General features: G+C 38.7%; 6 protein-coding genes across 9 annotated transcripts; 4 read left to right on the forward strand and 2 right to left on the reverse strand.

Annotated features, from left to right (window-relative positions):
- Window positions 1-1,706: 1,706 nt before the first annotated feature.
- gpat3 (glycerol-3-phosphate acyltransferase 3) lies at window positions 1,707-13,100 on the reverse strand. 3 transcript variants are annotated; one of them, XM_077232923.1, is made up of 15 exons: window positions 12,897-13,100; window positions 12,470-12,749; window positions 11,570-11,683; window positions 10,156-10,353; window positions 9,781-9,847; window positions 8,896-9,190; window positions 5,443-5,517; window positions 5,149-5,238; window positions 4,581-4,674; window positions 4,378-4,493; window positions 4,238-4,293; window positions 3,953-4,038; window positions 3,734-3,862; window positions 2,632-2,711; window positions 1,707-2,328 (listed from the first exon to the last, which is right to left on the reverse strand). In XM_077232923.1, exons 4-15 carry the CDS (start codon window positions 10,297-10,299, stop codon window positions 2,211-2,213), a joined length of 1,350 nt encoding a protein of 449 aa, XP_077089038.1. In that variant the 5' UTR covers window positions 10,300-10,353; window positions 11,570-11,683; window positions 12,470-12,749; window positions 12,897-13,100; the 3' UTR covers window positions 1,707-2,210. The 3 variants fall into 3 exon arrangements, with proteins under 3 accessions (XP_077089038.1, XP_077089035.1, XP_077089037.1); XM_077232920.1 differs by having other exon boundaries at window positions 11,570-11,735; XM_077232922.1 differs by having other exon boundaries at window positions 11,570-11,735; window positions 12,470-12,684; window positions 12,897-13,011.
- A 23-nt stretch (window positions 13,101-13,123) lies between these two features.
- Window positions 13,124-17,311, forward strand: abraxas1 (abraxas 1, BRCA1 A complex subunit). The gene is made up of 9 exons (XM_077232924.1): window positions 13,124-13,408; window positions 13,540-13,630; window positions 13,773-13,809; window positions 14,129-14,195; window positions 14,307-14,503; window positions 14,598-14,717; window positions 15,457-15,541; window positions 15,631-15,745; window positions 16,087-17,311. Exons 1-9 carry the CDS (start codon window positions 13,322-13,324, stop codon window positions 16,461-16,463), a joined length of 1,176 nt encoding a protein of 391 aa, XP_077089039.1. The 5' UTR covers window positions 13,124-13,321; the 3' UTR covers window positions 16,464-17,311.
- mrps18c (mitochondrial ribosomal protein S18C) lies at window positions 16,640-22,145 on the reverse strand. Its single transcript, XM_077232934.1, has 7 exons — window positions 21,990-22,145; window positions 17,854-18,027; window positions 17,527-17,585; window positions 17,338-17,421; window positions 17,190-17,247; window positions 17,042-17,101; window positions 16,640-16,902 (listed from the first exon to the last, which is right to left on the reverse strand). Exons 2-7 carry the CDS (start codon window positions 17,924-17,926, stop codon window positions 16,826-16,828), a joined length of 411 nt encoding a protein of 136 aa, XP_077089049.1. The 5' UTR covers window positions 17,927-18,027; window positions 21,990-22,145; the 3' UTR covers window positions 16,640-16,825.
- Window positions 18,466-28,366, forward strand: helq (helicase, POLQ like). The gene is made up of 18 exons (XM_077232882.1): window positions 18,466-18,953; window positions 19,033-19,612; window positions 19,678-19,856; window positions 19,997-20,197; window positions 20,644-20,716; window positions 20,810-20,907; window positions 20,984-21,082; window positions 21,171-21,316; window positions 21,399-21,638; window positions 22,023-22,164; window positions 22,727-22,831; window positions 22,919-23,129; window positions 23,314-23,471; window positions 24,090-24,188; window positions 24,489-24,662; window positions 25,034-25,147; window positions 25,249-25,383; window positions 28,159-28,366. Exons 1-18 carry the CDS (start codon window positions 18,759-18,761, stop codon window positions 28,240-28,242), a joined length of 3,033 nt encoding a protein of 1,010 aa, XP_077088997.1. The 5' UTR covers window positions 18,466-18,758; the 3' UTR covers window positions 28,243-28,366.
- Window positions 28,367-28,537: 171 nt separating this feature from the next.
- hpse (heparanase) lies at window positions 28,538-36,026 on the forward strand. Of its 2 annotated transcripts, none has more exons than XR_013204904.1 (12): window positions 28,538-28,936; window positions 29,026-29,165; window positions 29,698-29,826; window positions 32,033-32,206; window positions 32,330-32,501; window positions 32,615-32,662; window positions 32,749-32,842; window positions 32,975-33,081; window positions 34,418-34,536; window positions 34,652-34,779; window positions 34,868-35,020; window positions 35,620-36,026. XR_013204904.1 is itself a non-coding variant. In XM_077232917.1 (12 exons), the coding sequence occupies exons 1-12, from the start codon at window positions 28,719-28,721 to the stop codon at window positions 35,777-35,779; spliced, it is 1,638 nt and encodes a 545-aa protein (XP_077089032.1). In that variant the 5' UTR covers window positions 28,540-28,718; the 3' UTR covers window positions 35,780-36,026. The 2 variants fall into 2 exon arrangements, 1 of the variants encoding a protein (XP_077089032.1); XM_077232917.1 differs by having other exon boundaries at window positions 28,540-28,936; window positions 34,418-34,532.
- A 4,417-nt stretch (window positions 36,027-40,443) lies between these two features.
- On the forward strand, window positions 40,444-46,240 carry btc (betacellulin, epidermal growth factor family member). The gene is made up of 6 exons (XM_077232856.1): window positions 40,444-40,666; window positions 41,075-41,179; window positions 43,021-43,138; window positions 43,222-43,368; window positions 43,476-43,609; window positions 45,124-46,240. The coding sequence occupies exons 1-5, from the start codon at window positions 40,627-40,629 to the stop codon at window positions 43,606-43,608; spliced, it is 543 nt and encodes a 180-aa protein (XP_077088971.1). The 5' UTR covers window positions 40,444-40,626; the 3' UTR covers window position 43,609; window positions 45,124-46,240.
- The last annotated feature ends 21,834 nt before the right edge of the window (window positions 46,241-68,074 follow it).

Raw genomic sequence — 68,074 nt, forward strand, 5'->3', positions numbered from 1 at the left:
TTCCAGCTATGGTCGAGGAGAGGACATGTCTAAGATCGCGATAAAAGCTGAGCACACTTCTTTCATTGTATTATTTTTCCTCTCCTCAGCCAGCCTTTTCATTTGGACCGTATATGTTTTTGGTAATCCAATTTTTTTCAGTCAGGTCTGGCTGGAAACTAGCAAAGAAGCATCAATTGCTGAGTGCACTGCTCAAATAAACAAAAAATATGGCATGCAAACAGGATTAAAACTGCTATTTAATTGTCTAAATAAGGTCAATTATGCAGTTAAACTGTAAAGAAAGGCATAAGCAACCACTATAAATTAGCAGATGCTTTCAAACCTTGAGTAATGTTTTATTTGTCCAGGTTTGATCATAAAACTGACTATGTTTAATAGGGTTGTGTTTGAGAACATTCGAACACTAAAACTCCTTGTGAGGTGCCGAGCTTTTCGAGAAAAGAGAGTCTGCAGAGACTTCTTCCAGTATTCCTCTATTGATTTTTCCCCTCAGAGACGTATTGTACCTCAAGATCTCATGCATTAGTGTAGGAGGTCCACTCGAGTCTCAGAAACGATGGTAGAACAATGTATTTAAAAAACATTCGGCTCTAACTAATGGCAGGTCCTCGGCAAAAGCGAGGTCATTTACCCTTCTGATTAGGTAAGCCAGTCAGTTCCAGGCAAACTGTGATTTAAAATGATGTCCAGCTTGAACTACATTCTCCAGGAAAATGATCTAATTTAGTGATTTATTCATATTTACTGAGTGTACTGGCATTACATTTGTATAGATCACATCTGGGTAAAAACAGAAATCGGGAAAATCGAATCAAAATACAGAGACGTGGCCGCCTGTCGCACGGAGTCTACATTCGAGGCTCTGCCGGGGTCACTTCCATGCTTTTTATGATGTCGCTTTGAAATCTATCCGAATCACATTAAATTGGATATAAAGATGTGCAGACACATACATCACAGTAAATGGTGTGCCAGAGCACTGCTCGTGGAGAATCCCACCTCAACAATCAGGTTATAAAATCGGCTTCAGATCCGATTAATAATTTACAATCCTGTTAGGGGAGAACAAACATTTCTGTTCAAGCAATTTAAGTTGCAGGACTGTTATTAAAGCCCACTGCTGCTTTTCGCGGGGGCTGGAGGTTCGTCTGGGGATGTGCGGTCAGTCAGAGAGAGAGAGAGAGAGAGAGAGAGAGAGGGAAGGATAGCTAAGCCTGCTTCAGCCCTCTGTGCCAGAGAATAACTATGTTCTATTTCACACTCTATGCTTTCTTTATTAAACTGCCATCGCAGTAAGCACATATTGCTCACCGTCTCCTCTTTGAATTTACCGTGACTGCACCCTCTCCTTTTCCCCGTGCTGGGAAACTTTCTGTCGACTTTCTGTAGCAAAATGTTAGCGCCTAATGACTTTATAATGGCCGACGTTTCAATGGAGCTCTAAGTAAAATGAGCTGGTGCTCGTGCAATTAAAGCTCAATGGTGCTTTGTGAATCACCCATCACTAATTGACACAAGGGAGACAGATTTGCCTTTTCGCACAGGCCTGAAAAGTGCTCGCAGGTTTAATGTAATTATTGTATATTTTATGTGCTTGTTACATTCTACACAGGTTTTGCTCACATTATGTACTTTGAGAATATTACAGGTTGACTGCTAAATACCGTATTAATAAAAATGATTAATGCTTTGAGAGATGAATGTTTCATTACATTATTTTATTAGGAAAGACAATCATGATAGTGAGCTGAGCTGTCTGATGTGGCTCAAATGTTTGGTAACAGAGACCTCTAGTGTCCACACATGAACAGCCCACTGGACCTGAGAAAAGTGTGTGCAGCTCACATTCTGTAAGAGCTTTAGGATCTTTAAGAAATCATGTAACAGGAATAAAACGTGAACATGCACAAAGTGAATATGTTAACATGCAAATCTATACACTGTATTGTGGGGGGAGCAAAACCCAACAATGATTGAGAACAAAGTGAAAATATAATGCGTTTCAGCAAGTACTGTAGCTATGTATCAACAATTTGTTAAGATTTATGTACACAAAAAAGGAAAAGTTCAGATCTCAAGAATATATTTTCCAGTTTAAAAAAAAAATGCTGAATCAAAAAGAGCAACATTGCACAGCAGCGGAACTGTGCCGATTGTGTCCGTTGGCTCACTTTCAGATCAAGTTCATAAATAGTGTGAGCTGAAATTTACATGGGATCAACAAAGGCTTCGTGAGAGTCCGAGCCTACGATCATACTGCTGTACATCTTCTGTTGCTCCTCCTTGTATGACTCCTTGACCTTTGCTCTCTTCAGTCCTCCATCCCTGCAACATAACAATACTTAATCTATAGCAAATCTATATAATCTATAGCAATTTGTGACTTGCCAGGCTAATAGTTAATAATTTTGAGATTATATTGCCACTCATATTAATCATCCTTACACTAGTACTAACAACTTTAATGGAAATTTAAATATTATGAATAGATAATTAATAATGTCTTCTCCAGAGAAAGTAAAAATAAATTGAATGATAAAAAATGCTTACATATATGCACATTTAATTTATTTTAAAAAAAATGTGAGTGTAAATATATGTATTAACACAATAAGTTTATATTCTTACCAGGACAAATCCACCAGTCCTCCCTGATATGCAATTGCTGATTTTACTCTGTTAGCAAAATGAACAGCGTCCTCTCCATCCTACAAAATACATATTCAGATACAATGAAATAAGGAACCAAGGCTAAGTTAAGTTTAAACACACCTGAAATGCTCATAAAAGTAATTTAAACCAAGAAATAACACAATCAAACTGGGGAATTATGTCACCCTGTGCTTATACTACAGTTCTGCATGCTCTGATGCTGTACAATTAATCGTTAAAATATTGCAATCTCGATTCAAACACCCACGTAATCTCATTCCTAAATGACAACGATTCGCCTGTGTGTGTGTCAATTAAACATTTGACAAAATCACACCGGAACATTCAAATCTGTGTTCGTGCTGCTGCTGAGCCAGAGAGAGCAATTGTCATGTATAGGCATTAAACGGCTTCACAAACAGTATTTTCAACTACACAGTATCGTTTCTTCTGTGTTGCAAAATATTAAAATTAGCATATAAGTACTGGGATAAAAGTTTATAGGTCAGATATAAACACTGATGTCAATAGTAGCGATCAAAATAGAGCAAATCACCTTTTGAAACTAACTTGGCGCTTCAAATAACGATTACATAGTAACGCCACTAGGTGTAAAAAAAGTGACTGTTAAAAAATGTATTTGTCATTGAATCATTCATTTAAGAAGTTTGTTCAAAAAGGCTGATTCATCCAGCAATGATACAATGAGACATCATTCATTAAAACCGATTTAAAAAAAATAATTCATTCAAATGAATTAAACATTGTAAATAGACTGCAGCAATTAACAAGCAGTCAGAACCTCTAATAAATTACATGTCATTTTGTCTAGTTGTCTGTACAGAATCATGGGAGAATTGTGATCTTAGTTTGAAACAAAAAAATTGTGATTCTCAATTTACCCAGAATCGTGCAGCTTTACCGGATGCATTCTTGGATGCTTTTAAACAATTTTGAAATAAAAATCAATGAATAAAATAATTGTTTTTATAAATTCATGTTTCTGCTTAGGCTCTAGCATTCGTGGAACCTTACATAGGACGGATGGACAGACAGACAGATAGATGTTTCTGCATACCTGTCGAGTCATAGGTGGGAGGTACCACACGTTGCACACAATGGCCCAGCTTGTCATCATTCTGAGGATGTAGCTCACCATGTTATACTTGGCACTGTTCCAGAAGGCATCTCCAAACTGAGGGTCATACTGAAAGAGAGAAGTACATGAGGTATGTCCCTTTCAGAGGGTGCCTGTAATACTGCCGTAGGAAAACACCGGCTTGATGGCACTCGATACCTTGATTGCAACTGGGTATATAGTTCCACCTATTTCAAAGCTTCCCTTCTTGAACATCATGACTGATGTATTATTAATGCAAGTTCCTAAAATGAACACAAAGACAGAGCATAGAGAGTTTGGGAATAGGATAACAAATGGCATAGATATATATTCAAATAAATATGTGAAGTATATATAAATTAAATGGGTATACTATGATTTTTGATACTTTCTTTCATAGTAGATTTGCTGCATAATTAATGCTTTACTATATGCATAATGACACATGAATATAACTTGTACCCTCTGGGAAGATCAAGATTGGCAGCTTAGTTTTATCAGCAATATGGTCTTTCAACCTGTGGATAAAGAAAAACTGAGGCTTTATGTTCTAAGCGAGGACATACCAACTCCAACAGACTAATAAATACACACTTTGTCACCTTTTGGCAACCGCATGGCGATCTTTCATCTCTGATCTCTCAAACCAAACATGAGGACAGGATCGCACTATTGACCTCTGAATGACCCCCAAGAGGCCTCCATGAACTTGACCTACCTGAGGAGAATAAAACTGAGTTAAAGACACCTGAGACCTTCTACAGACACACAGCGTCACACATATGATAAAGTTAGTGTGACTCACCATAGCATAACATCCATCGTTCGCCAGAATGACAATGTCAATAGGGGAGGTGTGGTTCGCCACACAGATACCTCCTTTTTTTGGACGATTCTCTCTGTTATGCATCCCATGAGACAAATATAAGAAACAATGTTCATTTGACTATATTAGGGAGTGTTGAAAAGAAAAAGATGTGTATGTATGGCCGAGAATGACAATGAGACATAACGACCCCCTTATCCATCTCAGCAAATACATTGTAAGCCACTGTAATTTCTAGAGATTCTAACTAAAACTCTTATCTTGTCGCTGAATTGCTTGTATCCACAGCAGTCATCCTTTAGCTTCTTTTATTTTTAAGTTACTTAGTCATATTTTACTTTCTAAATGTGCTGCAATGGTTGCAAAATGCAAAAACAAATATAAATAAGTCCACAGTAAATGATATGTACGCCACTGTTTTCGTGACCAGTTTGTGTTAGAATGCTAGGGAGAATGCTGGAGAAAACTTGAGAAGCAGGGAAACTGAAAACAACGAGACAACGATCAAAGTGGAATGACTGGGATAAAAAAAGAAGCAGTGACTCACTTATTATGATAGTGGATGGTTGCAGACAGGCCTCTGGCACATATTCTGTAGCATGTAATATGAACCAAATCACTGAGCCAGTTCTTCACACTGAAAGAGACACAAACCCTTCCTTTAAAGAAATGCTTCTTCAAACTCAGTCAAAATACTGAAATATCATTCCATCCATATATAACAAACATATTTGAAAATACTTTTTTTTTAAGTTGAACATATCTAATTCAGTCAGTCCATAAACGGAGGACAAGAGAATATGGTATTATTACTGTAATTATGGCATGCAATATTAATTACTTGCTGTTAGGAAGCAGTCCAACAAGAGTAGTTCCTATCACCAACCAGCTCAATCCGATAGCAGCCAAAGTGATCCTATGAAAGAACAATAATATGATCCATATACATATGGATGATTCACAAAAAAACATGGCCAGGTCACAATAATGAGAATGTAGGAAATGTGCTTAAGTGTCTATATATATATATATATATATATATATATATATATATATATATATACACACACACACACACACACACACACACACACACACACACACACACACACACGTGTGCTGGTCATATAATTAGAATATCATCAAAAAGTTGATTTATTTCTGTAATTCCATTAAAAAAGTGAAATTTGGATATTATATTCTTTCATTACACACAGACTGATATAATTCAAGTATTCAGTCCTTTTAATTTTGATGATTATAACTGACAACTAATAAAAACCCCAAAATCAGTTTCTCAGAAAATTAGAATATTGTGAAAAGGTTCAATATTGAAGACACCTATTTCCACACTCTAATCAGCTAATTAACTCAAAACACCTTCAAAGGCCTTTAAATGGTCTCTCAGTCTAGTTCTGTAGGCTACACAATCATGGGGAAGACTGCTGATCTGACAGCTGTCCAAAAGACGACCATTGACATATTGCACAAGGAGGGCAAGACACAAAAGGTCATTGCTAAAGAGGCTGGCTGTTCACAGAGCTCTGTGTCCAAGCACATTAATAGAGAGGCAAAGGGAAGGAAAAGATGTGGTAGAAAAAAAAGTGTACAAGCAATAGGGATAACCGCACCCTGGAGAGGATTGTGAAACAAATCCCATTCAAAAATGTGGGGGAGATTCACAAAGAGTGGACTGCAGCTGGAGTCAGTGCTTCAAGTACCACCACGGACAGACGTATTCAAGGCATAGGTTTCAGCTGTTGTGTCAAGCCACTCTTGAACAAGACACAGCGTCAGAAGCGTCTCGCCCGGGCTAAAGACAAAAAGGACTGGACTGCTGCTGAGTGGTCCAAAGTTATGTTCTCTGATGAAAGTAAATTTTGCATTTCCTTTGGAAATCAAGGTCCCAGAGTCTGGAGGAAGAGAGGAGAGGCACAGAATCCACATTGCTTGAAGTCCAGTGTAAAGTTTCCACAGTCAGTGATGGTTTGGGGTGCCATGTCATCTGCTGGTGGTGGTCCAATGTGTTTTTCTGAGGGCCAAGTTCAACGCAGCCGTCTACCAGGAAGTTTTTGAGCACTTCATGCTTCCTGCTGCAGACCAACTTTATGGAGATGCAGATTTCACTTTCCAACAGGACTTGGCACCTGCACACAATGCCAAAGCTACCAGTACCTGGTTTAAGGACCATGGTATCCCTGTTCTTAATTTGGCCAGCAAACTCGCCTGATAATACCCTATAGAAAATCTATGGGAAGAGGAAGATACGATACGCCAGACCCAACAATGCAGAAGAGCTGAAGGCCACTATCAGAGCAACCTGGGCTCTCATAACACCTGAGCAGTGGCACAGACTGATTGACTCCATGCCACGCCGCGTTGCTGCAGTAATTTAGGCAAAAGGAGCCCCGACTAAGTATTGAGTGCTGTACTGAATTTGGGATTTTCATTAGTTGTCAGTTTTAATCACCACAATTAAATGAAGTAAACATTTGAAATATATCAGTCTGTGTGTAATAAATGAATATAATATCCAAATTTCACTTTTTGAATGGAATTACTGAAATAAATCAACTTTTTGATGATATTCTAATATATATATATATATATATATATATATATATATATACACTGTATAAGTATATAAACATATAAACATTACAATCGTAATTTAGCTCTCTGTGCTGCGGATTTTATGGAAGACAGCTTCCAGAATCTCCACAATTCAATGTCGGATTCAACAACAAACTGTTACTAAAGCATCAATCAGTTCCAACTTTAAAACCAGAGGTAGCAGTTGTTGGGCCACAACCTGTAAGTAAGACTTAATAATTTTAAATGTATTTGCATGTATAATTTTAGACGTAATGTTTTAGTTTTATCAAGGACATAAACAAATGCCAGCGCTGGCTTTAGTAGCCACTTAGTTATGCTATTTCTTATGTCTATGACAAACGCGTACAAACATTTCGGACGTGAATTTGTAATTATGTACTAATTTTGTAAATGTATTTTCCATACTTTGACGTAATTTTTCGATTTGATCAAGAACGTAAACCAATGCCAACGCTGTTTGTTTATAGTAGCCAGTTAGTTCGATGCTATTTTGCGTGTATAAGACAAACATCTATAAAGTTCAAAAAATTATATGTAATCGCAACAGCAAACTTCAGCTGCTGTTATCAGTGTACAGTATGGTTTGTTTACAGGTTTTATGTATTGTTTATCTCCATACGTATTACTGTTATAGATATAAATTGTCACATGTACACCTAAAGAAAACGATACACCGAGTAAACTAAGTTTTGTGAATAGATAAACGGTTGTTCATTATATCGATAAAACAATAACTTTAAAAAACGGTATTACTCCGTCATTTATTCAGTTATATTAAATATTTAATCAGGAGAAAACCATATCTCAAAAGCAAACAAGCAGCAATAGCTTTTTCAAATAACAGCATATCTAAATTCTTATATAATAAGAGTAGAATAGAATAATAATGATACAAAAATGTACCATTCAGAAATGTTTTGTAAGAGCCATGTTTGGGGAGGTTCTGCTTGAACTCTCATTACCGCTTTCTGGGTCTGATTCTGGCTCAAACTGATACGCAGTATTGACACCATTATTTACATTTGACCGGAGCACATGCAGCTTTCGTCGTAAAGGTAATGGGCGTGAAGTTTCCGGACAACGTGCGCTACGCAGTTTATCCAATTGCAACACACCAACCCAACTAACCAATCTGAGCCCATTGCCTGTTTCTGAGGGAGTGGTTTCATAGAATCAGGAAGTCAACCGGTCGTTCAAATGACAGAGGAGAAAGCGGCTTACAACAAAGGTGAAATTTATGAAAAATAAGACTTAAAATAAAAAATAAAAACACGAAGACATGTCATATTGCACCCCATAAACACAATCATGCAAAGAAAAAAAGCAGTAAACCACCCTTTTAATATTTTGAAGTCCCTAATATTTTTTAAAATGTAGTTTATTCCTGTGATGTCTCCAGTCTTCAGTGTCACATGGTCCTACAGAAATCATTCAGATATGCAGATTTGGTGTTCAAACATTTCAACAATTCTGCTGAAAACTGTTGTGCTGCTTAATATTTTTGGGGGACAGTAATAATTTTTTTCTGGATTATTTGATGAATAGAAAGTAACCTTCGATGAAAGTAAAAATAACGTTTTTTAATAACGTAAATGTCTTAATTGTCACTTTTGATAATTATAATGCAACCTTGATTAATTTATGTCACTTAATGAGTAAAAAATCAGTTCAAGCTCACCTGAGAGGCAATAAAATACAGTAACGTATAAAAACTCCCAGGCCCCATATGATGGTGAGCCGCACGCTGATGTAGCGAAAGTTGTTGTTGGTTCTCGTGAGAAGGTTCCAGGAAGCCAGTTCCTCCGACGTGAAGCGCTGAGTCACCTGATCCTCGACAATGTTCTCAATGCCGTTCTTACAGAAATAGAAGACATCACACAGAGTAAAGTCTCCCCCCGCCAGATTTTTGGGATGGGACCGTCGCAGTTCTTCGATCTCCTCCTCCATAGAACCGTCCTCTTTTTCGATTATCCCTGAGAAGACATTATGAGTTTGAAATGAGTTCTTTTCTTGAGAATCCCACATGAGCACACAATGCTTTTGTGACACAGTTGCCGCTATATACTTTACTTTCTTTGTTTTCTGGAGCAAGTATTATTTCTAATGCAAGTATGATTTCATGTGTGCCCTGAGATCAGGATTCATACAGTTCATCAGCGAAAATACCCTGCCTGAAACCGGGTAAAGTTCATAAATAAGATCAACTGAAATTAGGAAATCCGTCACTTGCTGCAATACCAAATACAGCGTGTTCAACAGACTCACCATGACTGACAGGCATAAGGCCAATAAATAATAAAAGCATTTAACAAATTATTTTCTTATACAACGAGTTAACTTAAACTAAGATTTATAAATATGAGCAATGAATAATTAAATAGGACAAACAAAAGGCAGCAAATTAATCCACACTTTGTTATGATTGTGTAATATGCAGCATTAAAAACACCAAAAAAGAAGCTGTGGCTTCACATGACCTTTTCTTGAAATCAAATGCTTGTGTTTTATGCACATGATGTCTTATAGTCATAAATATTTTTCCTGGACAGACACGCTCACTGACCGTTGGCTGACTGTGATGGCAGTGTTGGCTGTTCCTTCTGTCCTCTTTGGATCCTGAGAGTCGCCCACTAAACAGAACAGTTATTTATGGGTAACCTTTGACACAATGCTTCCTACAACCACAAGTTCAAAGTGCAATGTCTTTCTCTGAAATAAATACTAAAAGCAAAACCCCTGAAAATGACATTTATTTTAATTTCATGCTTTTTGACCCTCTTTTGCAAGTTTTTCTTGGCATCATCAACTTCTGTCATGTCTAAAGAAAGTAAAAAAGCTTTCCAAGTTTGCAACTACAATTAATTGAAATATTATCAGGCATGGAAAGCAATTAATAGTCATATGTCTTTAGAAATGAGAAATGACTGATAGCCTTTACCTCTAGTATCTTAACCAGAACCTTGATGTAGATATCTGTGAATCCCAGGGAGACACCAAACATGGCAGGTAACATGATGAGCCCCACTACTATGGATAGCCACAACTGGAAGAGAACAAGTGCGACGTCCCAAGCACTTTCCATCTCTCTGCTCTCCTTCCTGTCAGTCTATGGGACTGGGCTCTGGGCTCAGGCCATCTGCTCAAATAGGTGAAGATAAAAGCCAAAACAGAGGTGGTGCTTGTTTAAAAGGCCATGTTGCAATCAATGTGTTAATACTGTCTCTGGTCTCTTTTCTTGTGGTTGGCCTGCTTCTGTATTACTGTACAGTCCCTGACCCATTTTTGCAGAGTTCCCTTTAAAAAAATGCACTGTAATCATTTTTAAAAAAAATCAAATTTCAGCTGATTTGTTGCCTTATTTAAAAAAAGAACAAAACAAATCGAACAAATGTTCCTATCTAATATTTTCATTGTACTTTTTAAAGTTATTAATGGTCCCATGGATATCTGTTATGATTTTACTTAACCAGACTATTATGTAAAATCAAACACCTTATAAGAAGCCATTTTTAGCAATTGTCATTTTATTTCATATAATTTTCTTTAAAGTTTTTATTATAGTGGCAGCTAATAGGCCTGTCAGTTTATTTGAGTAACAATAGCTGTAGTCAATTTTATTATTTTTATTTTATTTGTGGCTTTCTGTAGTAACTATGCCTTTTTTCACATTTGTGGCTAACAGCTGTAGCTATTATGTTTTGATTTGATATTTGTGGCTAGCTGGAGTAATTATGGTATTTTTCATTTTATGATATTTATGATTTCTATCTGTAGAAACTGTGGTTTTTTTTGTAAGATTATTATTTATTTAATGAAATTTGTGTCTTTCTAACATAGCTGTGCTCTAGTAGCAATGGTAGGTTACACTTTATTTAAGGTTTGATTGTTACAGTGTAATTAAATATTTAAGTACAGTGTAATATTAATTAATTAGATGTACTTACTAGTGTTAGGGTAGGATTAGGGTTAGTTGAGGGTTAGGGTTGAGGGTTAGTTGCATGTAATTATGCATAATTTACTGTTATTGCTATGGTAATTACATGTAACATATGTAACAAGAACACTGTAAAATAAAGTGTTACCCAATGGTATTTAGGCGGAAACTCTGAAAATTGGGTCTCCGTAATGTATTAATCCTCCTTATCTTGCTCCTTAAACGACATAATATTTTCTTATTACAATTCTGCTGGATGAGTTTGACAAACTATAATAGCACATATGAAGTAATCATCGAGAACTTTAAAGGCTTGAGTTGTCCGTCTGTTACTTTTCCGTTATTAGAAAACCCCGTGGCATACGATGAACAGTAAAACAACAGCAACCAAACAAGTGTTAAGACTCAGTACACACACCTTCACAATACCAGGATAACATTCAATTCTTCATTCCCGACGTCTGGAGCTGATTTTTCATACACTGACTGTGTCCCAAATCCCGAAACTATGTCCGAAAAAGTTCTCGTGTGACTGGTCACAAAGTTCGGACATATAATATGGTTAAATCGTGCACTATCGCCTCCTTGTGGTAAAAACAAAGGTTTCACGTTTCAAACTGCTTTATCATTATAGTGGTTTACAGCCCTAATAGTAATAAACAATACATTTCTTGTTAAATGACAAGTTAATCTATTGGTCATAAAAATACACTGAAATGGGCAATTCGTATGTGACAAAATATAAAGTATATATTAAACAAACAAGAATATATATTTTTTCTTTCTAAAAAGTCAATATATTTATACAAATTTTCAGTAGATAATAGATAAACAACTTTAACAACTCAGTTTTTTAGTTTACTGGGAAATACAAACGCCAGCGTTGTTTTCTTCAAAACAAAATATACTTCGAGAGAGAGAGAGAGAGAGAGAGAGAGAGAGAGAGAGAGAGAGAGAGAGAATACACATTTCAAGGATAGTTTATCAAGTTAGTTTATCATAGTTATATGCATAGTTGCCTAATATGTTTCTATGGGCCGCTCGTCCGCCATATTGGAACGGTCAAAGCAGGTCCGTGAACATTCGACATCAAGTTAACTGCGCATCTCTGCAGCCGAAGTTAGATGCAGCATGTATCAAGATCTATATCTGCAATAGACTCCAGAAGATGATTTTGCTAAACTCAATACAACAGGACGAAGGCGTCCTGTTGACCTGACATTAAAATGTTACCATAGTAAAACCATTAAAACGCACCATAGTGAAAACCTGTAATATTGAGTTAATACGTATAAAACACAAATCAACACATTCTCACCTGTGAAAGGTTATCCCATTTCTTTAGGAATTTAAATCTCGGCGGATTCACAACCAGAAGCTGTGCAGTGTTGTGGTTTCATGATTGTGAGTGACGAACATGACGATATGCTGAACCGTTTTAAGTGGGTGCGTCGAGCAATAGAATATATGATATAGATACCTCATTCGCGCTGCAAGCCGTCCGCCATATTGGAGCGGAAGTTGACTGAGCTTCTGCAACGTAGTTAGATGCATGTATGATGAACATCAAATAGACTCCACCAGATGATTCTGCTAAACTAAACACAACACAACAAGACGAAGGGGTCAGCTGACACGACGTTAAAAAGTTCCCAAAGTTAAAAGTAAAAACAAAAAAGTACTACAGTAAAAACATGTAATATTGAGTTAATACTTATAAAAACGTATGTTAATACTTATAATACTTATGAAAGGTTATCCCATTTCTTAGGGAATTTAAATCTCGGCGGTTTCACATCCAGTAACTACGCTATGATGTGGCATCATGGATTTTTACTGTGAGTGACGACACGCTGACCGTTGCAAGATGGCGGGCGCGCCTACGTGTCTGCTGCGGTGAAATGTGATTCTACATATACATTTCTATGCGCCGAGCTGCCGACGTGTGCGCGGTCGAATGTGGTTTCTACGTATAAATATCTATGTGGTTTCGAATTTCTCCGCACCACTTGGTGGCAGCATAAGCAATTGTTTACCTGTAAACTGTCGTCTCGAGAGCAGAGAACAACTAAACGAAAACTACGAGCGCAGAAAGTTATACATGTAGCCCAGTAAGTCCAACTTAAAACTATGATGTTGGAATAGTTAACTCACGGTTTATTCCAAAAGCATGGAGGAATTCAACACAACTGTCCGTATATCGGGTTTCGTGTTGAGTTCACTGATGTTTCATCATTTGAACAGTGATGCGGATGTGGTAAGTGGCAAAGGTCCTAATGTGACCATATGACTGGGTTTGCATTAAATAGCAAACTAAGAAGTCAGATGCGTCCGCTAAGCATTCCCTCAGTCCCATAACTCCTATTTACACGTGTACTATGTTTAAAGGAAGGTCTTATTCTTGGAGAGAGTGTAGGAGAGGAGAACTGTAGGATCACAGACTCTCAAATTGATCACATACAGTTTGAGCACACTATAAGTAAGTTGACTCTACTTATTACATATTTTCAGATAGAAGTCACAAACCGAAACTCAAAGTGTGCACAGACGGAACCAATATTTCATGACGAATGCTAGCCATAACAACAAAACCCTAGTGTCATGATGTTTTCTCTTTTCAGATATTCAAAAACACATCCCTTGTCATAAACTGCATAGGTAAGTGAATTGTTTAGGATTTTCCCACAAACCTCTTTTCCTATCAAGTGGTGGTTCTCAAATGGTTTTACTTAGGGCCTGGATTGTACATTTGGACATTAAATGGTTAGCCAATACAGTACAAAATTGTTTATCATACCGAAATGATTAAATATCTACTGATAATCAAATATTTTGAACTGCAAAATGATTTATACATGTATACAGTGTTTTACTATTTACATCTAGCAGTTTGTTTGTTTTTTGGCCACTGATATAGAGGTTTTAAAAACTGACTTTTTTTTTCTTCTTTTTACCATCGCCTCAATCCTCTTGAAAGCTTCTACGGTAATGCTGGCGATGTGAGTGAGCAGAAAATAGGACAGATTTTGTCAGATTACAAAAAGGTATTTTCCCCTTTTTAAATAATTTTGTTATTTTTTACTGCTGAATAAATCCAAATGTGATTTGCGTTAACAAATCTTGTTTTTTCTTGCTACACATTTACTCGTGTCAAGGAGAATGTGATTGGGTGGTATAGACAACGAAGAAATACCAGACAGCAAATGACCTTCATGGAACAAGTGATTCATCAGAATATGAGAAAGATTCTGTCCAGTCAGGAACTTGTTTTCATGTTGCTCACACCCTCTCAGGCAGCGGCTTCAGGCTCCACACATCGCCTCGAGTTCTCCGCTTTCTTATGGCACAGCAGGTGAGATACTCTCAACTCTTGCACACAGACATAAACCAGACCTTTGAAGCTTAGAGAACTTGGGTAATTGAATGTATTCATTATCTCCATGCAGCCAGTACAACAATATCCCCATCTTGGTGAGCAACCTGGGAAACCTTGAACAACAAGACTACTGGAGAGTGTCAGGCACATGTCCATCTTTAGGACAGAGTCAAGCTGTTAATCAACACAGGTACATTCAGAAAATAAGTTTTAATTGCAATTAAAGGCTGTTTAGTTGTGCTTGCCAAGGGAAACACATATAGTACCTGCCAAAAGTTTGGAAACATTCATTTTTTAATATTTTTGATAGACGTCCCTACTGCACACCAAGGCTGCATTTATTTAATCAAAAATACAATAAAATTGTGAAATAATATTACTATGAAAGATATTTGTTGTCTATTTTAACAAATTAAAAATATATATATTAGAATGATTTCTGAAGGATCATGTGGCACTGAAGACTGAGGTACTGATGCTGAAAATTTAGCTTTGACATCACAGGAATAAATTACATTCAAATAGAAAAGTTCTTTGAATTTGCCATAATATTTAGCAAAATTACTATTTCTACTGTATTTTTGATTAAATAAATGCAGCTTTGGTGAGCATAAGAGACTTCTTTCAAAAACATTAAGAAGTTGTATTTTTTCCAAACTTTTTACACACATATATATTTTTTGTATTTTCGCCTGGTATATGATAAAATGGCAAAAACATCCCATAGAGTTACATGTAAGGAGGGGCCTGAGCCGTATAAAGAGGTCTGGATCATGGGCTACTTGCCTTGAAACCACATAGCAATACAAAACACTTTGCTTACATAGCAAAACGTTTTGCTCTGGCTAGCACCTCTCACATTTTCTTCAGAAAATATAAAAATCTAGCCTTTTCCTTAGGAGTGATGAATCATTTTTTTTATCTGCCAGGACCAAATTCTTCTGCACAGGGGATGATTTAAAAGAGGTCAGAAATGTCAGCGACATGAATGATGCTTTATTAGCAGAAATGCAGGTTAGTAACTACATTTCACACAAAAGTTTCTCCATTGCGATTTGAATATGTGTAATCATGAACTTTCATATCCAACTTTTTTTATACAGAAAGTGTGCGAGGAAGTGGAGAAGAGTGAAAGAGCAGTTGAGAAACTTCAAGAAGACATTGCCCAGCTAAAGGAGGCAATCGGGAAACAGAAGAAAGACTCTGAGAAAAATGAATGTAAGATCATTTTTTTCTAGTGCACTTTATATTAATGCCTCCAAGGCCAGTCACACACTATGAGCAGAGCCTTCCCATGGCAGAATTAAAACATAAAAGAGCTTCAGTCTTTTGTGTGCGCTTGAATAAAGATCTTGTTGTAATGTTGTTTTCCGTTTTTAGTTGAAATTGGTGTTGTGTAAACCGTCTCTTATAGTCTTCATACAGAACCTATTCAAAGTGTTTGATGCCATTAATATCCAGATTTTTCTACCAATCATTTGCAGCTAGCACACTATGAACTTAGGCTTGTCATCACAGATGGTAAATGTGAATAACACATGAATAACATTGTATTTCAGCCCACAAATGTGCCTCTCCAGAAGAACCCAAAGAGAACATACCTCTATGCTCAGCTCTGAGAACTCTCTTCCCCAATGCGCCCTCATTACGGACACAGACCCTCACTGTTCAGGGCTTCCCCATATTAGAACTGTGCTGTAATTCTGACCATAACATTGATATTTCCACCAAGCTGCCTCTGATTCTGGAGAATCAACACACCAGGAGGAAGGACGCAGCCCCCAGACTTAGGAAAAAATGCCTCGCTGCTGGTTTTCCTCTGAGATTTAAAAGGAAAAGGAAGACTACTGATATCAGCGAGTCGGCCCCTGAGAGCGGGTCAGATACAGAGATTGAGTTGAATGGACAGAGCAGAAGTAACTCTCCTGTCTTTTAAAGGGTAAAACTGAGCTTGTTCTTATTTGTACATAAATCTAGTCATGACTGGAAAGCATTACACTTTTTATACCTGGAGGTTACCTTTATCTTGATATGCGAATATTTTCTTTAATATCATTTTTTAAACTTTGTTTGTAAATGTTCTCTAGAAAATTAAAAGTTGAATCCACATTATTTAATTGATCAGTTTTATTAATGTTGTCATTTCAGTAGTACATGAATTTCTGGTTTATCAAATTATAATAATTATGTTTCACGGTTTAGATTTTTTTAAATCATTTGGTATGTTTTTACAAACTACAGATTTGCATAAACATTAACACAAAGATGGCCTGCAGAGTCACAGTCTTCATACAGAACCTATTCAAAGTGTTTGATACCACAAATATCAGGGTCTTTCATAAACTGTGGATTCTTCAGAGTGACTGACATAAAACCTGAGGATAGGACAAAGCTTTGTTAGTCAAATATCCTGGTTTGACTATATACATGGATATTTTACTGAAAGCATAGGCATATTTACGTCATTGTCAAAGAAAAAAATAGAACCAACAAATTACAGCTATAAATTCTTACCCATTGAACGAGCTTTCTTTATTGCTTTCGATACCTCCTTCTGCTTTCGACCGCACAAGCCTGTGAGCAAGAGATTTAAGGTGTCCTAAATGACTCAGTCACATTATTAAAATATTAAAGTGAATATTTGAACCCATAGACCTCTCACCTGTTATGTGTCTGCCGTATACTCTGCCTGTGTGTGGTGAAATGAACTGGGACAACAGCTGGAGAAGGATTTCCAAAAGAGTGCTTTCATTATTATGACAATAAAAATATAGATAACAAATATTCATATTCTTGTTCATTTTACCAACCTGAACGTTTTTGAAGTCTACAGTTATATTGCAGAGGATGCACGTTTTAGGGGGTTGCTTGTATGGGTTTTCCATTTTGATAGGCTGGATAATACATCATTTTGCAATGTTAGTGCAAATAATTATTCAGATGGCTCTAGAAAACAACATCAATTCAACTCTCCGACAGAAACACTAAAAAAAGCTTGCCATATCATCTTTCTTAGGCGGATCTTGTTGAGATGTTTTCATACTTCTGATGCATTGTGCTGGAACAGAAATAAATGAAATATTCATACATGCTGCCATACATCAAATTTTGTAAAAAAAAAAGATCAGGACCGCATCTTATATTTTGCTTTAACGTCTATGTTAATCACATTATTAAATGTCTACTACTGATAAAGAAGCGGTGTGCTTCTCATAAGAGTGCTCTCGAAAATGTACGTGTCCTCAGAGTAAGAGAATGACTAAGGTTAGCTATCCTGGAAAACAGTTTGCATATACAATTATTTAAAAAAAATGTGGCAAAGATACCTGTAGCCCTAGGGATGACTGGTTGTTTGGGAAAAGCCTGTAATGACAGGCGACTAAAAGAAAGGGCAAACATTATTCAGTCTCTTCAGGAGGCCACCATGACTGTTTCTGCTTTCTTCTTCTGCAGGGTCACTTACCGCTATAGTGTATGGGTTTGTTGCGATCTAACGCCACCTACAGGATCGGAGTAGGGAAAATATGTTTCAAAATGGAAGTTTACTCAAACAAAATATTAAAATAAATAGGACCTTTACATATTATTGAAACATAACAGATATACAATATAAATAACTGTGCAATGGAAAATAAAAATTATTTATATAAATGTATAATTCTAAAATAATATATTTTACAATATTTATAAAATAATATTATTTGTATAAAAATATTTAGTAGTTTTGTATTCTTGAAATACTTTTTTTAGACAGAGGGCGTTTAAATGCAAATAAAATTCAAGCAATAAAGAATAATAAAATATGCTATTTATATTAATACCTTTTGTGTTTTTACAGTTTTTAGTAGTTTGCATTCTAAAGGGACTTTTGTTCTACTTTTTCCCGTCTCGACCCGTCTCGACACTTTAACAGTCACGTGGTCCAAAGGGGAAATTCCATTGGTCATCTCCATCACTCATCATTTCGAAAGTCTTCATTTTTGGTAAACATTAGTTACTGTATCGCCGCTCGACATTCCACCGTTATTTTGTGCAATAATAGATATTTAGTTATTTGTTTAGGGTTTTGACGGACTGACTAAGATCAGTTACCTAGCTATGAATCGATAAAGACTTGATGAGTAGATGAATAAACAGCTTTGGCTCTTTGTTGCTGTTGTCAGTTACTGACCCTTCGTCAGTAATATCACACAATGCTGTAATCTCCGTGTGGTGTATCATTACAGTAGTAATGTATACTGACGACCACATACACGACATTGTGGTAAAACGCAACCCTTCGTCCTCAAGAAAAAGATTAAGGGATGGCATAAGAAGTCACATCACTCCAGCCAAGAAGCGGTCCAGTTTCACATCAACTAAATGCACTTCCGTTAAAGGACAAAATTGTGCTCGAGACATGACTGAGAATAAAGGCACAGAGCTGGTAAGCAGCCTCTTATTTCTTTTCATTGAAAGAAATACATTGGTTTCAATCATAAAGATGTTTTTTTTTTCTTGCCCAGTGCTGCAGTGACAATGAGGACTTATTTGAGGGTTATGACAGCATTGTGTGTGACAGCTCCTTTCTGGCTAAGCTTGAAGATGTGGAGCTCCAAATGAGGCAGTGTCATGATCAGCAGACTCCAAACCTCTGTGAGGATTATCTTTCAGACTCTATCTTAGCAGAGGATTTCAGAGACTCACCACTGAGAGCTTTACCAAGATCTCAACTTGAATTTCAGAAAGCTGTCACAACCCCACACAAAAGCCCTTCCATGGGTGCACATATCACCTCTACTCCTGATTTGATTAATCCCAGGCCAGCTGTCAATCATGCAGATCTCAATGTCAACAAGCCACCCTCAAAAGCCAGAAGAAGTATGAAAGATCATCTTAAGAAAGTACTGATAGATAATGCAGCAACATCCAGCACAGTCTCTAAGACAGTACAACAAAAGGAAGCTGTGATGACTGAAGAAATTAGTTTTGCCATGCATGCCATGGAGTCCATATCAGCTGAGGGGGACCTGGGCCCTTTTTTTGGTCTCCCATCCAAAGTTAAAGATCTTATTTTGAGGTTCAAGGGAATCCAGGACTTGTATGGTAAGTTTTTCACATTCTTTTCATTTCGGTTTTCTCCTTATCGCCAACTTCTCTTTTGCTTTCAGAGTGGCAGAAAACGTGCTTGAGCCTGGATTCGTTGCAACAAAGGAGAAATCTAATTTATTCTTTACCAACAAGTGGTGGAAAGACTCTAGTGGCAGAGATTCTCATATTTAAAGAGCTGTTGTGTAGAAAGAAAGATGCCCTGCTAATTTTGCCATACATATCCTTGGTTCAGGAAAAGGTATGCATTTATGTATATGCATGAGTTATGTATTATTATCTAAGCAGTTTTACAATTAGAATGCAAACATTTTTGGACAATTATTTCTGTATTATTAATCCACTTATCATAGAATGATAGATGCACTGATTTGCCTTTAGGTTCGAGGGTTGTCTGGCTTTGGAATTGAGTTGGACTTCATGGTCGAGGAGTATGCTGGCAGTAAAGGGAAGTTTCCTCCAGTCAAGAGAAGGAATAAAAACACACTGTACATCACAACCATTGAGAAAGGACACAGTCTTGTCAATTCAGTGATTGAAAATGACCGTCTCGACAATATTGGCCTGGTTGTTGTGGATGAGGTGTGTATCACAAATTATTATTATTAAAGTATTTTTTTAAATTGTGTTTTGGTTTAGTTTTAATTCAGGTTTAGTTCGATTTAATACGGTCTTTAATGCATATTCTATTTTAATATGTTTTTAATAGAAGTGTATCCCTGTAATGACCAAGCTGAATTTTCAGCATCATTACTCCTGCCTTCAGTGTCACATGATCCTTTAGAAATCATTCTAATCTGCTAATTTGCTGCTCAAGATACATTTCTTATTATAATCAATGTTGAAAACAGTTGTGCTTTTAGGATTTAGCAGCATTTAGTTTTGTAACAATGTAAAGGCCTTTACTGCCATTGTTTAATGCATCCTTGCTGAATAAAAGTATTAATTTTTTAATTACTGACCTCAAACTTTTGAATGATAGTGTATATGATAAGCTTTTCAAATGAATGTATGCTTTTTATTTTCAGCTCCACATGCTTGGTGATGGGAGCAGGGGAGCAATTCTTGAAATGACTTTGTCAAAGATTCTGTACATGAGCAGTGAGTATTCTAAAACTCACACATCAGTATACTTCACCTCTGTAATGGTCACTTCTTACAGATTCTGATTACCCCATTGTTGTTTTCCCACAGAGTCAACTCAAATTATTGGTATGAGTGCAACACTAGGCAATGTGGGAGATCTTCAGACCTTTCTGAATGCTGAAAACTACACCAATGACTTTCGACCTGTAAGAATGACGACCTGTACGAAGAATTTCGTAAGTTTTTAAATTTGATTTAAATAAATAACTGGTGATTCTGTAGGTTGAGCTGAAAGAGTATGTAAAAGTAAAGGACAGCATATATGAAGTTGACCCAAAGGAAGAGACATGCTTCAGTTTCTCACGACTCCTGGATTTCAAGGTATTCTTCAAAGCCTTTTTTTCTTTTTAACTCATTAAGATATCGAGCTGCTGAGCTCATTGAACTTTTGTGCGATGGACTTTTCCAGTACTCCAGTGGAATGCAGAAGATGGACCCTGACCACATCATAGCCCTGGCTACCGAAGTCATCCCACAGCTCTCCTGCCTCATTTTCTGCGCCACCAAGAAGAACTGCGAGAATCTAGCTGGAATGATCTGCAAGTATTTAAATAAGTGCGTAGACCTTTAGATTCCTTAAAGTGCTTTTACCTAATTTTGTCATTGATATGAAATGAAACCTCTGCATTTTTCTCAGGGAGTTTCTGAAACACAAGCAGGCAGAGAAAGCCACACTTCTGGGTGAACTGAAGAGCAGTGGGAATGGATCTTTGTGTCCTGTGCTGCAGAAGACTGTGCCCTTTGGCCTAGCCTACCACCACAGCGGACTGACCAGTGATGAGAGGAAGCTGGTGGAAGAGGCCTATTCGTCAGGGGTGCTCTGCCTCCTCACCTGCACCTCTACTCTTGCTGCTGGCATCAACCTCCCTGCACGCAGGTTTGTCTAGGCCTATGCATCTCGAACCCAAGTGGTCCCAGATCAAATTGTAATCAAACCTGGACTAAAAGAGATTTTAAAAACTGTTGAAGTATTGAAAGGGGTTTCTTAATCATGTCTATGTGCCAGTATTTTGGGGGTAGTTGTGGCCTAATGGTTAGAGAGTCGGACTTGTAACCCGAAGGTCACAAGTTCGATTCTCAATACCGGAAGGAAACGACTGAGGTGCCCTTAAGCAAGGCACCTAAGCCCCAATCGCTCCATGGGCGTCGCAGTCAATGGCTGCCCACTGCTCCAGGTGTGTGTGTCCATGGCTTGCAGTGCGTGTAATGTGTGTATGGGTTACCATACCTGTCCTTCACTTCACTTTACTTCACTTCTCAGGGTGATTTTGAGGTCTCCATATGTAGCAGCAGAGTTTTTAAAGAGAAGTCAGTACAAACAGATGGTGGGCAGAGCAGGACGAGCGGGTATTGATGCCATGGGTGAGAGTATCCTGATCCTTCAGGACAAAGATGTAAACATGGTAAAGAACACAGATATACAGTCAAACCAAAATTTATTCAGACACCCTCAACATTTCTCACATTATCACAGTTTATTCGCTATAGTTTAGAAAATGGTAATAAAATGTGACAAGATATTTAACTGGTTTTGGCCAAATTGGCCAAATTAATTAGGTTGAATAGCTGTCAGCTGTTACATTTAAGTACACAATAAGATAATACCAATTTAGGTCAACCAATTACCAAGCAATGCTGAATTTTGTTCAGTCTGTGGTGTAAAAAGGTCGCATTAGCAATTAAAGGAAAAACACTTAAGCAAAACATTGTCAGGTCAAAGTGTCTGAATACATTTTGGTCCCAAATTTTTATACATTTTATTGGTAGTCCACTGTATGAATTTTTTTTTGGGTATAATATGTCACAGTTTACTTTATTTTGCTATCCTCACTTGCATAAATTAACTATAGTGTCCTGCATCTACTAGTAAAAAAATATCAAAAATTATATCTGGTGTCTGAATAATTTTTAGTTTGACTGTACATATAACTATTATATAATATTATACAAATGTTTCCTCGCCAGGCCAAAAAACTATTGTCTGCACCGATGGAGAAGTGTTATAGTAACCTGCTGCACGATGGAGGGAGGGGCCTCCTCAGTCTCATTCTGTCACTCATTGGCCTGAAAGTATGTGAAATGTTTTGATTTAATAATAAATAATAAATTCTGTCTGGTCTACAAGTGCATACACTAAACCGTTTCCTTTGATTATAGATAACTACAAATGTAGAACAAGTGAGGGATTTCATGAAAGGCACACTGCTTAGTGTGCAAGAGGCTCTGGTCAGTCCAGAGAGGAGTTTGTGGGATCTTACAGTGGAGTCCATAGAGACATTGAAGCAGAAGAGCCTCATTGAAGCCTCTGCTGATGTACATAATGAAACCATTCTCCAAATCACCAGGCTTGGGAGAGCAACATTCAAAGGTAAACACAGGGCGTGGCATAAGGATTTAAATTATGTAATGTTTAATTATTCTGTACATGTATTCATTTACCACAGGGTGGCAATATGACCTTGTTTAGAGATTAGTCAATTAATCTATAAGCTATTTTTTTAGAGCCTCCCTTATGTAATGTTTTCCATTTAAATTATTACTTGATATTTCAGGTTCAGTTGACCTTAACTACTGTGATCTGCTGTACCGAGACTTATCGAAGGGGCTGGAGGGTTTACTCCTCAATAGTTTTCTTCACTTAGTGTATCTGGTTACTCCATATGACATGGTGCATCAGTGCAAGCCAGATTGGATGATCTACTTCAGACAGGTAAGATGCTTTCATCGGGTTAAATCTGTTTTAGTTATACACCGTTCAGAAGTTTGGGGTCGGTATGATTTTTGATGTTTTTGAAAGAAGTCTCTTATGCTCACCAAGGCTCCATTTATTTGATCAAAAACAACAGTAGAATTTTAACTGCTGTCCATTTTTATATATTGTAAAATGTAATTTACTCATGTGAGTGAATGGCAATCCGAATTTTCAGTGTCACACGATCCTTCAGAAATTATTCTAATATGCTGATTTGGTGATCAAGAAACATTTCTTACTATTATCAATGTTGAAAACACTTGTGCTGCTGCTTAATTTTTTTTTTGGAAACCGTGATGCATTTTTTCAGGAATCTTTGATGAATAGAAAGTTCAAAAGCATATTTATTTACATATATAACTTTATTTAAAGTAGAATGTTTTTGTAGCACTATAATGTCTTTACTGTCATTTTCCATCATTTCAATGCATTCTTGTTGAATAAAAGTATTAATTTCTTTAAAAAAAAATATAAGGTGCAACAATGTTTGTATTTTGAATATTGTCTGTTGACTATTAATGTGCTTTTCCTTAGTGATGTGTATTCATTCTGAATCTGAATGTTTAATTGTACCAGTTTACAAATTTGTCGGCTGCTGAGCAGAAGATGGCCACTGCAGTTGGAGTGCCTGAAAGTTTTGTGGCTAGAAAGGCAGCGGGACAGAGCGTGAGGAAGGTTAGTAAAAACAGCATTCCTCTCATGCTTTAGAATACCATACGAGTGATTCATGATCTTTTTTTGTTTGGGATTAAACAGCCTAGGTATAATAATCCAAAGAGTACAGTAAAAAGATATCATTAGCTGAGAATTGAATATAGTATTACTTAAATCCTAATTCTCTTAAAAGATTTGCAGTGTTTAACCATTTAACCCTACTTAAGTTTCTGAGGGGAAAAGAGTTTTTTTTGTGACCTAAGTTATAATTGATTTCACAATGATGGATTTTGTTCCTGTTTTCTTCTACCTGTGTCTCAGTCTGTGGACATTGTGGTAGTGAATAGGCTCTATCTGGCCCTAGTGCTGTACTCCCTACTGAAGGAGACAAACCTGTGGAACGTGTCTGATAGGTACCAGCTGACTAGAGGCTTTGTTCAGACTCTCCTCAGCTCAGCTTCTGCCTTTGGGTCCTCCGTGCTGCACTTCACTGAGGTTTGGGGCACATCTAAGCAGAATTTAAGGGCGTTTCAGACCTGTAAATTGTTTGCTTTGCTTTTTGAAACATAAATTACTACAATGTTGCAGTTTCTTCTTGGTTCGGTTCGTTTTCACAAGGAAATATTTTAAAGCATACCAAAATGTGTTTATGCAATGCAAGTCACATGTGAGTGGAACTATCCTCTTATTGGTCAAAGTACACAATGGGGGTGGGGGGGTGCCAGGTTCCGAGTTCCAAGTTCCAAAACAATGGCTCCAAACGAGCCAGGTGTGAAAATGCCATTTCATCCTACATATCTACATCTGCTTCTGTCCTGCAGTCAATAATTGATTAGAATACTATGAGATTTCTCTGTCCATTTCAGGAGCTGGAGGAGTTCTGGGCCTATAAGTCTCTTCTCTTAGAGCTGACCCGTAGATTGACTTACTGTGTGCAGGCTGAGCTCATTCCACTCATGGAGGTGGCTGGAGTCATGGAGGTGTGTGTTATTGCTCAGTTTCTCTTGAATAGTTATGACTAGAATATTTGCTTAAAAGTTTGTGTTTTTATTTTATTCTTCTTCATTCTCTTTTGATTCAGTATCGTGCTAAGCAGCTATATAACGCTGGTTACAAGACGCTAGCGCATCTTGCCAACGCAGATCCACAAATTCTGGTCCAAACTATTGAAAACCTTTTCAAGAGACAAGCCAATCAAATTATTGCATCAGCAAAAGTAAGTACAAAATTGCATTATATAGTAACATTATAATTTAGGGAGCAAGCACTGAAAGTATTATTATAATAATATTATTATTATTATTATTCCATTTCTTCTTCTTCTTCTGTATGGAAGTCTATGGCAGCCAAAAGAACCGCTTGCAGGAAAGTTATGAAATTTGGCACACTGATAGAAGACAGTCTGAACAGTCACCATAGCAAATTTGCAGTCTCCAACTCAATCCCTGTAGCGCCAACAACTTTCCAAAGTTTCACTCATGTTTATGCTAATAACTTTTGAACCATAAGGGCTAGAAACAAAATTCGATTCAATTGCATCATGTGACGTCATTTTCCGTCATTTAAATCTTTCCGCCACTTTGAATTTTTTTAAAAAAACTACTTTTTTGAACTCGTCCTAGATGGTTGCTCCGATTTCCGCAAAAATTAAACCAGATCATCTTCAGACAATGCCAACAAAAAATTATGGAATTCAAGTTGATTCGTCAAACCGTTCTTGAATACCGTGCAAACTAATTTTACGTAGCGCTTGCAAAAACAGAAGCAAGGCTGTATCTCCGCAGCGCTTTTTTGTATTCAGACCAAACTTGGTACATGTCATCAACAACAACAACAACAACAACCTTTATTTATAAAGCAAATTTAACACAATACAAATTGATCCAAAGTGCTGTACATAGTGCATAGCAGAACTACGCTATAAAAACAATTACAAGTTTCCAAAAGCTAAAGAATAAAAATGTGTTTTCAGAGTAGATTTAAAAATATCCAATGAAGGAGCAGACCTCACATGATAAGGAAGAGCATTCCAAAGCTTAGGCCCAGCCACAGAAAAAGCCCGATCACCTTTTAATTTGTAGCGACATCGTGACACATTTAAAAGCAAGTGATTTGAAGATCTAAGTGCCCTAGCAGGACAGTATGGCACAATAAGATCACAAATGTACCTTGGTGCACAGCCAGACAACGCCTTATATACAAACATAAGGATCTTAAAATCAACTCTAAACTTAATGGGAAGCCAGTGAAGGGAGGTCAAAACAGGGGAAATATGATCCCTCTTTCTAGACCCAGTCAAAAGTCGTGCAGCCGCATTTTGAACAATTTGTAATCGCAATAATGTAGATTGAGGAAGACCACAATAAAGAGAGTTGCAATAGTCTAATCGTGATGTTACAAATGCATGAATTGCAACTTCCAAATCTTTGCTTGAAAGAACATTCTTCAACTTTGCAAGTGATCTTAAATGGAAAAAGCTTCCTCTAATAACAGCACTAATTTGTTTGTCGAAAAATAGTGAAGAGTCAAAGATCACTCCAAGGTTTTTGATTTGTTTGCATACTTTTGTTGAAAGAGGACCTAACTGGGCTTTCAGAGCAAGAATTGAATCTGCCGGACAGCCCAGAATTAAAACCTCTGTTTTATCCTCATTTAACTGCAGAAAATTATTTGTCATCCACCTCTTAATATCAACTACACATTCCAATAACACATCAAATGAAGCAGTGGAAGCAAATCACAAGCATGACTTGAGGCTACATGCTGCGTTTCGGCGCAGCACCACCTACTGGTCTGGAGATACGAAAAATGGCTATTTTTGGTTATAACTTCTGAATGGTTTGACGATGTTCAAATCATAAAAGTGGTCTCGTTAGATTCAGGGCGTCATGCCGAGTCGACTGATATCCAATTTGTCCATATCGGCCATTTTGGGTGTCGGCCATTTTGAATTTTGTACTAAAATGCTGTATTTTATGAACGCATGAACGTATTGTTACAAAACTTGGTATAAGTCATCGGCACAATGCTCTGAAAGAGTCTGAGAAGTTTCAGACTGGCACCATCTAGTGGTGAAAAAAATTATTTACATGCTTATATGCTTTGGTTTTGTTTGACCTATTTTCAAGGGATTCATCTCTTTAGGTTCCTGAATCCTTGCTGAGTCTAATGATACCAAACATTATAGGTTTTGCCTTAGGTTCATGTTCAGGTTAGTGCAATGTTGTAAATTAGCTCTTAAAAAACATTTGCCAATATCTTTGAATTGATCAGAACTGCACCACTTGGTGGCGCTATATAGAACAAAACAAGGATATTCCAATAATACAATTATTACAGTTATTAAATGCAACACTTTACAAATTAATTGGTGTACCGTTACAAAACTCGGTATGTGTCTTGATAATCCATTAAATCATATTTTTAGTTACTCTATATATGATTTTTCAGCCATTTTGCTTAAAATTACTTTAATTCTCATTGTTGCAGTTGGTCTGACACTCCCAGCCATGTTGGCATGTCTTATTGTCTTCATTGCGCTTGGCCCTGATAATTGCTGCTTGCAGCTATATTTCCATATTAGCTTTTTTACTTATTCATCCTCAAGCCAAACCCACATTACTTTATTTCTTCTGTGGAACTCACAAAAAAAGAAAAGAAAAAAAAAGAGATGCAAAATATTTTCTCACACGATCGCAATCATATGGCTCAAGAAGACTATATTTTCATGATGATTTTTGGAGATTTTTGATTTTATAAGTAAATCATAGAATCATTGACACCAATTGTCTCTACGCTCAGCTTAGCTCACACACTGCTTTTGAGAAACGCAGCCCAGAACATTCAGGAAATATCTCCTTCTACATCAGAAAGAAATTTATACAGGTTTGAAACAACATCCAGGGTGTGTAAAGGAATTTCATTTTTGGGTGGTGTATATAAGAAAACACCCCTGTGTATTCATGTTAACTTTCTCGATGTTCATTTTCAGATGTTAATAAAAGAGAAAGCAGAGGCCTTGCAGGAGGAGGTGGATGACCTGCTTATGCTGCCATCTGATCTCCCATCTTTGTAAATTCTTGTTTATTTTTTTATTTATATGCTGTAAATAGTCTGTATATAATTGAATCTATATGGCATTATGTAAACTTTTTTTTTACCTGTATGTCTGGCTGCAATAAAAATGGAAATAACCCTGATTTTTGTAACATCTCTATTACTGATTACCATGATCATGTGTTATTTTATATCCAACGATTTTACAACCACCAGTCAGTCACAAACAGCATGTTACAATTCCAGCACTGCCTCATGTTGTGAGTTTCAGCCAATCAGGTAAGGTATGCAAATAAATAAATGACCTAAAGCCACGCCCAGGAGTGGCTGGCGTGAGATATTTCAAACAATGTTTGTCATAAACTGGTTCCGTTTTACAGTCAAACAAGAAAGAAGGAAGTTGGTCTTTAATGTTGCCAAAAATATATGTATTTTGGATGAGAGCGTGAAACAGATGCAATCAACTACTGAACGAGACACCGGCAGATTGAACAGATGAAGTCTGCATCCACAGCAGTTTCAACGGTTGTCGCTCTTGTTTTGTTTCGCGCGTTGTGTGCCGAAGTCAAAATAGTGATATCTGTCGAAGATGTTCAGTCCATACGTGTTGATCTGGATCTGTCCAATGTGGTCCGAAGGGTGGACGAAAGGTTTCTCTCTGTGGCTATAGATGCGAGTTTAATAGCTGAGGAGAAGTTCATGAACCTACTGAAGTAAGTCTTTCAAAAGTACTCTTAAAGCACACCTCAAATAAATAAAGTTGTGATTTAACTTTAAAAGAAGTGATATGATGTTTATTTAGTTCACCGAAGTTAAGAACCCTCGCCAAAGCCTTGATCCCAGCGTTTCTGCGATTTGGAGGTACCAAACAAGATTTTATGAAATTCAACCCACGCGGAAGATATTTTCAAGCAAGAGAAAACAGCAGCAGCGCTGTTCTAGGTAACCTCTTTCACTTAGCAATACATGACTTAGTAAACTAGATCCTCCAGTCAGAAAGCTGACTGCGGTGTGTTGTCATCTGACTTTAACAGCATGATTCCAGTTTTGCTTTAATGAGGGAACAGTAAAGTGATTCACACTAAATATACTGTTTCGTATGTAGCCTACTACAATGCCCCTATCTCAAATTGGTCGTTGCCCTCAAATTTAGTCGGACACTTAAACCTTACATTTTGGCTTTTAACCAGCTGGGTCCAAGTTTATTTTAGTGTAAGTCCATTCACACTGTCTTCTTCTTAAAGTAACCAGCTGTTTAATCACGTAGGCCTAACTACTTCGATGTTCCACATCCGACTGACAAAGTGTCCAAATTCTTTTATCAAGTTAATTTAATGATAAAGCGATAATAACAAAAAAAATTATGGCCAATGTAAATAATACCACTTAAAGAATATTTATTTATTTATTTTGTGTTTTTTATAGTATTATTATATGATTTATTTAATACGCACATCTGATGTCATTCCTACAGGAAATGTATGTAAGAGACTTGAATTGCCTCCATTGCTGGAAAATAGGTTAAAGCAAGAATGGGTCCTACAGTCAAAGACTTTACTTCAGGAGGAACTAGAGGGAAAATACAAAAATACGAAATTCTCTGGTAAGTTTAATTCCACTTCTGTTAAATAATTACCTAACGGGAAACGTATCATGATTCATGAGTCAGTACAGCAAAACAATGTACAGGTCCTTCTAAAAAAATTAGCATATTGTGATAAAGTTAATTATTTTCCATAATGTAATGATAAAAATTAAACTTTCATATATTTTAGATTCATTGCACACCAACTGAAATATTTCAGGTCTTTTATTGTTTTAATACTGATGATTTTGGCATACAGCTCATGAAAACCCAAAATTCCTGTCTCAAAAAATTAGCATATCATGAAAAGGGTCTCTAAACAAGCTATTAACCTAATCATCTGAATCAACTAATTAATTATAAACACCTGCAAAAGATTCCTGAGGCTTTTAAAAACTCCCAGCCTGTTTCATTACTCAAAACCGCAATCATGGGTAAGACTGCCGACCTGACTGCTGTCCAGAAGGCCTTCATTGACACCCTCAAGCAAGAGGGTAAGACAGAAAGAAATTTCTGAACAAATAGGCTGTTCCCAGAGTGCTGTATCAAGGCACCTCAGTGGGAAGTCTGTGGGAAGGAAAAAGTGTGGCAAAAAACGCTGCACAAAGAGAAGAGGTGACCGGACCCTGAGGAAGATTGTGGAGAAGGACTGATTCCAGACCTTGGGGACCTGCGGAAGCAGTGGACTGAGTCTGGAGTAGAAACATCCAGAGCCACCGTGCACAGGCGTGTGCAGGAAATGGGCTACAGGTGCCGCATTCCCCAGGTCAAGCCACTTTTGAACCAGAAACAGCGGCAGAAGTGCCTGACCTGGGCTACAGAGAAGCAGCACTTGACTGTTGCTCAGTTTTGCATGTCATTCGGAAATCAAGGTGCCAGAGTCTGGAGGAAGACTGGGGAGAAGGAAATGCCAAAATGCCTGAAGTCCAATGTCAAGTACCTACAGTCAGTGATGGTCTGGGGTGCCATGTCAGCCGCTGGTGTTAGTGCACTGTGTTTTATCAAGGGCAGGGCCAATGCAGCTAGCTATCAGGAGATTTTGGAGCACTTCATGCTTCCATCTGCTGAAAAGCTTTATGGAGATGAAGATTTCATTTTTCAGCACGACCTGGCACCTGCTCACAGTGCCAAAACCACTGGTAAATGGTTTACTGACCATGGTATTACTGTGCTCAATTGGCCTGCCAACTCTCCTGACCTGAACCCCATAGAGAATCTGTGGGATATTGTGAAGAGAAAGTTGAGAGACGCAAGACCCAACACTCTGGATGAGCTTAAGGCCGCTATCGAAGCATCCTGGGCCTCCATAACACCTCAGCAGTGCCACAGGCTGATTGCCTCCATGCCACGCCGCATTGAAGCAGTCATTTCTGCAAAAGGATTCCCGACCAAGTATTGACTATTGTGTGCATAACTGAACATAATTATTTGAAGGTTGACTCTTTTTTTTTTTGTATTAAAAACACTTCTTTTATTGGTCGGATGAAATATGCTAATTTTTTGAGACAGGAATTTTGGGTTTTCATGAGCTGTATGCCAAAATCATCAGTATTTAAACAATAAAACACCTGAAATATTTCAGTTGGTGTGCAATGAATCTAAAATATATGAAAGTTTAATTTTTATCATTTCATTATGGAAAATAATGAACTTTATCACAATATGCTAATTTTTTGAGAAGGACCTGTACACTAACACCATATACAGTAAATGTCAGGCCTTCCTTCTGGCCCTTATTTTTATGTCAAAAACATATAGGCCTGGTTTCACAGACAGGGTTTAGATTAAGCCAGGATTATGCATTAGTTCAATTAGGGCATTTAAGTGGCTTTTATAAGCATGCCTTAGGAAAAAAAAAAAAACATTACTTGGTGCAAGTTGCTTTCAGTTAGAACAGCTCAAACATGCTTTTTAGTGTAGGACTAGGCTTAAATCTTGTCTGTGAAACAGGGGGATAGTTATATATGTTTTTAATAAAATTTATTTTTTATTTTTAAAAAGTATATATTATGGTTCCATGATCAGTTGTAAAGTTGCTTTAGTAACATTTAATTCAACAACCTGATCAATACAAGACAAAAACAATTGTGAGTCCATCAACTGATCCGAAACTCTCTCAGACTGGCCCTGGGCCATCATTATTGTTGAGCCCTGTTTTCATATTTTCAATGATATCATAATCAAAACTGTCAAAGAGAAAGTCAAGTGTCTGTCTGTCTTCCAGAATATGCTGTTGACCTGCTGTATGCCTTTGCAAACTGCTCTGGTTTGGACCTCATCTTTGGTTTGAATGCTTTGCTTCGAACCAGTGAAAACACATGGGACAGCGCGAATGCAGAACTGCTGTTGAAGTACTGTGAATCCAGGGAGTATGTGATGTCTTGGGAGCTGGGGAATGGTAGGATTTGGGATATTTCTTTTTGATTAGGCTTGACATTCTTATTTTGAATGAGCTAATAATTTTAAATGGTTATTTTTTATTATTTAAGTTGAATTCTCATCAGTAAATCTTTTGCTTTAGAGCCCAACAGCTATGAGAAAAAAGCTGGGATCAGAGTGGATGGGTACCAGCTCGGCCAGGATTTTGTCCATTTGCATCAAATCCTTCAGGAATCCGCGCTCTACAGCTCAACAGGCCTATATGGACCAGATATTGGTCAGCCACGAGATCACCGCAAAAATTTGTTAACTGGGTTGGTGTTCAGAGAAAAGAGTTATTTTTAAAAATATATTTTCAGAGTAGCTTCCTGTCTTATAGATTTGTGTATCAAATTAAGGTGACATGGTTAGATATTCACTTTCATAGGTTTTTGGAGTCTGGAGCAGAGGCCATTACTGCATGCACCTGGCACCAGTAAGTTATGATTTATTTCCTTTCACAAAAATCTCAAATAATTGAGTCTTTGTACTGAACTTGTTTTCCATTTTCCTTCTTAACAGCTATTATGTGAATGGCAGAGACACATCTTTAGAGGATTTCCTTGACCCTCATGTGCTTGATACTCTGGCAACAAAAATTAACGAGGTCCTCGAGGTACCAGAGTAATTATGCACGACACATTAAAATAAGAACTCTCCAGTGGTATCTAAATTTCTCACATTCAACAGTAAGAAATATCATAGAGATAAATGAACTGAAATTAACTAATAAACACTCTGCCTTCAGACCACTGAATCTGTTTCTCCGGGGAAGAAGGTTTGGCTGGGAGAGACAAGCTCAGCATATGGTGGAGGTGCCATTGGTCTATCAGATACATTTGTAGCTGGTTTTATGTGAGTCCATTTTATTTCCACTTCAGACCAGTTTGAAGTTCATCAGTAAATGAAAGCTTCCAGTATGTTTTAATGTGGATTTAAAGGTGCAGTAAGCAATTTCTGAGACGTACTGTTGAAAGTGAATTAGAGCTAGTGCCACAACACACTTGTAGCCAATCAGCAATAGGGGGCGTGTCCACTCGTGATGAGAGAATGAGTGAGCGAGCAAGATTTGAAGAAAGACTGTAGAAAGAGAAATGGCTGAGAAACATATATCACTGGAAACAGAAGGGTTATGATCAGGCAAGAGCTTTAGGACCCACGTCAATATTAGAAAAGCTTTTCAGCGCTGAAGAGACATAAGCAGGAAGGCCTGAAAACAGACCCGGAGTTTGCTTTGTTTCTGCTCCATACATGAATAACATTGGTTTTGCTATGATATGCTGTTGTTGTAATGTTAGCTTTAGTAACACGACATGTGTCATTGTTTGTCTGGAGCTGCTCTGCTACTGGTGACTAACAACGAGCTCTTGCTTGTATACTCTTGTGTACTATATGTTTATTTATTGTTCTTGTCGTTCGTTCGTCTGTCACCTTCACATTATTTTTCGTGAAGCATTATTTTGCTTTGGTTGATAGAGAGATATACGTACACTTGCATTGTGTGTTTGTGCATTTTGGGGGCGGAGCAATGAAGGGAGGGGTGTGTTTGCTTGGGTTGATTTTAGTGTTTCTCATTTTCTCTTTAAATCAGTTTATTCAAATGACAATAAAAACGGAATAAAATTGCAGTTCTACTCTATTTATATATGAGTTTCCATTTGTTGCAATTAAAAAATTAAATGGTTTTGCATTTAAGTATTGGTAATTTAATGTGTTAACAATTTAAATATAAGAAAATAAAAGTTTAGGGCTAGAATTTTTTTATGCTGCATTTATTGGATCAAAAATATTGTAAAACAGTAATACTGTGAAATGTTATTACAATTTAGAATAAACCTTTTTGTTTTTAAATGCATTTTAAAACTTTTTTATTTTTGCAGCCATTACTCCAGTCTTCAGTGTCACATGATCCTTCAGAAATCCTATGCTGATTTGGTGCTCATTAAACATCTCTTATTATTATTAATCTTGAAAACAGTTGTGCTGTTTAGTATTTTTGTGGAAGCCATGCCACATTTAAGGATTTTTAGATGAATAGAAAATACAAAAAACAACAGCAATTATTTGAAATGCACATCTTTTGTAAAATTATAAATGTCTTTACGATCACCTTTGATCCATGTAATGCATTCTAGCTGAATAAATGCATATTTTAAATAAAATATATTTAAATCTGTTTTGTTTAATAAAGGTGGCTGGACAAACTGGGACTTGCTGCTAAGCTTGGTTTGGATGTCGTTATCAGACAGGTATTAATTGGTTCCGGCACGTACCATTTAGTGGATGATAACCTAGATCCCCTTCCAGTAAGTGTTTTTCATGCGTTTAATCTTTCTTACATAATGTCCGTATCAGTCCAGGAATGTGGACTGTTCAATTATCCTGTTTTTTTTTTTTCTTTTAAACTATTTTATACATATGGCAGGATTACTGGCTATCATTGCTATACAAAAGGCTTGTTGGTCCAGAAGTCTTAAAAGCAGAAGTTCATACTTTGAATTCTGGACAAAAGAAACCAATACGGGTATACCTTCACTGCACTAACAGAAAAAGGTACTTCTATCCTCCTGCTTACAATAAAAAAATTTTTTTTAAAGAAACAATGGTTAATCCTTTTTGACATATCATATATCCTTTCCAGTACACTTTACAGAGAAGGTGCTGTAACCTTATTTGCCTTAAACCTAAACAAAAATGAAGCCACAATTGGTCTGCCCGCCCATATGGCCAACAGCACCATTGAAGCATTTGTGCTACAGTCAGCTGAGGCGGGTGAACAGAGCCTTTATTCCAGGTAATGTCTCATGATCTCACAATGTTTGGACCGGACTCCTATAAATCTGTTTGCTAGCAGAAGATTAGAACCACTGTTTTACTTTTAATAGGTAATTTCTAATGTCACCTCAAGACTTGTTAAAATGAGTCAGAAATGTGATTAAAAATTGTTGAAAAACACAAAATAAATTGCGACCAGCTACAGGACCTAATATATAAATGTAAACCTAACATTTATTGAACCTGCTTAGTTGGGGACACTCTACACTTAATATTCAATGTTATTGATCTGACTATATCTATGCTATTCTATGAGAACTGAACTGAGCTGGACAATGACGATTTTTTTGCAGAATTGCTTTATAGAGAAATTAACTAGTTCAATAATTGATCTTTTCAATGGAACTGAATCAACACTGAACTGACTTCAGCTGAACAACAGCTGCAATGCATAATTTTCACTGTAAAGCTGCTTTGAAACAATCTGTGTTGATTAAAGTGCTATATAAATAAAGGTGACTTGAGTTGAAAATTATTAAAGCATTTGAACATGTTATGCATCAACTATCATAGTAACAACCTAAAGATTGTTAAATCCCACTTTTTGTCCATATCTAGGTCAGTCAAATTGAATGGGCAAGTGCTGAAGATGGTGGATGACCGAACACTTCCTCCACTGGAGGGCCGTGAGCTGCCGCCTGGAGCACACATCACGCTGCCTGGCTTCTCATTTGCATTCTATGTCCTGACTGACGCACGAGCTCCAGTATGCAAATGAGCTCTGATAAAGACTGCTTTCACTGGAGAATCAGGGACACAAAATGTGCGATGAAAAACATTTTTTGCTTTGAGATTATTTATGTGAAGGAACTTCAATCTTGAATGAAATTAATCAGACTCTACTTATGAAAATGTATATTTATTATAAATATTGAGCTGAAACCACTCAAGACTATTTTTAATGATCAACACTGACTGGATTTAATATATTTTACATCTGTTAAAATAAACAGATTTTCAGCTAATCGCTCATTTGTCAGAACATTTTGTTTGACATGTCTGACATGATTGAGTGTCTGTGCAGACAGGCAGCCTTCTTCACTATAGCAATCAAGCCTTTTGATTCTTAGTCATTTTCTGTCTGTGTGATTCACATCTGTGTGTGCAAAGCACTGCAGGCAGCTACATTTGATGGTTCAGACATTTTGAGAATCCTCTCAAAGGCAGACTTTAGAGCACTTGTTACTCTTTGTGTGGTGATGATTGTTGCAGAGAGTCTGTGTTAGAGGTTTGAAACATCTGGGCTTAAATGAGAACACAGCTGGTATAAGTACAGATAAATATGCTACACTTTAGATGCTTGTGTAAATCTGTGAAAGAAATCAATTTATTTAAATGTCGAGGAGGATTATTACTGTATGACTAGTTTCGTCATTTAAACATTTAACATAAAAAAAATATTTAAAGAGCATTGTATTGAAAGAACATAACCTCATCTAAAATAAACCATTGATTGTCCCAAAGAGGGAGGTAGCTATTCTTGTAATAATGACTGTTTTATTCTCAAGTCATCTGTCAGTTTGCTAAGGGGATTTAAAAATCTTTTTGCAGATAATTTCCAAATAATAGAAAATAATGGAAAGGTTAAATTGCTCAAATGCTTATTTTGCGAATCAAAATTAGTGGATAAAGAAAAATCCTTTCAGTGGGTGGTTTTGCCCACCTGGTGGCGATGTTTACTACTGTTGAGAGCCTGAATTGGTCAAAAATAATTTTGGAGGCCACATTACAGTTCATGTATGAATGAACACCTCAGGCATTATTCATTTTTAGTGATGTTGAGGTTTTAGTTTAGTATAAATCCTTCATCTTTTATTTAGCGTACCCTTTGCCCCAAAGATTAAATAAAAAAAATTTTTTTTTAAAACTTGGTAAATCATAAGTATGACAGTCAAAATTCTGAAATACATACTGACCATTTTATAAAAAAATAAAGAATATCTCGAAATGTTGTCTTTTAATGTCCTACCAGTTTTTTGAATTTTTGACATAATTATGATTATCACACAATTTTGACTGTTTTCTTCATAATTATGATTTAGTATCTTATAATGATTTATTTACAAACCCTTTGGTTTTTACTTTTAAAGTTTGGGTATAGTAGTATAGTAGCTACATAATTAGCTGGTGAAAATATATTCCTCTCATTGTTTTATCTTTGTTTTCAAGATGTATTTGTTGTTGTAATAGTCTATTGTAGCCAGTGGTTAAAGTGGGATTTGGTTGGTGGGTGGAACCCTCAAATTTTGTGTAGGTGCAACAGGGAAAAATGACTCCCCGTGGGACAACATATTGAGTATCGTGGTATAGCAATACTTGTTGGGACAAGAGTGTCACTCACTGTGGCACCACATATCACAATACTTATTTGCTTGATATTTTAATGGTTTTATTTTGGTCCATCAACACTGATATGATGACGATACTATGTTAAAATTGCTGAACACTGGTCCAAAAATTGAGCCCTGGCATTGAAGCCACACCAGCCCACATTAGCACAGCCCCACCCACAGACACAGACATGTGCATTTAAATGTGAGGTATTAAAGGGTTAGTTCACCCAAAAATGAAAATTAAGTCATTAATTACTCACCCCCATGCTGTACCAACCCCGTAAGACCTTCGTTCATCTTCGGAACACAAATGAAGATATTTTTGATTAAATCTGAGAGGTGGATCACTGCTACATAGGCTGCCAGAGGGAATGAAACTTGACGGCCCAGAAAGTCATTAAAGAACGTTTAAATATTCCATGTGCCTACAGTGGCTCAACTATAAGTTTATCAAGCGACGAGAATACTTTTTTTCGGAAAAAAAAAAACCATAAATAACGACTTTATTCGACTATTCCTTTTCATCCTTGTGGGCCTGAGACGAGAGTTCAAGAGATTTCCACGACGCATGCGCGAGAACTGAACAAGAAGTATTAGAAGAAGAACGTCCTCTTCTCAGTTCTCGCGCATGCGTCGTGGAAATCTCTTGAACTCTCGTCTCAGGCCCACAAAGATGAAAAGGAATAGTCGAATAAAGTTGTTATTTATGGGTTTTTTTTCGGAAAAAAAGTATTCTCGTCGCTTGATAAACTTATAGTTGAGCCACTGTAGGCACATGGAATATTTAAACGTTCTTTAATGACTTTCTGGGCCGTCAAGTTTCATTCCCTCTGGCAGCCTATGTAGCAGTGATCCACCTCTCAGATTTAATCAAAAATATCTTCATTTGTGTTCCGAAGATGAACGAAGGTCTTACGGGGTTGGTACAGCATGGGGGTGAGTAATTAATGACTTAATTTTCATTTTTGGGTGAACTAACCCTTTAAGGGGGATTCGGGGGCTCCCCCGAGAAAATTTTGATTTCTCTGACCTACATATGTGCAATTTAAGACTTTTGAAGGCCAAAAAAATTGATAATAAATAGCTTTAAAACCATGTCAGTGTGCATTAGATTATTTGTCAATACCTGCTCTCTCATCTTAATCTTTATTTTCTCTCAGTCTCCTTATGCTGCCGTATTTCTTCCCCTCCTAAAGCTGAACTTTGACTGATAGTCTTTTCATTTTCGTCTGTGTCAGTGAAGAAAGTAAACATATGCTCAAATGATGAGTTTTATGAATCATTTTCTTAGATAAGTTACCAGATCAGCATTGCCAATAGGAACCTTCTACAAGCTTTGGAATTTGAAAAGTAATTTTAAATAATACAAATTATAGGCTACGTTTAACGCAGTTGGTGGAATTGGCAGACGTTCCCTTAGACATGCGTTGTGGAAACGCGTCAAAGCATTCTCAGGTATAAATATGCAGCATTAATGCACGGTGATTTTGAACGAGTAATGTCGATAATGGTTACATGATGTTAAAACTAATCCTGCTATCGATATCTTTGTAACACTACCGATATAGTGGCAAGGGAAAACAATGTCGGGCGAAATATCGAACTTTAAACTAACTTTACCGCGCTCAACCACCGTGAGTGCATTTCACGCATTTATAATCACTCGCGTTCAGCGGGGAGGAAGGGAGATTGGTTGGCCAGTCGGTCCATCTCGTGACCAGCGAGATTCGTTGGGATTAATTAATCTATTTATTTAATAATCTATCTGAGGTGCCGGAACGCGGTTTTAACCCCTTATTGTAGCCTATTACTTGTTCAGTTCTAAATTATAAATAAATACATAAAAATATAATATGCCATCAGTCTGTACCATTATACGAGTAGGCCTTCACATTTTACTGAAAATATGGTTGACATACATCTCTCATGAACGCGCATCATAAGCTCTGCGGTGTCTTGCTAAGTTGGGCATGGCATTTGCTGAAGGGGTCGTTGTTTGCAGTGGAGCTTGGTAATACTCGGCTTGTGTACGACGGGGAGAGCAGACTGGCGACCCCTGCCAGTCACACATCTTCTCCATCTCCCAAGAGAAATCCCACGGCCAATGAACACAAGTCCTCACTCCAGCAGCGTGGTTTTGTCCACAGACTCTCAGCTTCATTAAGAGGCGCCGTCTGGAAACATGAGGGGATTTAGGCAATGTCAGAGACTAGGCTTACCCTTGGGCTACCCTGACTGAAGTATCTACACACTAATGACTCGGTGAACCAGGGGTTTTCAAACTTTTTGATGTCAAGGGCACACAAATATGAAGTGTGTTAAATTTTTCCCATTCTTGTAAAAATGTTGATTAATAAATCATAAACATATTCGCCTTTAAAATACATGAACATTGACAGAACTTTGTATTCTCTCAAGTTTTCCAATTTCCCCCTTTCTGGCTCAATAATCTGAAAACTGTCTGTCTCTGACTTCTTTCTTTTTCATTCCCCCCCAAAAATTTCAAAAGAAATTTTTCATTTCTTTTTTAAACAAGCTGTCAGAGTTGAGTACTCCACTTCAAGATTGTATGGTGTGATTTTAGGTCATACAATTTTCAGCACTCAATAAAAATCCTTATTGAATGTGTGTTTGGCCCCTCTCTCTAAACCTTGCTGCCATTCTTTGCCTATGGCTATACTTTTTGGAGTCCAGGGGTTTTCAATGGGTGGTCTACAGTAGGGATTTCAATTATATATATATTTCTACATCAAACTATTTTTCTTGTGTAAGATAAATAAATAAACAAATAAAGTAAAAGAAAACATGTAGCCTATTTGTAATCTTTAAATGTAGCTAATCTGTGAAATGTTTTTAAATGCATCATAACAAAGCTTATGGTATCCACATGTCATTATAGGCAATGCTCAGTTTTATGCAATATGCATCAATATTAATCCTTTGCCTAATAAAAGGCATAATAATAATAATAATAAAATCCCAAAGTCATTCACACATAAAGGCGGGGGAAACTCACTCACTAGCACCTCCCACGCACGCCTTAATAATCGCTAGTCAATCCGTCAGTCTCTCCTCTAAGCTTGAGGAAACCCGAAAGGAAACTTTGGGAAGACTGTTGAAAAGTTATTAGCGACTCAATAAAATAATCGCTCTAAAATGAACGACATGACAACTGAATCTGAAGCGACACGGAGATCGAAGTCTTCAGTTTGAAGCGCAACGCGATTAACAAATGGACAGGACGCGCATGTTGATTTGGGGAATAATCACAGGTACGATTCACCATTGTTGCTTTGTATTCAACGCCTTTAACTGTGCTCTGTTCGTCTACAAAGCAGCTATAGATTGTAGAAGTAGGCCTACCCGTTTGCCAACTTTTCCTTCTTTAAATAGCTCTTTATTTACTTGTATTTATTAATGTGCTCATGACATCAAGAGTCGAGTGTCTAACTTCTTTAACACTATTATGCCCGTTTCTATTTTTAGCACTGGAATTTAGTTTATCACATTAGAAGACCTTGGTTAATCATAGAGGGAGGGATTTTAAAGTTTAACCACGATTAAGAGGGCTATATAACCCAGTGTAACATTTGCCTGGAATCCTGCAAAGCAATCTAACGCCACAGTTCTGGAGAGATATGCATGGAGCCACCTGTGATTTGTTTGTTGTCTGCCCTCAGCTGTTGTCCTATGCAAATACTCCCAGGCTGAATGGAATACCACAAATGCACAGGCGAATAGGACTGTGTCTTGCAATCCCCATGACAACAGCAGCAACTGCACAGGTAAATATCAATGGCACCCCAACCTGTTCTTCTCAAATAATGGGCTAGCCAAGTTTGAAATATTTTCCATTTGCTCTGCTTTCAAGATTGCACCTTATGCAGAAAGCGTGTTTTGAAGCTGTGCTGGGGTTCGACTAACACTGACTTTGAAGACATGAGATATAAAGCTTATGTTGTTAAAAAAAAAAAAGGGGGGGGGGGGGGGGGGGTTCTCCTTGGCATGACATAAAAGTCTTGATGGCTTGACCACCAGCTTATGAGACAAATAGGGTATTAAATTAAAATATATTTGTATCGCATGAAAAAGCAGGTGTTATTTGATCACAAAATTCTGCCAAAGCATTTGATTAACATGAAGGATATTATAATCTGATCAATGAGGACAATAGGACTGTTATGATAATAATTCAGCTTCTTAGTCCCCTTCAAAACTTGTAATTTTATTTAAGAATTGATAATACTCTCAAGATCAAGTTTAGCATCCCTGTATAGCATGTAATCCTCAGATCATGTTACGTGACCAGAGGTTGTAATTAGATCCTTTCCTATTCAACTTTTAGTTCATTCTGAAGTCAGAGCTCAAGTTTCAGTTTCTGTAGAGCAGTCTCTTTTCTAGCTCAGTCCTTTGAACTGAGTTTGGCTTTTACAGTGCCTTGTATAACGACGCACACACAATATTGTAAATGAGTAAACGGATAACCCTAATAACATTGGGCCTACTCTGTATTTTTAAGGATGCACAATATATAGACTGTAACGGTTCCGCTGAAGTAGAATCAGTTTTCTGAGCCCAAATGCAGTTAATTCCATAATTAATCAATAACTTGAAAATAAACATAACTTAAACATTAACTTGACTAAGCTTGGCATGGATATGAAACTCACTGCAGGGGACTACAGCATCAAATGATGACAAAGCTATACTAAAACACATGGCAAAATGAGGCCTTTAAATACATAGACTACTGATAAACAAATGATAAACACCTGAACGCAATGAAACAATTAACCAATGAAAACGTAACAAATGAAAACAAAAGCACATGGGATAAACCCAAGAGAAACTGGGAATCATGTGACAAAAAAAGAGCCCAACCAAGCCCCAGCCTTACAATGATATTATGTTGGTTATTTTTACATTTAGATTGCCTTTGCCATCAGCTTACTCTCACTTGAAGTTTACCTTTAAAAACACACACACACACACAAAAAAAAAAAACTCTTTTAAATGTAATCTTTAACAAATGTTTTTTCATGAATCCCTAAATTCACTTGATTGATTTTACTTTTTGGTGTTTATTTTCAATTTAATCAGACAAAATAGCCATAATAACATGAAAATAATTATTGGACACAATTTGTGTTTCTATTACACTACTTTTAATTGCTTTTTTAAATTTCTATTTCACAATAAATGCGGTTCTTTTGAACTTTCTATTAATCAAAGAATCCTGAAAAAAAAATCACAGTTTCCACAACTGTTGTCAACATTGATAGAAATAAGAAATATTTCATGAGCGCCAAATCATCATATTAGAATGATTTCTGAAGGATCATTTGACACTGGAGACTAGAGTAATGATGCTGAAAATTCAGCTTTAAAAAAATAAATAAAACAGTTTTATATTTTTTCAACATTTATTTTCTTATAAAAATATAAAACAGTTGTTTTAAATTGTAATCATATTTAACAGTATTTCTGTATTTCGACCAAATAAATGCAGTCTTGTTGAGCATAACAGACAGCTTTCAAAAACATTAAGAAATGATTGATCTTGCACTTTTGAACATTAGTTAACATGTTTGATGGTGATATGTATCTCTGCTTTAAATCTATACAGATTCAAAAGATGACCACAAATGGAGTGGTCACTTCTCTAAGTGTCCAAAGGAATATAAGCATTACTGCATCCATGGTGTTTGCCGTTTTGTGAAGGAGCAGAACACTCCTTCATGCAGGTGAGACTTTGACCTGTCCATCACTCAACCAATCAGAGCTCAAGAAAAAGATGAATAATATATTTTTTTATACTTTTGCACAGATGTGAAACGGGATATATTGGCTCTAGGTGCGAATATCTTGATCTTAATTACCATGTGGAAGAACGAAGAAAAATAGTCATTGCATGTGTGGTCGCAGGATTGGTCTTTCTGATTTTGCTTATCGTCTTCATATGCGTCTGTACACAGTGAGTGATGCGTTACACTATTAAGAGCATTGTACCTTCAAGTTTCAGTCTTCAGTGTTTATTTAATCTTTAATGTCGTTCTTTTTACCGTCTTCTTTGTTTCACAGTAAACGATATAAACCATGTAGAAAGAAGAAGAGAAAAAAGGAAACAAGTGATGAAGATGAGAAGCTCAGTTCACTAAACACACATGAAGCTTTAGCTGCTCCGGTCGACACATGCGACACTAATGCTGTATGAAGTGAGTATTTATTCTTCTCTATTCTCCTCATTAATTTTGCATTAATCGTGCATTATGGCCACTTTCTGTTCAAATCATGTAAAACAGTGGTTCTTATAGTTAGTACAAAGAGTACGCAATAAACAAAAACTGCCTGGTAAAAGTAAAGTGCACTGGTAATACCACGAACATGCAAAGCCACTTGCAACTCATCACCCTGATCTCATTGAAAATGTTTAATTTAACTTTTTTCGTGGTTTTCTAACAGTTTGGACTTGAATAAAGAGAGAAAACCTGCACTTAACCTTTTCACAAGCATTTTGTTTTCATAGTTAAACAGATATGGTGATGTGTCATTATAAGATTGTCTAGCAATATATTGATTATCGCAGAATTGCTGTATCGTGAGCCATGTAACGTGTATCGTATCCTATCGTGACGTATTCTCTGATTCCCACCACTAGTACAAACCACGTTTATCTTTGTTTTAAATTAACCTGTATTTAATGAAATCGGTGTCATATTTTATTTTATCTGACATAGTTTTGTAAAAAAATGTTATAGGGTATGTTTATACGACAACCATGTACTAAAACCAGAAAAGTTTTTCCTTTGCTTTTTTCACGTACAGACGAAAACGTTGTCAAAATGATCGCCGTTCACAAGGATCCGCAAAAATGGCTAAAAATTATTCTGTATGCCAGGCCAGTAGTTGGCGATGTCAATTTGTAAAGAAACACTACGTGCCTATAGACTAAACACATAATACGTATGCGCGTGACATCACCTGTTTCTCAAAATCGCGTCACGATTTCAAAAGCTTGAATTTTCATGCCACAAAAACTTTGTTGTCGTATAAATGAACAGCCAAAACGCAAAAACAGTTTTCCATTTTCAGTTGAAAATGGTGTCGTGTAAATGGCCCCTTAGGATGTTTATATTGGCATCAGATGAATTTGTCTAGCCTTTATTAAAGAGATACTGCACCCAAAAAATGTTTAATTCTATAATCATTTATTCTCCCTTATGCCAATCAAAAACTTTTATGAGCATTAAAGATCAAAATATCACAAAATTTGATCTGGATGCACAAGTGTTGATGCCAGTTTGCTGTTTTTAATTATTAGACAATATATATATATATATATATATATATATATATAAATCTCTGCTTGATCCACCATCATAACCACTTGTTCTCTGATTCTTATTAAACAAAATGTCCATCTTATTATAAAATTAAATATTTGCTCCAATCAGAAATTGATCTGTATTCTGTACCAATCTCTATAAAACTGCATGACAGTTTTTCCATACCATACAAGGACCTTCACTTGTCATCCTCTCTTAGTTCATGCCAAAAGCATTTTAGATGCGCACAGCAAGCTCTGTAAAGGAAAGTACTGACACAATAAGCAAAATGTTTGTTTGACATGTGTGGATATTATTGAAACGCTGTTTCAGACCTTGGTTGTTAGGAACTCAGGTCAACCTTTAGTTCAAATAGATTGGTCTAATGATCTTTTTTGTTTCAGTAAAAACAGTGAAGTGATCCTGCCAGGGTTGGGAATGGCCTGGAAATGTGGACTTGTCCTGCCAAGTGATGAATGCAGTGCTTTACAGTATAATCCTGAGTGGACTTTAAACAAATTTGGGAGATATGGTGTGTCAGGCAACCTTTGCCATTCTGTGTGAAACTGTTTACCTCATTTTTCATGCCACAAAAGTTTTTTATACTTTTCAGAAAAAAAGTGTCGATGAACTGAACAAATATGCCTTCAGAGTGGCTGTAATGACAAAGTGGTGCCGTTCAATATGCTGAATGCAAACAAAGCCTATCCATGTTGGTTTAAATATAGGCCTATTTCTATTGCATACAAAGCACAGAATATTGAAAAAAGTTTCCATATAATGTTAAATTGAAAATTAAATTATAAGTTGAAACAGTTTCTGGAAGTAGTTCTCCTGACAGTAACGGACCAAAATATTCTATTAACTTTGATTTATTTATTAACATGTAAATACAAAATGTTTTGCTTTGTTTGATTTTAAAAGAATATATTAAGTAAATTGTGGAGGAAAATTACCATGTAAATATGTGACAAAGTATTTTTGTTTTCTTTATTGAGCTTTTTTGACAGAAAAGTATAATAAATAAAAATATTTGCAATTTGTTAAAAAATATTTAGTGATTAACTTTTTTTAATGAATAATTATAATTTTATACATTTGTGTTCGGTTAGATACAATTTGGAAATATGTAATTTGCTGGTGATGTAAAGTTAGGTGTATGTTTCACATGCTGTTCGGATTTCTGTTGTAAGCACTAAAGATTTTTGAGATTTTCTTTAAATGCAAAGCTATATTTACTTCCTACCATAAAATGTCTTTATAAAGTAATTCATGTGAGTATTGTTACACAAGAAAGTCTGATTTTCAGTGGGTGCTCCTGTGGTTTCTAAGAGATGGATTTTTTTTTTGGGGGGGGGGGGATTTTTTTTGTAAAATGTAAATGCTTGCATTATGTTCTGTAAACAAGGTGAATGTGGCACATAGACTGATCATTTCTTCACGCCAAGTTGGAAAATGTCCATGGAATGTGCAAAGGTGCTTGGTTAGAATAAACTGTCGTCCAACCCTGCTTCCAAGAAATGTTCCAACTGCTGTTTGTTTTTCACCCTAGTTTCAACTGCCTTCAAACATTCAGTCTGTGGGATTATTTAACCGTTATCATAAAGCTTTGAAGAGATCTTAACTTTTATTACTCAAAAGTTTTCGAAGCTTCAGTCTGTGCTGATGCCAATAGAAACCAGCACAGGCAGACCTCGTGTTTCAACACAGCCATAAATAGCTCTTCTTGGCTTGATGTCAGGGATAGGAGAACGACAGGAATCCAGCACCTCAGTTGGTGGGACCTTGTGAGGCAGAAGTTTTTCCATGATATTTATCAGAGCTGTGTCAAATGTAACAGAACATCACTTAACCAGACAACAGTATGCATTGATTTCAATCCTGAGTTTTAGATATTTTCAAAAGTATTTTTTGTTGCAAGATGTAAAGGCTGTGATAGATCATATGATCTAAGGCCCATTTAAACTTCTGTTCCACCTGAAGCAATGACCTGTGTCGAATGTCTCATTCGGCTGAATGTCCCCTGAACTAAAGCAGCAGAAAACTAAAATGTAAGATGTGTCTCAAAGTGAATGAAATGGGTAACCAATACAACACTCTTTCTGAAGGAGATAAGAGATCACTTTTTTTTCAGGAAAAAATAAATTCTCTTCTTAAAGCCATATGATATCTTCATCAGTGAGACAGTAAGTTGAACTTGAGAATCAGTCCGATTTGTGAGAATCACTCAGACTGCTTTTGTGAACTTAATCAACTGATTCATTGACAAGACAAATTAAAAAAAACAATTATTTAGAATTCATAAGAACATTTTTTAGAAGAACTAGATGTTTTTTGAATAATTACTTAAATTAAGCTATTCAATTGCTTCAGAAGACTTAAAATATATATTTTTCAGCCCCTGCCAAAAAGAGTCCAATTGGGAAGGAAGGACGGGCACCCTGGAGTGATGGAAGGTAACAGGCAGGTGTCCAGGTTGGTGCCGGCAGGCTAGGAAGCCTCCAGGTTGATAACGGCGATACAGGAGCCAGAGAGATGCCGGTAGCTCAAGGAGCCAGGGGGGCGCCCCCTGCAAAATTTTCTTGGAAGGAGCTATGGGGTTGTGAACTAGAGAGGACTCTGGAGCAGGCTCTGGAAATGCTTTCTCTAGACCGGGTTCTGGACTTTCAGTCTCTGGAATGGACTCAGGGATTTCCTTCATTGAAACCATCTTTGAGATTTCACTCACTGGAAAGGACTCAGGAATTTCACTTACTGGAACAGACTCAGCTATTTAACTCACTGGAGCGGACTCGGGAATTTCTCTCACTGGAACGGACTTAGGAGCGGGCTCTGGATGTTGGGACCTGAGAGGGGACGATTTCTTCAGAGCCAGCCAGAAGGAAATAACTGCAGGATCAGCCATCTTTGCTACCATGTCGGCACTGTTCAAAACCACCTTCTGGGCTTGAGGGGAGACTGGAGGGATGGGTGAGATGGTCCAGAAGTTGAGATCTGGAGGGTTCTGGTTGCAGGCTCGGGGTGAGTTGGAGCGCCGTATGATCTCAGGATGGGACTGGATGAGCGTGTGTAATGTCATCTTTAACTTAATCACAAAATCAGAACCATTTAGCCCGAGGATGTAGTTAATATAATTAACTAAGGGTAAATAACATTTAGCTGGAGCAAGAAACTGAAATAAATCATCATCCAGTCCCATCCGAAAGCAGGCATTGAGCGTAGAATTGCTCCAGCTCACCTGATGGGAATACTCCAAAAAGTCCTCTACATACCGCTCTAGAGGCTGACCGTTCTGGCTGATGGTGTGCAGGAGATGGTCCTCAGCCCTCAGTAAGATCCATGCTTGAGTCTTTAGCCCTATTCAGACAGGACTAGTTTCCCAGAGGGTTGTTAGAGAAATTCATGTTTCACAGACGTACTTTGCGATTTTAATCCCATCTGAATCTGCCAACTCTGTGTTTTTCCTCACACAACCTCTGTAAAAATTCCAGAGAAAATTACCTACAGTTTTTCTGGCAAACTCATCGGTCCTATGAGAAATCTAATCCCGTCCGAATGGGAATGTCTGCGATTGCTGATGTTGTATTGTTCTAACGCTTCTCCTCATGCGTTTTTGACCTACTGTTTGTGCACCAATCTTCAGCATGCTTTCATTTAGTTTCAATATGGATGCTATCAGATGAAAAAATAAAAACATTATTTTCCAGAGCAAATTACCTACAGTTTTTTGGCAAACTCAACGGTCCTATGAGAAATCTAATTCCGTCTGAATGGGAATGTCTGCGATTGCTGATGTTGTATTGTTCTAACGCTTCCCCTCATGCGTTTTTGACCTACTGTTTGTGCTCCAATCTTCAGCATGCTTTCATTTAGTTTCAATATGGATGCTATCAGATGAAAAAATAAAAACATTATAAAATGAATAAATAGAGTCAAATTGTGGAAACTGCAAAGACTACCCATTTTAATATCAGTGTCAGGTAAGAGTAAGATACTTGTCTAGATTTCTCTGCTTACTTATGTGGGTTTATTATAAACATCCACTTCTATGAACTCTTACTTAAAATTTACTTAAATAGGGTTTTTATAAATAATTTAAATTTAGGCCTATAAGGAGGAGCAGTTGAATGCTTGAATTGGATTGGTTGACACACATGCAATTATTTTCAGGGAAACGTTATATGAACAAATAATAAATTAAAAGACATATATGTCATATTCACAAAAGCACAGCAGATGACCTTCCGTAACACCCATTTATAGAAAAAACCTTCTCACCTCTGTAATAAACACGGAGATGTTAGTCCTGCCTGAATCAGTACAATGTCACAGACGTCGAGTGACAATTATAACTCAAACGTCCTTTAAAAAAGTAGTCCTGTCCGAATAAGGTATTTGTTAGGTCCTGGATTCTGTCACGGTGGGGGGCTGTAATGAAGGTGCATGACAATGTAGTAAACTAAATAGTCTTTTAATTGTAAATGGAAACACGCAGGAGATAAACTTGAAGACAGAATAGAACAACCACTTCAACATAGACATAAAACAATTCAGGACAAGGAACTGACTGAAACTGAGGGCTTAAGTTCAGAGGAGCTAACGAGTTAATTAACAAGGAACAGGTGAATGAGATGAATCAATGAAACACTTGGGAAAACTGGGTCAATGGAAAACCAGCAAACAGAATGTGAACACAATGAAAACTAAGACAAAACAAAACGAGAGTTACGTATGTATCTACGGTTCTATGAGTTCCGGTGCTTCCCACTGAATAACTATATTATACACTGAATAACGGTATTGGGAAGATCAATACTGAAATCATAGGGACGGTGAGGAGGGAGAGAAGTGGCCATGGAACGACTGAAGACCGCCCGCAAATCATGATACTCCTCCGGGACCCCAGTCAAATCACCCGGCTCCTCCTGAAACACAGAGACGGGGGAAACAGGAGGATTAGCAGACAATAAACATTCGACATGGCAAGACAGGTTCCATGAGAGGATACTATTATTAGACCAATTAATGTGAGGGTTGTGTTTTACTAGCCACGGGTGTCCTAGTACTACTGGGGAAAAAGGGGAGTGAAAAACTAAAAAAGAAAGGGTCTCGTGGTGGTTGCCTGACACAGTGAGAGATAAGGGGACGGACCGCAGATGAACTTCAGGAAGGGAACTACCATCTAGGGCAAAAAGGGGGGTGGTCTCCTCACGTCTCTTCAAGGGAATACCTTGTTTAAGTGCCCAAGTCTCGTCAAGGAAGTTCCCCTCGGCACCAGAGTCTATGAAAGCGTTACAAGAAACGGAAGAACCAGACCAGTGCAGGGTTACAGGGATGATGGTGCATGACTTCGATGGAGAGATCAGAGAGGTAGCGCTCGCCAGTAATCCCTCCTCTACTGGCAAGCGTTGGCTTTTACTGTACATGTAGATAGTGGTTGGCCGCCCCGCATTAAATGCAAAGTCGATTGATAACGCGGCGTTCCCTCTCCTTTGCAGAAATGCGGAGACCACCAAGTTGCATAGGCTCTGGCTCAGGGTTAATGGATAGAGGAGCGGAGATGGTTAAAACAGCTGGTTGAGAGAAGGAATCCGATCCTCTGGTGCGACGGCGGAGGTCAAACCGCTTCTCTATACGAATGGCTAACTCGATGATAGGGTTAAGACGGGTGGGTAGTTCGCGGGCGATTACCTCATCCTTGACGTTTGCACTCAGCCCCTCTAAGAAACGTGCGACAAGAGCTGGCTCATTCCATCCACAGGTGGTTGACAGGGTGCGGAACTCAATGGAATAATCCACAACAGACCGTCTTCCCTGGCGAAGAGATGAAAGAATGCGAGAGGCCTCCTCTCCATGAGCAGAACGGTCGAACACACGTATCATCTCTTCCTTGAATAAATCAAAACAGGTGGTGAAGTCTACCTCAGCCTCCCAGGCGGCGGTGCCCCACTCACGAGCGCGTCCGGTCAAGAGATAGATGACGTAGGCCACCCGGGCTCTCTCCCTCGAATAAGTAGTCGGCTGAAGGGAGAAAACAACCTCACACTGTGTGAGAAACGAGCGACACTGAGTGGGCTTACCGGCATAGCACGGGGGGTTGTTAATTCTGAGCTCCGGGACTTCCGACGGTCTTGGAGGAACAGGTGGATCCATCCTGAGCTGGTGGACCTGTAGAGACAGATCAGTGAGTTGGGCTGACAGCGTCTGAACAGCGTGTCGTGCAGCGGTAATCTCCTCATCATGCTTGCCGAGCATAGCACCTTGCAGTTCAACAGCTATGTGAATCGGGCTCATGTTCGCTGGTTCCATGTCTGGCCAGATTATTCTGTTGTGTAGAAAGGTAAGACCCAAAAGCGAAATGCAAATAACTGTCTTTAATTAAGAGAGTGTACACAGTCCAACGGAAATATGTCTTGAGATAAATAACAGAAAAGCAGCCGTAAATGCTGACGGTCCACTAACATAAAATGAGAAAGTCTTTCTTTCAAGTAGACAGCGGCAAACAGTCTGAGAACAGGATTCGGCGGGCTCTGTTCGCTGATCCCTTAGAGAAGGAGCGTTCTTATGGTCGGAAGATGCCGCTAGCATGGGTAGAGTACGAAATAATCTGGCAAAGAAACAGGGAAAGGGAGAGCATGAAGTAGCACAAACAATTAGAGGAGATAGAGAACAGGTGTGAAGGCCTCATTATGCTTCCGCGTCAACTCCACGGCGTAGCTACGCCGTCACTCCTACGGCGTCGTGGCCGTTTTATGGTTCTGCGTCAGGTTGAGTTGCATCACGGTGCATCTGACCAATCACAGCCCTTGTGGTCTGCGTCGCCTTGACGCGTAGTTACAATTTTTTGGAGGTGCACGTCGAGCTACGTCGGAGGGGTTTGCTGCGACGCAGAGGGGTCTGCGGGGGTACGCCGTCGATTCGACGCAGAAGCATAAAACAGGCTTGAGAGAATGGGTGTGATTAGTGTAACTAGAAACAACTGAGGATGATTGTAGGTGCGTGAGGTAATGTGTGTGTTTAACCAGAAGAGGGAGACAGAGAAGCAGGGGTGCCGCTAAGGGGCGAAAAGTTAGGACGATTCTAAGGGCCCACACACTTTTGGGGCCCCCAGAGATTGATTTTATTAATGGAATGGGTGGGGTAGGGGGCCCAACCTCATATTCTTTCATAGGGCCCAACATTTCTAGCCGCGCCCCTGCAGAGAAGGATACCAGACTCATGACAGTAACTTTGTCACTCTGACACTTTGAAAGCAGTCACAATTCACATCAAGCTATACTTATTTAATCCAAGGTGAGATTCACTGTCGCTTTAATTTGGTGATTTTGAGATGACTTGTTTGCTGAAAGCACAGGCTGGGACTGAATGTTCTTTTTGGTCAGAAGTTCACGTAGTCATTTATAACTTATATAACTACAACTAATTTATATAGTAATACCAAAATCTTATTAACATTTTTTGCTGTTGAATTGTACAATGGAAGGTGAACAGAACGTGTGGAGCAACAAGGGAACAAGCACAATTTAATATTAGAAAAAACAACAACAACAACAACACATCTGCTATGCCCTCACACTGACTGCTAGAATAAAGCAGCTTTTTATTTTTTTGAGGAAAAAGTGTTGTGCTAATATTGCACTCTGAGATGTTGCTCATTATTCTTAATTGCCTCAGATATCATGCTGACACTGCGTGAGGAGAAGCAACTGAATTGGCATCTGAGTGAGATTTCCTACGCCACAGTTGGCCTGCATGAAGACGCACAAATGTATTGCCCCTCTTTAGTTTAAATGTCAGTAGGCTGTTATCTTAAACTTACACCATTTATTTTTCTCAGTGTGTAAATATTGTATGCTGAAATATATGAGATCACATGGTTGTTTGCCTTGAGGCATAGTGTTGAAGTTTAAATTAGTACCTTTGGCACCAAATATGAGCTTCAGTAGCCTAATTCTCACAGTCATCATCAAGCAATTAAAGGAAATGGACTATTACCTGATATACATGAACATATACTACATTTTTGAATTATTTGTGGACTGGATTGTGAAAGTTGAAATCTTATGTTGGAAAAATGTAATCACAAATCGCTCATATAGACGGCGATCATCTGTTTTCCTCCTGCATGAATCAGTGTTTTGAACCAATTAAATATTCACTCATTCACTTTTTTGTTCCTGAATAAATCAGGATTTTTTTAACAAATAAATAATTGAGTAATTCACTCATAAAGACAGTGATGACTAGTTTTCTTCCAGAATAAATCAGCGTTTGTACAAACCGTTTGAATTTGTTTTTAAAGATTTTAATAAATTAATGATTTGTTCATAAAGAATGGTTGCTTCTCAAACAGAAGTCTGCATCGGCTGTGTGCTTCCTACTGCAGTCCTTCAGAAGCTTGTAGGCTTGAGTCCTCCTCAATATTAAATGCTAGAATTAGACATTCTAGTATGTGGTCACGGTCACGACGCAAAAACATGATTAAAATGATTAATGAAACTACTATTTAAATGATTGGAGGATGTGAAGGATACACTTAATTTATACTATAAAGGGGTCATTGGATGCCCATTTTCCACAAGTTGGTATGATTCTTTAGGGCGGGGGTAGGCAAGTTCGGTCCTAGAGAGCCACTGTCCTGCAGAGTTTGGCTCCAACACTGAAAAAAACCTCACCTGCCTATAGGCCTAGTAATCCTGAAGACATTGATTAGCTTGTTCAGGTGTGTTTGATTAGGGTTGGAACTAAATTCTGCAGGACAGCGGCTCTCTAGGACCGAACTTGCCTACCCCTGCTTTAGGGTCTTCATGTAAAGTTTGTAACATTTGCTTTAAATTCCTCAATGGTTGTGTAGAACAATACCCGTCCTTTTTACCTCCTCAAAAACACCTGTGTTCATAGCGACCAGTTTCGGTGCATGTCTCTTTAAATGATAATGAGCAACTGGTCACCCCACCCCTCTCTTCCGTGGGGCGTGTCACACAAGACTCAAAAAGCGCTGTCTTGGCAACCTGCCTTGGTGGACAGTATATAAATGGCTGAGGGCGGAAAGAAGCTAATACGGGACAGTCCGTCAGTGGTCGAGGGTGGAGCATGAGCAATATGACATCATTAATTATATTAAGTGCTGTGAGAAAAGGCTATAAATCTCCACCTCCAACATCCTCACACACAATATAGCCTACAATGATGCAAAGACATGCTTGAATTTCCCGCGGAAATCCACCAGTACCACTGGAATTAAAAACATTTGAATCGAGCAAAGGCAAGCAGATAGGTTTTGAACACAACTTATGTACTTATGTAATATACTGTAAAATATTATTTTCATATATTACAGTGAGTATATCCATTAAATTTGCATTTTATTCAGACCAAATTTGTCCATTTGAAGGGATCATGTGGAGATTTTGCTGTTCAGTAGTTATGAAATGTTATAACGTGATTTATTGTCTCAAAATGCAACTAGTATGTGAATGCTTCCACTTTATTCTTTATAAAGTAAGTAGGGCCTACAATATTACACATTAAATGGCAGGTGCACAACATGAGTGAATGTATTCATCAAAGCTTAAATAATATTATGTGACATTATCTCTTAAGCCACTAATGTAAGTTTCTTTCATATAATTGACACAACTCATGCAAAGTAAGATCTCCTGCGACTTTAAAATCAATCGAAGGAGCTGTGCAACTTTTGATGGAAAATACATATAAATGAGAAAGGCCAGGTAATTTATACAGCAGACTTGTTCCAGAATATGAGTTGCTGAAATCCTGCTGCTGCTAGGAAGTTCTATCATGCAGCATATTTTCAGCTAAAAGATCTCTGATATTTGAGCAAGAACTGGGAAGATAAAACGAACATAAAGCCTCAAGGGCCCTCTGCTCACATAAAATTTATTTTGAGTAAATTAAACAGCTCAATAAAAATGTTCTGATTGCTTATCAGGGAATGGTTACGGTTTATGAAAGTAGCCTACCCCTCCTCAACGGTCTTCTGGAGCGTCTGCTGATTCCACATGAACTCAAGAAAACCAGACTGAATTTATAAATGTCAGCTACACACTGTTTCTGAATTAGCCTACAACACGGGCAGATACCGATCTCCATATGATTGCAAAGTATTCTTATTTCAAGTGTGTTTATATTGTAATTTTAACTGTAAAAGACTGTAAATATGCAACAGTAAATTTCCATATGTAATAGGCTATAGGTGGTGAAACGTACTCGGTTACATACGTAACCTCGGTTCTTTGTAGAAGAGGGAACGAGTATTGCGTAACTTGCTTACGCTACGAGTAAAGTCATCTTTTCTCGAGATATGAAGCCAAAAATTATCCTTAATTTTGTATTTATTGTCAACGCAGTGCAGCAGCCAGCAGAGAGCAGGCTGTAGCGTGCTCATTAGCTGCCCTGCGGTAACTGCAGTAGCCTACCACTGAGCCTGGCGTGACGTCACGCCCAGTGACGCATCACAGCCCGCCAGAAAGGGTGTGGCTTAGCGTATAAAAGTACGGCTCGGAGGCTGCCTCTCTGGTTTTCATCGAATGAAGCGAAAGTCGCTCGTGGCGCAAGACGGCAGGTTACGCAATACTCGTTCCCTCTTCTAGAGAGAACCGAGGTTACATACGTAACCGAGTACGTTCTCTTACGAGAGGTTCTCTCGTATTGCTTAAGTTGCTTACGCTACGGGAACCCCTTGTCAACGCCGTGCACGCCAAGCATTCACTTCATGAGTCCCAGGGAATCCCGGGGAACATAGATAATTGGGAATCAGGCGGCTGGCAACGCGGGCCGGCACATGTACATAAGCACGAATAGGGAACACAGAGCGGCATTGCCGGTCTATATAAAGCATATCAACCCATATTGCAGCTCAACCAGGAGAGCTAAGTCACGTGAGAGTAATCTGCGCACGTTCAGATCTGGGCAAAACATACATCCCACTCATACTGACAGAAGTCTAGCCTGCAAGGCGGGAACTTCCAGATTATAAAACCTAACAAATGTGGACGGGGAGCTCCAGCACCGCTGCCTCACAAATGTCATGAATGGAAATCCCGCTGGACCAAGCCCACGACAAGGCCACGCCTCTATTGGAATGAGCCCTTATGCCCAAGAGGCATTGCAGACCTGTAGACACATAAGCATTTGCTATAGCGTCCACTATCCATCTGGAAAGACTCTGTTCCGAGGTGGGCGAGACCCTTGGTGCGCCCACCAAAAGAAACAAAGAGCTGCTCCGAGCGCCTAAAGGGGGCGGAGCGCGTAATGTAAGCCTTCAGCGCCCTGACAGGGCAGAGGAGACTAACACCGCTCTCACTATCGGATACTGGCAGAGCCGATAGAGAAATGACCTGCGCTCAGAAGGAAGTGCCCAACACCTTAGGGACATAGCCATGTCTTGGCTTGAGGATGACTTTAGAGTCATTTGGTCCAAACTCGTAGAGGGAGTTCTGGACTGCGTGATCGTGTTCATAACTCCTTCTGGCAAGACAACGGGTATCCGTTGATTAACCATACGTGCAGAGACCAGCACTCTGGATGGGGATGCCAGATTGAGCCGCGGGCTTGAGAGAAGAGATCTCTCCTCACCGGAATCGGCCAAGGGGCTGTTCTTGACAGCCGCGTCAGCTCTGGGAACCAGATCTGGTTCTCCCATTGCGGGGCTATAAGGAGCACCGAGTGGCCCTGATTCTCTTGATTACCTGTGGCAACAGTGAGACCGGAGGGAAAGCATAAAGTGGGCGGCTGGGCCAGATTTGGGCCAGCGCGTCCTCGTATTTTGAAAAGAACATCGGGCAGTGAGCGTTGTCTTTTGACGCAAACAGGTCGACTTCCGCTTTGCTGAAAAAGCGCCATAGCAACTGGACTGTCTGGGGGTGCAGGGACCATTCCCCTGGGGGAACGTTGTCCCTGGACAGTTTGTCTGGGCCGTCGTTCAGATAGCCTGGCACATGCCCAGCTCTCAGCGAGCGCAGTAAGTGCTGAGACCATACGAGGAGGCGTTCTGTCAGATAGCAGAGATTCCTGGATCTGACACCGCCCTGACGATTCACGTAGGAAATCACTGACATGTTGTCCGACCGGACTAGAACGTGGTGGTCTTGTATGAACGGGAGGAAGCGCTTCGCGTTCTCGACCGCTATCATCTCCAGACAATTTATATGAAGGCGTTTCTCTCGGTCTGACCACAGGCCAAAGACCAGTCTGCCCTCGAAGAGAGAGCCCCAACCTAAGTTGGTGGTGGTGATGTCGCAGTGGATAAGACACATGCCTTTGGTGTGAGAGACCCGGGTTCGAATCCACTGTGAGACACCAATATGTCCCTGAGCAAGACACGTAACCCATAGTTGCTCTAGAGGCGTGCGACCTCTGAAATATAGCAATTGTAAGTCGCTTTGGATAAAAGCGTCAGCAGGGCCGTGCAGAGACCTCTGGAGGGGCAGGTGCTCAAAGTATAAAAGGGGGCACATGCGGAACAAGGCTTTAAATAGGGATGTGCTCAAAATATCAATACAGTAATATATCAATACGGATGATTCTGTATCGATACAGTAGCAAATGCATTGATGCAGTTTTGAAAAAGAAACAGAACAGAAAAGACAAATTTTACGTTTAAAAGTTAAAAAAAATTATGAATGTGCAGTGTGCACCTATTAATAACTCTGGGATTAGAAACTGAAGTATCTTAAGTTGTCCCAACCTGATGGCTTTTTCTTCTCTGTTATACAGAATAATAAAGAACAGCTGTTATAGTAAACTGTGTAAGACAAAATCAACGTGGCCCATGTTTCGTATAGTATAGTTTTATTTAATGCCATATCAGCATCTATGGCTATTTTCATGGCATAAACTGATTTACACAAATACAAGAGTTACATTTATACAATGAAAATAAAAACAAAGCAAACAGAAACAGCAATTAATACTTTACAAGATTTTTAACATTAATGTGATACCTGTTCTGGTACATTCTTACTAAAGTCCTTAAGTGAGTTTGCTGCCTTTGCTGTTGTTGTTACTGCTGCTGCTACTGATACTGCTGGAGCTGATCTGAGACAGTAGACATTAAAACAAACATATAGAGATATATTAGCTGATTAAATCATTTTTATGTGACCATGACAAGATGTAAAGATTGCTGACAGTGTTTGGAACCTTCACTAGCTCACTGACCTGCTGTAAAGCTGCAGATTCTGCCCAGGCCGCTATAATATAATAATATAATAATAGTAGCCTATATAATAGTACTAGGGGAGATGTTCACAGAGGCTTCTGCACACAAAACATAAGATATTTGTAAGCTAACGGTATGTGATAATAAGCCTAAACTCTTACCAGATTTGTGATGATAATTTTTATGGCACTATACGTTTTTTAAATAAATACTGTAATAATAATAATAATAATAGTTTAAAGTAAAAATAATAGTTTTTAGTCAAATAACATAAAAAGACCAGACCCCTCGACGCCCGTGAAACTTTTCTCCCTCAAACAGCAAGCTAACGTTACTTCTACAGCCTACACACAGCAATATAAACAACATCTCAGCATGCTCTTCACGTCGTTCTTGTAAAATAATAATAATAATAAGTAAACAAACATCAAAATCACTTCGCTGAGAATAAAACACCACATACCAGCAGCCGCAGAGTTGAAGATATCCTCTGGTAGTGCGCGTAGCCGCGCGAAATCAAAAAATGCGCGTGCAGCGTGAGGAATCGTCCCGGACGAGTTCGTCAGGTGAAAGGTCATCATGTGGGTCATTATATTTACGGCTAAATTATTATTCATTAATTTTACTAATAGTTAGATTGGGCAGGCATCCACAAAAGGGCCTTTAATTACAAAAAAAAGGAGAGGAAATTTTGCCTTGACAAAAGGGCACTTTGGGCACCAAGGGGCAAAAGGGCAGGTGCTCGAGCACCCAAAGCCCCCCCCCCCCCCCCCCCCCCTCTGCACGTGCCTGAGCGGCAGCTAAATGAATAAAGGTAAAATGTAAATGTAAGTTGGAAGCATCCGTCGAGAGGACCTTTCAGAATGAGACAGCCCCCATCGTCACCCCTGCCCTTGGCCCCCTCCCCCCCATGGTACCAGTCGGCCGCTAACCAGGGCTGCAGAGCTGAAACGCAGCTCTGAGTCACTCTGATTTGTCTGCAGCCGGACGCCCAAGCCGGGTGAGGCATCCGAGCGTTCAACCAGTGTTGTAGCGGGCGCATGCACAGTAGGCCCAGCTCAAGCACCGCTCATACAGCCCAGCATCCTCTGACATGTTTTCAGAGAAGCGACGCTGCCCTTCTGGAAAGACGCGGCCAGGTGTCGTCAGAGCCGATAAGCGAGCTGTCATAGCCACAGAGTCCAGTTCTATCCCCAGAAAGGAAACTGACTGACTGGGCAATAATGAGCTCTTGGTCCAGTTGACCGTGAGACCCAGGCTTTCCAGATGACTGAGGAGCACTGTTCTGTGAGATAAGAGTTCAATCTCTGACTGTGCCAGAATCAGCCAATTGTCCAAATAGTTCAGAATCCGCATGCCCTGATTTCTCAAGGGGGCGAGTGCTGCGTACATGCACTTCGTAAATGTACGGGGTGCTAAAGACAGTCCAAACGGGTGGACTGTGTATTGATATACCCCGATCGTTGAAGGCGAATCTCAAGAATGGCCTGTAACGAGGTATTATCTGAATCTGAAAGTAGGCGTCTTTCAGATCGAGAGAGATAAACCAGTCCCTCGGGCGAATTTGCGTGAGAATTTGATTGGTCGTGAGCATTTTGAACGGTCTTCTCATGAGAGCTTTGTTCAAATATCTCGGATCTAAGATAGGTCTTAGAGCTCCGTCCTTCTTGGGGACGAGAAAATAACAGCTGGAAAAGCCTGACTCGCTCAGAGAAGGAGGTACCGGTTCTATGGCCCCTTTGCATAGCAGCTTGGCTATTTCAGTGAATAGCCCTGTCTTATTGTGCTTAGCACCCACTCTGATATCCCTGGAATCGCTTCCCATGTTTTTACATGTATAGCTAGGGGCAGAATGGCCTCCGGGTTCCGATCGCCGCACTTCGTGGGCTCGGGAAACTGAACCGGAGGTATGGGCGCGCCGTGCGCACCCTCGGTGCTCGAATACGGCGGCTCGCTGCCAGCAGTGGCTGGCTGTTTCGTATGTGACGTCCCGATTGCTTTGAATGGGGAACGTTTTGTGATCACTTTGTGATGCGCGAGCGGTGCCCGGGGCGAACCGTTTGTTAGTAAGCGTGAGCGCTCATGAGCGGGCACGTAACTTACATTCGTATGTGACGTCCCGATTGCTTTGAATGGGGAACGTTTTGTGATAACTTTGTGAAGCGCGAGCGGCACCTGGGGTGAGGTGTCTTTTAGTAAGCGTGAGCACTCGTGAGCGGGCACATAACTTACATTAATAACCTGACCGATATGAGGCTGCTTTGGCCGTGCAACAGAGCGGGCAGAGGGTAGGCGTGGGCACGTAGTTGTGGGCAGGTTTCCTACATCTAACACTCGAGCGGCATTCACGATGCTTTATGAGAGTGGGCTCTGTGAGAGCGAGAGACATGGGGGACATAGTGCTTGTGTGTAGGAGTGAACACTGAGATGTGGGCACATTTGCTACACTTATGACACCATCGGCCTAAGCCGGATAACCATACATTATACCCTTTTTTAGATTTCTCTGGGTCGCAGTTAAAATGGCGGTTGTGTGCAGGTGAGCGGGTTGTACCACCGAATACATCGCTACAGTAGCCTTTTCTAAGGGGACTGACAGGGCAAAAAGCTTTGACGGTGGTCCGGCCTCGGCGGGACCCATCCGTCTTTTTCCTCCCTGCTGTTACTAGGAGGACTTTGCGTGCTCATGTTTCAGCGAGATCTTAGGTCGAGGTCCCGGGGGAGGCGGCCTGTGGTGACTGGATGAGCGCGATCTAGGGCGGCCGCCCTGTCGTGCTTCGCGCAGGAGGCTGGTCACGGGATCTGGAGAACAGCCATAGAATGCAGAATGTCCGGCGGCTGAGAATGCGCGGCCGTGGGCTGAAGTAGTCCTGCAGGCTTTAGACGGGAGGGCAGACTTTGAGCACCATCTCGCAGAGGGCGGACAAAGGTGCGCTGCTACCGCCTCCTCCACTGGGGGGATAGAGTTGTATCCCTTCTCGGCAGCGCCATCCGCTTGGGAGAGCGTCAAGGAGATATGTGATTGGAGCCTCGCGGAGAATGGTGCATTCCACGATTTAGCAAGCTCTGTGTGGAGCTCCGGCAGGAAAGGTGCAGACCTGGAAGTGGGCGCTTGGTGGCAGTGATTTTGAAGAAAGCAGCCGTCGAGTCTGTTAGGCGCGGGCTCCTTAGGCGGCGATCATTCAAGGCCGAGCTGGTCAACGGCCTTAGATAGGAGGCGCAAAAGCTCCGCGTCCACCCCCGCCCGAGTCCGGCCGGATGTCACCCGCGGCGTCTCCTTCCGCCTCGTCACCTTAAACGACGGTAGGGAGGGCCGAAGCCGGCAGCTGTGTGGGAGGGGCTCCGGCAAGCGTTTCACTGTGGCCTCAGGCTTTGGCGGCCTCTGAGAATGTAGCTTCTTCTTGCGTGGTCCAGAAGAGGGCGGAGTGACAGCATCTATGTTAAAGACTTCGAGTCGAGCCCGCAGGGTCGACATCGGAAGCTCTTCACAGTGGACGCAGCCTCCCGACGAAAGAGTGTGGGCTGCGTGGTCTGGGCCCAGGCAGAGAGCGCAGATTACATGGTGGTCTCCGGCGCTGAGCGGGGCTCGGCACGAGCCACAGGAAGTGCGAGGCATTTTGACAAAAACGCCTCGCGCTCTTTAAGAAAGTGAGTGTCGCGGCGGCGAACACACACAGCAAAGCAAAAGAGCAAAGGATACTCGTCGCCGGATAGCGTAGCAGGCACGGAAGGCTGTAGGGGGGCGAAGACAACCGGCTTCCTCAGGTGCTTTCCTCTGCTTGCAGTCGCTGGTTTCAATGGCGGCGGCTTCTCTCAGGATCCAGTGATGCGGAGAGCTTCGTTGAAGAGATGAAAATCAGAGAGGCAGCCTCCGAGCCGTACTTTTATACACTAAGCCACACCCATTCTGACGGGCTGTGACGCGTAGAGGGCGCAAAGGCTGGGCGTCACACTGGGCGTGACGTCACGCCAGGCTCAGTGGTAGGCTGCTGCCGTTTCCGCAGGGCAGCCAATGAGCACGCTAGACAGCCTGCTCTAGGTCCGCTGGCTGCTGCACTACGTTGACAATAAATAAAAAATTAAGGATAATTTTTTGGCTTCATATCTCGAGAAAAGATGACTTTACCTGTAGCGTAGGCAACTTACATAATACGAGAGAACCTTTCGTAAGAGAACTGTAATAGATCTAACCCTAAAGGCCCACTGAAATGCCTTGAAACACGTAGCTTTGCATGATGCGTTGACGTAATTTCAACTGACATAGGACGCTAAGGCAGGCGCGACATAATGAATGGCTCCTCCGCCTTTTCAAATATCCTCACACACTACGAGTCGTACTTGACAGCACCATGGAAACGAATCCGAACGCTGATACGTTGGATTTAATAGTAACGTTAGAGGTGTGAATAAATTCTAGCCATTTCATTATGAAAACGGAATAAAACTCCAGCGTTTGACTAACTGAACACACATCTGCAACCCATTGGGCCGTGATGTGTTACTGACAACGGCAGTGACGTCCGATTCGTGAACGAATCATTCTTTTTAACCGGTTCTATTTTTGTGAACTGGTCGAACCAGTTCACCAAATTGAACTGAATCATTCAAAACAGAGTCAGCGCTGATCCAGTTTTCTAAAGTTACTCGCTTTCGGATGTGCCTGACAGTCACTCCGACTAAAAATAAACAATATCCCGACAGTTAACTGATGGAACTGATGAGCACGAGCAGCTGACAATAAGCATGCGTTTACTGCCGAACGTACAGTCAGGTACAGCCACGGTCGCTTTGACCAGGCGGTATTTATAGCATGGGGGCGGGGCGCTTCAGATTCTAGAGGGCATTTGATTGGATAAAATATGTTGTTTTTAATGCAACAAAAAATATACAAAGATTTGTACATGCATAAAAACCTCACAAGAAGTAGAAAATAACATACATAAGAATATTTAAAATAAAGTAGGCTCATGCCAGGGGTTAAATTACAACAATTTAAAGTAACAAAACCTTTCATAGGTCTTTCTTGCTTTTTTGTTCTTAATTGTATCTAATGTAGTACCATATTGTTTAATCTCTTTTATAAAAGGTTCAAAGCTTGGCTTAGGTTTAGTCCATTTTTTTCCACATGAATGCAATAATTTCCAAGCAAAATAAAAAGTTTTACTTCTGGAATTGGACAGAATATGTGATGAGGAGCTGAAGTCCATGGTGTCGTCATAAAAATCCGTGATCCATTTTAGCGGAAGTGAGGGACTGTACGTTTTGAATGCTTGTATCTCCTAAATGCGAATTTTGTCATTGTTTTGGAAACCACCAGCTTATTTATAACATTAAAGCTAACATATTCATCCTAAGAGCTAAAAAAAATTAATTTTGATTTCAGGGGGCCTTTAAAATACTGTTCAATGTACCATTTTTTGAAGTAAAAAGAAAAACTGTATCCTGACATTTCCAGAATTGTGACACTTCACATTTGATAGTATTTAATTTAAAAAAAAAATTTTTTCTTTTTCTCTTTTTTAAAAAAAGGATAGGGTTTTATGTTACACCATATGTTGTTAAAAGGGGTGGTATAATGCCCTTTTCACAAGATGTTTGAACTTTGAGCGTTGTATCTTTGCAGATGTTGTTTATGCTCAAACAGCAACATTACATACTAACTAAAGTTAGAAAAGTGAAATCATAAATCAACCACTTCTTTAAAAAAAGGTTTATTGCATTATTTTATTGTCATGTCACAATGATGGTGTTTTGTATGTTTGTATGACATCATGCACCTTATATAGACCTATAGTATTTACCTCAGCATGTGGAAAATATATGTGTGTGTAACAGTTCCTTTGTGTTTGGACTTTGTTTTGTCTTTGTTTTCACTGTCTTCCTGCCTGTGTTCTTAATTTGTGACTATGGTTACTCATTTGATTAGTTATTGTAGTCAGCTGTTGACCTTTCTTTTTGCCACTGTTAATATGGTGGATGTCAATATGTTTAAACAGATTTTAGTAGCAACATGGCCTTCCTAATTCAGCAGGAAACGGCTATTGAATTTGCCAGTGTAATATGTTTTTTTTTTTTATATGTCTACATTTTACTTAATTTTTTTTACAGAATTATTCTGGCAATACATCTTGTTTAGACATATGGCTTTGAATTTCTAGCAATTTTAGAGTCCTAATTATTTTGTATAAAATAAATGTTTACTTCACATTTGGTACACACTTTACAATAAATATATATTTTTTTCCTTATATATTTCTTTATATATTCAGTTTCTTTCCATCAATGATATTGTATTCCTTTTACCATTGATTACATTATTCAGTACTCATTCACATTATTGACAATGATAGCCTTTGATTTTCACTTGGATTCAGAGCAAACTATAGATTTAAATGTCAAACTTAATAAACTGAAGATGGCGATGCAGTATTTGAATCTTTATGGATTACATTGAAAATGTCACTCCTTATTGTGGAAAAGAACACTTTTTATTGTTTTTCTTTGTCCTTGCTGTATTATGTGACCAAGTGCTCTGTTCCAAAATACCTATAAACCTTATTCACTGCAGTGCTTTAATTTTTAATGGGAATGAAAGCAAGGCTGTGAGGAATAGACATGCATCTCTTCAATGAGTTATACTGTTAATTAATGTTTTTGGGTTGTTCTGCTGATGAAAGACTGCAAAAATATATTTTCCGAGATATTTCAGTAAACAAAACAAAAAACCCAGACAATATGAGCTGTGGAAAATTATAAGTGATCTAGGAGCTTTATACAGCTTTTTACAGTGTATACCATTGAAAACATGGTAAGTCTATCCCTCACAGCCTCGCTTTCATACCTGACATGGAATAAGAACTGAGGCAGCATTGGAAGGCATCATAATTGATGTGAAGGCTGTAATATTTGTGTGACTTGCCTGTGGAGTTGCTGCCAGTAGAGGTTACCAAATTAGGTTACATGATTATTAGGATATCTATAGGCAGTTAGCAGCAAGGCAGCTCACAAGGTTTTAGAATGGCTAATTTCAAAAGGAAATCTTAGTTTTGTACCATCTGGACAAATCAAATAATTCATTATATTTAATGAATAATCCAGCAAACTCACTCTCCCAACAAAGGTCTATGAAACTTCTCCACAAAACGGCTAATAAAATGAAGCTAACACTGGGAGAACCAGGTGTCCTGTTTCAAGACACATTAAGACTGATAAGACTTTTACAAACCAGAAGGAATTTGCAGAGAGTTGCAGAGTATCCAAATTTCCCCTATGATTTTCTTTTATGGGGTTTGACCTATGTATTCACTCTCTCTTTAAGATACATTCAATATTCTATAAATAAATGTTACTGCAATATCACTACAAATTCGTGTCTCAACACTGCTACATTTATGCATTCAATATCAATTCAAGTATGTAGGAAATCAGGAACACATCCTACACATATTGAATAATAAGCTTTAGTTCAAGGATTACAATTGTAAATATGTTTGTTTTGACAGCTGTATTGTGTGGGTAAACATGCACTCAGCAGCAAGGTCAGTCTCAATTGACCTTGTCTCAAGGAAAAACACGCTCAGTGGCACCTTCCTCAATGTTAAGTTAGAAGACCTTGAGATACATAAATTCATTTGATTTAGTTTAGGACTGCATTCATTTTATTTTCCTTATAGTTATATACAGATGACATGCCATGTTCAGACAACTCTGTAATGCTAGTTGTAAAATATTTGGAAAATGTTGTTGGGCTAACATTTTCCATGACAGGCCTTGATTTACAGCCCTTATTCTCTTTTCTTAGTATCTGTGATTAAAAGCCCTGTACAAAACCTACAATCATGAAAACACTTGGCTTTGTCTCTCAGCTAAACCATCCAAATGTAGTCATGACACGTTCATATAGTGATATGGCATATTGGCATTTAGTGTGTTTGCAATTATTATATATCAAATCAGAGATGTTATTTGAATCATCCTGTCTGAAGTGTTTCTGCACTTTAATGATATCATCATGATTCAGAAAGCATTGTCTCAATTAACACCTCCCATCTTTATGCATAAAGTTTCAAACCAACACAGCCAAAGCAACATGATAGTAACTTTGCAAAGTCATTTTGAATTCATTGTCAGACTCCCAACAGTGTCAAGGCAATTAAAATCTTCTTTTCACTGAGAAGCCTATAGTTTTGCTTTTAATTTCTTGCCGGTTCATGAAAGAAATTTGATTGCTCTTCAGATGAAAGGGAGCTGACATGACTTGACGCTGCCTAATGAACTGATGAAAGCGAGAAGTGCCCTCTCTTTGAGGACAGAAAAGACTCCAGCAATCATTTTACGGATGTAAGTCTTATTTGAGTTGGTAAATTCAGTGGCTCCGACTTGGTGCAACACTCATCTGTTTATATTTGACATTTCCGATGTTTCATGGATAGAATGAATTCCCAGCAAGCAATTTTGTGTTCAAAAGAAGTCTAGCCGTCCAAACACAGCCCAGACGTCTAGGCTAAAACAAGGAAAAATTTGGGCTGTCAGTGACAATGTAATATTCATCTAAACGATAGCCCACGAATAGACTAGTCATCACTTAGATAACATGTCAAAGAAATCAAACCAAACACCTCGTAATCACTGTTGACTTTGCTTACATGATGGACACAAGTTATTTGGGCAAAAACGACATGTAACCAAATTCAAGGTTATTTTGGCTAGAAGAGGGTTACTCATAGCCGGACTATATCGGGTCTATAGTTAACCCAGACAGTGAAATGATGATGACAGCTATTGCATGCTGGGTTGCTTTACAAAGTATCTCATTCATTCACTGAATGTCATTTGGCTTTTTATCTCATTTCTCACAATGATATCAGACATGTCAAATGCTCTCTTAATTTTCATATTCTTTGAGCAGTTGAGCTTAGAAACAGTTAGATTGCCACAAAGATATAAAGCTTTATATTCAGTACAGCAAGACATTCATTCTTGCTCTATCATTGTAGACAATGTAGCAAATTAGCTTAAAATAAATATTAATAATTCATAACTTGTTATAATTAATTATGAATGTTTGGATCAGTTAATAGAATTTACCTGATGTAGTAAAATTAATATGACAATCAATTAACCTGTTTGTCCCGTGAACACTCAGTTTGTCCTGTCCAATGTACATTTCCGGGGTATGGGAAATGTACTCAAAATCTGAATGATTAGGGACTCCAGTATATGATCATGAAACATGGGCAACTTTACATGTGATATGAACAAGAATTTATTAACTAGATTAAACACTTAAACTAACATATACAGTTTACCAAGTGAAAGAGAGCTGAATCAGAATACAGAAAAGCAAGAAGTTATAGCATTGTTTGAAATTCAGCAGATCAACAGCCTTGAGCAAACCATCAGTTTAGCCCTTCTTTAAAAGGGGTAAGGATACTTAATGTATCAAATAATGAGACGAAGTGTGATACTTGCATGTCTCGCCCATTTGAATTAAACTGTCCTGATGCAATTTGTTGAGGCTCCAGTTGATCTTTACTGATGTTGTCTTGATGAGAGAGAACTAGTAGGAGTCAGAGGATCTTTGGAAAGATGGAAAATGGAAAGACAAGGCCGCAGCCTGGCACAAGCTTGGGGGTCCTAGAAAACTTCTAGTTCAGCATCATCTTCACAACAGGATTTCTAAGAAAGGGACTAAGGCGTGATCTTGTGATCAGCGATTTTTAAAGCGTGTAGATGTGACAACCTCTGAAGGTGTGTGAGCCAATAAGAAGTTGTTCCCTTTGGAGGGAATTTCTTTACGACCCTTTGTTCTAGCAGGCCTTTGAATACGTAATTTGATTGGGTGTTTAAGAAAAGAATCTTCAGGTTCTTATAATACTAATGCATCACAAAGTAAGCAACATGTAATGTAAATTAACAAATGGGGGATGAAGATTTGAGTTTATAGAGACTAAACATGCTACACATATGGTTTTGGTTAACCATAGTATGCTGAAAGTAAGTCTGAAACATTAATCCAAAAGAGTTTAAATCTGATCCCATTTGTTACTTATTTAGCCAATTTGAATTATTCATCCTTGACTGCACTAGAATATTTGGGAAGGCCTCTATGTGTATTGCCCAATTGTGGCGTCGCTACAGGAAGAGCAGCATGCAGAAACTCAATGTATCAT

This window comes from Siphateles boraxobius, unplaced genomic scaffold (genome assembly GCF_051911475.1).
Source record: "Siphateles boraxobius isolate OS27281-9 unplaced genomic scaffold, OSU_SipBor_1 18, whole genome shotgun sequence".
Taxonomy (NCBI): Eukaryota; Metazoa; Chordata; class Actinopteri; order Cypriniformes; family Leuciscidae; genus Siphateles; species Siphateles boraxobius.

Excerpts from the sequence above, each read along its gene's own strand:
- abraxas1 (XM_077232924.1), top strand. The coding sequence starts at position 13,322 with ATGGAGGAATTCAACACAACTGTCCGTATATCGGGTTTCGTGTTGAGT. Across the intron at positions 13,631-13,772 it reads ACAGTTTGAGCACACTATAA|ATATTCAAAAACACATCCCT; the intron begins GTAAGTTGACTC and ends TTCTCTTTTCAG. Across the intron at positions 14,504-14,597 it reads GCTTTCTTATGGCACAGCAG|CCAGTACAACAATATCCCCA; the intron begins GTGAGATACTCT and ends ATCTCCATGCAG.
- mrps18c (XM_077232934.1), bottom strand. The coding sequence starts at position 17,926 with ATGTTTGCCCTTTCTTTTAGTCGCCTGTCATTACAGGCTTTTCCCAAA. Across the intron at positions 17,422-17,526 it reads CGCCTAAGAAAGATGATATG|CCTATCAAAATGGAAAACCC; the intron begins GCAAGCTTTTTT and ends TGTATTATCCAG. Across the intron at positions 16,903-17,041 it reads AAAGAAAGCTCGTTCAATGG|GTTTTATGTCAGTCACTCTG; the intron begins GTAAGAATTTAT and ends TCCTATCCTCAG.
- gpat3 (XM_077232923.1), bottom strand. The coding sequence starts at position 10,299 with ATGGAAAGTGCTTGGGACGTCGCACTTGTTCTCTTCCAGTTGTGGCTA. Across the intron at positions 5,239-5,442 it reads GGACTGCTTCCTAACAGCAA|TGTGAAGAACTGGCTCAGTG; the intron begins GTAATTAATATT and ends TGTCTCTTTCAG. Across the intron at positions 4,039-4,237 it reads AATCTTGATCTTCCCAGAGG|GAACTTGCATTAATAATACA; the intron begins GTACAAGTTATA and ends TGTTCATTTTAG.
- btc (XM_077232856.1), top strand. The coding sequence starts at position 40,627 with ATGGACAGGACGCGCATGTTGATTTGGGGAATAATCACAG. Across the intron at positions 43,139-43,221 it reads CAGAACACTCCTTCATGCAG|ATGTGAAACGGGATATATTG; the intron begins GTGAGACTTTGA and ends ACTTTTGCACAG. Across the intron at positions 43,369-43,475 it reads TTCATATGCGTCTGTACACA|TAAACGATATAAACCATGTA; the intron begins GTGAGTGATGCG and ends TTTGTTTCACAG.
- hpse (XM_077232917.1), top strand. The coding sequence starts at position 28,719 with ATGAAGTCTGCATCCACAGCAGTTTCAACGGTTGTCGCTCTTGTTTTG. Across the intron at positions 29,827-32,032 it reads CAAAAATACGAAATTCTCTG|AATATGCTGTTGACCTGCTG; the intron begins GTAAGTTTAATT and ends TCTGTCTTCCAG. Across the intron at positions 34,533-34,651 it reads ATAACCTAGATCCCCTTCCA|GATTACTGGCTATCATTGCT; the intron begins GTAAGTGTTTTT and ends TACATATGGCAG.
- helq (XM_077232882.1), top strand. The coding sequence starts at position 18,759 with ATGTATACTGACGACCACATACACGACATTGTGGTAAAACGCAACCCT. Across the intron at positions 20,908-20,983 it reads ACACCAATGACTTTCGACCT|GTTGAGCTGAAAGAGTATGT; the intron begins GTAAGAATGACG and ends GTGATTCTGTAG. Across the intron at positions 24,663-25,033 it reads CCGTGCTGCACTTCACTGAG|GAGCTGGAGGAGTTCTGGGC; the intron begins GTTTGGGGCACA and ends TGTCCATTTCAG.